Source organism: Anser brachyrhynchus, assembly GCF_964034855.1.
Source record: "Anser brachyrhynchus genome assembly, chromosome: 21".
In the NCBI taxonomy this organism is placed as follows: domain Eukaryota; kingdom Metazoa; phylum Chordata; class Aves; order Anseriformes; family Anatidae; genus Anser; species Anser brachyrhynchus.
In genome coordinates, this window is record NC_137714.1 from 2476604 (window position 1) to 2546572 (window position 69969).

Here is a 69969-nt window from a genome sequence, read left to right on the forward strand (position 1 = left end):
GGGGCTGGGGACCCTTGGGACTGGGGACCCCTGGGACTGGGGACCCTTGGGGCTGAGGACCCCTGGGGCTGAGGACCCTTGGGGCTGGGGACCCCTGGGGCTGGGGACCCTTGGGACTGGGGACCCCTGGGGCTGGGGACCCTTGGGGCTGGGGACCCCCGTGGGGCTGGGGACCCCTGTGGGGCTGAGGACCCTTGGGGCTGGGGACCCTTGAGGCTGGGGACCCCCGTGGGGCTGGGGACCCCTGGGGCTGGGGACCCTTGGGACTGGGGACCCCTGGGACTGGGGACCCTTGGGACTGGGGACCCCCCTGGGGCTGGGGACCCCCCTGCGGCTGGGGACCCCCCTGCGGCTGGGGACCCCTGGGGCTGGGGACCCCCTTGGGGCTGGGGACCCTTGGGACTGGGGACCCCTGGGACTGGGGACCCTTGGGGCTGGGGACCCTTGGGGCTGGGGACCCCCGTGGGGCTGGGGACCCCCCTGGGGCTGGGGACCCCCCTGGGGCTGTCAGCGGGCGCGCGGCAGAGACTTCGCGGCCCGGGGCTCGCCGGGGGGAACCTGCGCTTCCCTCCTTCCTCCCCAGCACCACCCGAAGGGGGGTGAGAAAGAGGAGGAGGAGGAGGAGAAGGAGGAGGAGGAGGAGAAGGAGGAGGAAGAGGAGGAAGAGGAGCAGGCGGTTGGGCCGCAGCCTCCCCCCCCAGCTCCGCGCTGGCTGGCGGCCCGGCGGGGCGGGCGGGCTGTGTGCGCCCTGCCGCCGGCTCTCCCCTCCCTCCTCCCCTCCCTTTCCCCTTCCCTCCCTCTCTTCTCCCTTCCCTCCCCTTCCCTCCCTCCCTCCTTTCCCCTCCTCTTCCCCCCCCCCCCCCCCGCACCCAACACCCCGATTGTGCAACCGCGAGCGGCGGGGCCGGCGGCACCGCCCGGAGCCCGGCACCGGGGGAAGGGAGGGAGGAAAAAAGGGAGGAGGAGGAGGAGGAGGAGGAGGAGAACGAGGAGGAGGGAGGGAGGCCGCCCGCCCTGCTCCTCCGGGGGCCGCGGCGCCGAGGATGCGGCAGCCGCCGGGCACCGCGGGGCTGTAGCCGCCCGCGGCCCCGGAGCCCGTGGGATGTGCCCGCCGTCGGCTGGGTGCTGCTGGCGGTGAGTACCCCTGCGGCGGGCACCGCGGTTCCCCTGCCCCCCCGACACCCCCCCCCCCAGCGAGCGGACCCTCTTCGCTTTCCTCCCCCTCCATCAGCGACGGATTTCAGATTTGCTGCTTCGTTTTCTCGCCCTTCTTCCCCCCCCCCCCCCCCGTGTGATTGATGGCCGGGAGGATGAGAATATCGCCGCGGGCAGAAATCAGTTGCAGATGAGGCGGGCTTCGGGGGGGGGATCCGCTGTGCAACCCTTAAACTATTTCCACTGCCGCTCCAGCCCGAATGAAAATAAAAGAACGGGGTACGGGGAGCCGCGCTGCTGGGGTCGCACATCCGCGGTGGCGGGTCCTGCCCGGCGACTTCGGGTTTCGAACAAAAGTTGGGGAGGAGAGGGTGGGAAGGCGCTGCGTATGGCTTAACCAGAGCAGCAGAGGACATGTAGGGGTTCAGATACCGTAAGGGGAGGAAATTGTCCCCGGTGGCAAGGCAGTCCACTTTTGTTACTTGAAAAGTTTGCGCCGAGAATGCATTTACATCCGTGTGTCCTGCAAACAGTTTTTGTACTTGCTGGATTATTACGAGGGCTGATATTTGATCCATCTGTACCTGTTTCTTGAATCATAACATAATTTTTCAGTTTCTATATGTTTTTGCTGGAATTCTTACTTGTAAAATACAATAACCTCCCCATTTTATGTGGAGTGGGGATTTCTCTTTTTCTCTGAGACGTTCTGGGGACAGAACATGCTTTCACTCATTTTCAGCCTGTATTAAAGTTGATCTGGACAATGCCTTGTGTTTTAGTTTGGCTGCTAATATCATACGAGGGCACCGTCCCTTTAGAAACCTTCAATCTAGCTTTTTTCTATCGGATTAACCCCATCAACTTTAAAATTCAGCCTGTGTGAAGTGTTTGTGCAGTTGGGGCACCATAACTTCGCCCTACAGATTCTCTTGAAAAAAAATCTGCACCCCACTGAAACGAGTGGGGAAGATCCTAGAATATTACGAGGCTCACATTTTCCCTTGTATTTTTAGCCTCAGAACTTAACATCCTCTTTGCAATGTCCAACTGGCCAAAAATCGTCTGTACACAATGGGCACTTTTGCTTTTCGAAGACAGTTTCCCATTTCAAAAAAGGCAGCTTGCCTCAAATTTGCAAACCGCAGGATGGGAAATGGAATTTGCCTTCAGTATAAAAATCCCAAGTGTTTGCAAACAGCCCTGAGAAGTCTCCGGGCTCTTGGCTTGACCTCTCGGAGCCAAATTTCCAGCTTGGGGAATTTGTGGTCTTGCAAAGAGGGTGAACGAACTAAGCCTCCGTGGGCGCCCGGTCTCTCCGCAGTGGGGAAAATAGCTGAGCTGGAGCAAGTTTTGGGTGCCCGGGCAGCGCAGGATTGGGCCCCAAGCCAAACTGCTTTTCAAGTAGCCGTGAAGACCTGCCACTATTGCAGTAACCGTGCTCGTGGCGTCTGTTGGCATTGCCGAGGCAGTGTTGAGCTGGTACAGTCACAGGAAGCGTGCTCGAGAAGCTCCGAGTACTTGTTCCTCCCTGAGCTTCCCGCTGCTCCCGTTAAGCTGCTAGCAATACCCTGCTGCAAAAAATCCCTCCAAAGTTGCCCGGCCTCAGAGACCCCCTGGGGTAAAGCAAAGCCCCAGGGGCTCCAGCCCTGCCTGGGGCAAAGAAATCGCTCGGCCCCTCAGATCAGGCTCTAAAAACCCGGGCGGCTGTCTGCAGGGTCTTCTGGGGGAGGACGGGAGCAGGAACGAGGGGCAGTCTGTCTGCCTCCTGCGCCTCCGACAGCACTGGCGAGAGCCGCGCCTGCCGTTTGCCCAGACCTTTGTTTCAGTTTTGCAGCCACTTGGAGCTGAGCTTTGGGAACAGCTACAGGATCAGGCCCTCGCTTCGGTCACTCGCTCAGATGTGTCTTGAGCCTCCTTCTCTGCAGAGAGGATCAGATCCTGGGCTCAGGTGGCTTGGCCAGAGGGGGAAAGACCAGCAAGCGCGTCGTGCTTTCATTTCGCTGTGGTTACTGGGCCCGATCCTGCTGTTTTAGGAGACACTGTCTAAATGTCAAGTGTGAGGTCAGCCCCCAGTGCGTCTGGGAGTAATTGAAAATAGCAACAGGGCTGTGAGGTCTTACGTTACCCCCAAAAGCCTCTGGCCCTGCGGTGCCTCATATTTTTATCTTTTGGTGTTGGAGATTTTGCAGTCAGTACTATGGGAAATAGCACAGGCGCTGGTTTTCGTGTCATCAACGCCGAGAAGGCTGGTTCAAACAGAAATTGAAAAACTGGGTAAAACAGCAACCCTGAAGTCAGCTGGATTTGTGCTCTTGGTTCGGCTGTGGCCAGGATATGGCCCAAGCAGGGAAACAGGAGGAAGGTTCCCGAACGCCGCTGAGAGACCCACGGCTCCAGCCGCAAACCCCATTCTGCTTCCCTCTTTCCACCTCTTGTTCTGGCAGCTTGGAACCTGATCCCGCGAGCACAGCCCTGCTGCGTAGGACACGGCTTGATTTTTTATGCAAGTTTGGTAATGAATGACCGACCAAGCCGAAAGCGAGCGTGGTTGGCATTTGAGACAACTCCCATCTCCGACTGCGAGGCGGCCTTACGCTGCGGGTGTGCTAAATGAAAAAAATAATCATCCCGGTGGCCACTATTTACTAGAACTGGTTTTATCTGGTTCCAGTTAGGCTTGTTTTGAGTAGGACGAGCGGTGCCAGATTCTGATCTCATTTGCACCAGTGGAGTCATTCAGAGGAGCCAGTCCCAGTTTACCTCACTCTAAGTGAAAGCAGAACTGGGCCTGCTGGGAGCCGCGCTCCCGCGCCGCTCCCTGGGGAAATGGCTGGTGCCGGCTTGCAAATCAAACACGAGTAAACGTGAGCGACGCGCAGGACCCTTCCCAGAGGCAGCACGGGTTTTATCGCCGTCCTCGGGAATGCTGTTTGCAGGGAGAAAGGAGGGGAGAGGCTGTGGCATCGGTCGCAAGGGGAAGTGGCGTGAGTGCACCAGCCTGGGGCTTTGGGAAGGTGCAGCGGTGCGAGTGGTAGCGGTCAGCCTTTGGCTGGAGGTGCTGCACGAGGGGAAGGACGGAGCCCCTTTCCATGCCAGCGGCTTGCAGGAAACAGCTTTAGGGAGGGCGGCCCAGCTGAAGCTGAAAAATTGCACATTACTTGGGGAATTTCATGGGATTTTCAAAGGGTTTGGACCCACGCTCTGCACTTGGGCACCTGCCGGCCTCCTGCACGGCCAGACCTCTGGCCGGTGCCCCCAGATTGTGTGGGCTGAAAGCGCTGCCTGTGCCGGCTGCCCACTGCGGGCTCGGTGGCAGCGCGTGCGTGGGACGGCTGTGTGGGAAACACCAGCTCGGGGGAAGCGCAGGAGGGAGCTGCGCCTCACTCAGGTCCGGGCATGCGAGCAAGGCCCCTGGCTAAAATGCTGCAAACAGCTGTGTTTGAAAGCACCCAGGTCTCGTGTTATCTGCGGTACGACCTACCACTGGGGATTCTCCCAGCCAAAGCGTGTTGCAGGACAGTCGTTCCTCGGGTAGGGGCATAGGCAGAGCCCACGCGCGCTCCCTCCCTGTGGTTCGCCGGGGAACCCCGCTCCTGCTGCGCCCCAAAACTGGTTTCCTTGCCCACAGCACGGCCCAGCCTTGCCCTGCTGCTCTTCGGGGCTGCATTTTGAGCAGATGCTTGAAGAAGAAAGGGAGCGGAGGGTGGTATGAGGCATGTATTCCAGTGCTTTAGGCTGATGCATTTTCCTGGCCGTGATTGTGCTTAATGCTGAAGAAACTGAGCAATTGAAATAAATTACCAGAAATTGCTTATGTTACTCTTGCCTCCTCCACAGGCCATTAGCCTGTCCCTTTTTCATCAGAGCTCCTTTAGGATGCCGTTCTAAGCCCATCTAAGTCCATAGGTAGCTTTCCAATGACTTTTATAGGTAAAGGAGCTTGCAGTTTTTTTTCTAGCTGTATAAATTGAGTTTCTCAGGTGCTCGGTGCATGGTCAAGAAGCCAGATTTAAGTCTCAATTTAGTGAATTCTTCTGAAATTCTGGTCAAAGTGGGGAGGGGAGAGTTTAAAAACACGATGCCGCTTTTCTCTATTTCTGCTTTATTTGTGTAAATCACCCAACTATGCTTGAGTGGAAATTAATATGTGATGGAAAGAGAAGCTGTAATATCTCCTGCCTTTGAAAGGAGCAGAGAGAGACAGATTCACAGTGAGAAACGACACAGCTTTTGTTCCACTATCAAAAGTTTTTGGGATTGATTCTTGTGCATGTTAAATATCACACATCTTCCTACGGTGGTTCCCTTTTTATTTTTTTTGTGATTTCTTCCCAGATTTTGCAGCTCAGCAAAGCCAGACTGAAGTTCTCAGCTTAGATGAGGTTTCTCCGTTCAGTTAAGCACTCATCTGTCTTGCTGTCCTGAAGATTTACCTCTAGACATTTTCAGTGCATAGTTCTCTTCCCTCCCTCCTGGCGATATTATCATGACGTCGACCAAATTAGTTTATATTACCGGCACAACAGTGGAGCCCCCTAAAGAATCCTGTACTTTGTTTTAAATTTTAAAATGTAGAGATATCAAAGTTTTAACTAAATGCAAAGAAAGGGAAGGGAAGGGAAGGGAAGGGAAGGGAAGGGAAGGGAAGGGAAGGGAAGGGAAGGGAAGGGAAGGAAGGGAAGGGAAGGGAAGGGAAGGGAAGGAAAGGAAAGGAAAGGAAAGGAAAGGAAAGGAAAGGAAAGGAAAGGAAAGGAAAGGAAAGGAAAGGAAAGGAAAGGAAAGGAAAGGAAAGGAAAGGAAAGGAAAGGAAAGGAAAGGAAAGGAAAGGAAAGGAAAGGAAAGGAAAGGAAAGGAAAGGAAAGGAAAGGAAAGGAAAGGAAAAGGGGGGGGGATTGAATGAGGGAAAGTATTGAATCACTTGTTTTGATTTTTTTCACAGCAATCTTTCAGGTTTTCCCAGTTCAGATTTTAACTTTTCCTACTAAGGCTGGCCTAAAATATTTTTTGTTCTGCATAAGTAAATATTATTTGAGTTGAGATTCCTATGAGGCAATTCCCTGCAGTGTGCAGAAGTTACTGTATGGACAAAATCCTGTGTCAGTGGGGAGCCACACTGGCTCTTTCTGGGACCGATACATGCTTCTTCCCACTTGTCACCAAATCAGAGACTTAATGTGGCTTTGCTTCCTTTTAGGTGCCAGATAATCTCTTGCCTTTTTTAGAAGCGTAGTCTTGCGCACTTTAAAATGTTTTGCTCACAAGTATCTTGGTGGGACTTTGGGGATTTGAGTACATCTGAAAATCAAGCCCTTAAGTTTAATTACCGAAGAAGAGAGCAAGCTCCTGGAACAAGCCAGTCTGGACAGATCTCCTCCCAGGAGAGCTCCTGCTTATTCTTCTCCTTCAGACCAAAGGGGCTGAGGAAAGAAGTGTCTTGCCTTTAGAAAAGCAGTTGCTGGCTTTGAGAGTCGGTTTGAAAACCCAAACAAGCCCAAAGAAAGGCGAAACTGCAAGAAAACCTCTCTGCTGAGCAGGGACGGCCAGCTCAGCGCCGTGGTGAGCCGCTCTTGCTCTGTGAAGCGTGCGATGCTCTTAAAAACTCAGCTGCAGCATTTACAGCCACCTGCAGCGCAGATCGCTCCTGGCCACCCCCACGTCCCAGCCCGCCCTGCAGCGCAGCGTTCCCAGCGGGCACCTTCCCTGTTGGCAGCCATCCCTCCCTCCTGCCCTGGGCAGCCTCTTCCCTCGAAGGAAGCCTGGAGCTCCAGAGACCTTCCTCTGCTTTCCCACTCCCTCTGCAGCCAGCAGTTCACCCGGTGTAAGGTGGTCCCTGCCCCTGGTGTTACAGGCAGGGAAACTGAGGCACAGAGATGCTTGCTGAGAGACCCGTTCATGGGGCACTCAAGGCTTCGGTCTAACACCGACTCGGCGTTGCTCTTGGCAGCTTGAGAGCCAGGCTGGGTGGGAAGTGGCTCCGTCAGGCAGGAGAGCTGTGGGGCTTCTGCCCAGGGAGCGGGAGAGGAAGGTGGAGGTCCCGGCTCTGATCCAGACCAGGGACTGAAACCTTCCCCGTGTCCGTCTCCGGTGAGTGCCTGGCTGGTGGAGCAGGCCATGAAATAACAAAGTGCTGTAGAGAGCATGGATTTGGACTGGTGTCTCAGGCATCTCATGCAAAGGCTTTAGGCACTGAGGTAAAGCCATTTCCCTGCTCTGTACCTCATTTTCCTTAGCTATAGCATGGAGCTGACACTCTCTGTGCTGTATCTGTGGGCTTTGAGCCTTAGCTAAGCAATGTTTATGAAGCTTAGGGGTTTCTTGTCTCACAGAACCTGGGATGCTGCATGTGTGGCCATGAGCACAACATACCTGTGTCTGTATTTTTATGCATTTGGCAAAATTGCAAGATCCTGGATAAGAAAAATACATATAAATATATTAAACTACTCATGAAATGTTCCCCGTTCCCACCTGCAGGCTTCTCTTGTATTATAGTGTAAACTTCCCTCTGGAAAAAGAGGGTAAAACTGATTAGATCTTTTTAATTTTCCTCCAGAAGTGTTTGTTTTCCAAATGGCTGGAAACAGCTGTGGGCTGGATGGTGGGAACGTGGTCTTGGAAGTAATTCCCGTGATTGTCCTCCGGCCGACAGTACAGCGTAGATTTTCCCAGCTCCTTCCAGGCATCGGCGGCGACTGTCCTTGCAGGACTCCGAGCGTCCCCGGGGCTGCTGGCACTGGAGCTGACACCAAACGTCTGCCACCAGGCCTCAGAGCTGCGCTGCTGGGAGGCTCAGCTGGCAGCACGTCCCCTGCCACAATGTCCAGAACTCGGAGGGACGTGGAGCTGGCGCAGCTGAGACCTCTCAGCCGTGGACGTTTTGCTCCTCAAGCTCCACGGGCACGGGGACCGGCTGGAAAAGGGCTCAGGGGCCGCTCACTGCAGGGCTGCAGCTGTGTGCGTGTTGTTTGTCTCTGGAGTCCGGGATGTGCCAGGCTCCAGGGCTGAGTCATTTGCCTTCTCCTTCATCTGGGAAAGGACTCGGGGCTGTGATAGGAGTATTTTTTTTTATTTTTATTTTTTATTTTTTTTGGATGCAGCCCTCGTGGGTGGTGAATGACCCCGATGCGTGGCCTGAGAAAGGTGAAGCACGTGGCGTCTTCCAGCTTCAGGGGAGACCCAGGTAGCTATCCCCTGTTAGGGGCCTGACACCGAGCCAGCATAGCCCCAAGGGACTGCCGGGGACAGGACACTGGAGGAAGCTGCGGTGTAGGTCGAGCACAGCAAAGATGGGACACCCCTGGGGACCATAGGCCTGCCGGAACTGAGCTGAACTTTCTGCTTGAAAAGCTTTGACTAGCCAGAAAAAAAAAACATGCCCTGGGGCGAGGAGAAAGAAGCTCCTGTGCGCGGGGAAGTGTTCACTCCCACCTGCAGGTCGGGGCTGGGGTCAGCACCGGGGAGCACACACTTGTTCCTTGAGGGGCCGCACCGTGTAATTTAGCTTGTCATGGAGGAATGTGCTCAATGCCTTTATTTAATCAGGAGTTTGCAAACCTGCTCGGGTGCCTCATCTTCCTTTTTCCTTTCCCTTCCCAGCCAGGGGGGGAGAAGGAACATGGTGCTTTTGTCTCCCGCCCTGTGGCTGCTGTCAGATGAATGGTTTTAGCGGTGCTCTGTTCACATGACTGGTTCGAACCATGCCAGCGAACACGCCGCAGTCGCGAGCAGGCTGTTTCCAGCCCCAGCTCCCTCCCAAACTCAGCTGCATCAGATGTTTTCCTAGGCACTGGCGTAAACCTTGTTACTTACTAGAAATGTGGGCCTGCGGGTTCCAGGGCATTCTTAGGAGAAGGAAAACACCACGCGGATGTGGCCTGTTAACAGCCTGAGATCAGTGAGAGTTTGCAGGGCTCAGCTACACAGTGCCCCGGTGATTGTTCCAGCCCTGCCATGGTGCCCTGTGCTCCCGCAGCCCCTCTGCAAACCAGACCAGCTCCGTGATGCTGGGGGCCCCAGTTACAAGACATCCCTGCTCAGGAAAGGAAAGGGCTTAAGCATACGTTTAAGTGCTTTCCTGAATCTAGGCCAGGGCCGGTGCTTTAGCAGAGCACAGCCTCACCTGTCTTCTTCTTGATATCAGAGACAGGAGCCTGGATGCTCTGAGATGATCCTTTGTGCCTCTGTGTCTGCTGACCAGGGCTGCAGCACATTTCTGCTGAGCATCTCCCTCCAGGGGAAGAAAGGTCCCAGGGAAGCGGGGCTGTCGGAGCCGTTCAGCTCTTCGCCACTGGGTATAGCTGCAGAAGAACCTGGGAAAAAAAACAGCCACCACCTTCTTTGGAAGGAAGGAAATTGCTCTCTAATTGGGCATGTGGAAATGAACTTGTGTGCTGACTCCTGAGGAATTTCATCTCTTCCCCAGGGGGTTTGCAATTGCTGTTTGGGTCACATCCCAGCTCTGATCTCAGACTTGTCTTTGGGAGTGGTATTCCTCAGCACAGAGCTGCTGGCATTTGAGGAATGAGTGATGCTCATTTCAGAAAACCAAACAAACCAAGTGTGTATGCAGCTTTGCTGTGTAATTCTTAGCAGAAATTGCAGAATTTCCCTACCGAAATGGAAAAAAATTCTCAGGGAACAGAAAGGAGCCCTAAGAATTGTCTGTGGGACAAATGTATCTAACCACACTGCTCTCATTAACAACAATGCAAGTTCGGGGGCTAAAGCCCTCTGCTTGTCTCCAAACAAAACCTGCAAAGCATGCTTTGTGTGGGTATTCTCTCTGGGGATCTGTGGGATTCACATGAACAAGTGCCGGGGCTGCATTTGAGGGTTAGGAAGCCAGGCCAGTAAAGGTGGTTGTGCATTATATCATTGCGGTTCCCTTACAGTCGGGAAATCAGAAAAGTTAGCAGAGCCCTTGACCTGATTCCTCCAGAAATCGGGGGACTAGGGAGGAGGGATGCCCTTTGCTTTCCTGTGTTGGGATGGAGGGTAGGGAAGCATCTCTCTCCTGTGGCCCTCATGGAGAGAGCACTTCTGGGTTCAGGCCCAGGAGGTTGGGCTCTGTGGAGGGAGTAAGAGGGCAAAAAGCTTTCTCCCATAATGACCTTAAAGCACCTCAGCTGAGTTGCCAGGGTTCATTAGTAGGCCAGCCCAGCGGTCCAGATGAGCGTGGTGGTCCTCTGGCCGAGGAGGCAGCAGTGACGGTGGTGCAGGCGGATGAAGCAACTGGGGAACGCCCGGCTGGGAGTGCCCTGTGCGGAGCTGCCCCTGACACCCGTGTCTGATAAACAAGGCATTTTTCCTCTCCATTATAGGGCTGGGCCCAGGAGCCGTGGGAGTCAACGGGAATCATTCCAGTGTGGGCTTTGGATCTTCGGTTAAACAAATAGAAGGAAGAAATAAATAACATGGTTCTAACAAATATTTTAGGAAGTATAAATGTCTGCCTTTCCCTATGACTTGATCCAAACCCCGCAAAGGAAAAAAAAAAGATCCCTATTTCTGTGATGCTTTTCCACGTGCCTTTCCCCAGTGATTGGGAGTGTTAATGCAGGCACCTTGGCTCGAGAATACAGCTGGCCCGCGAGGAAACCCTGTGTGGGATTTCTCTGGGGTGGTAAGTAACCTTCTTGGCCGACCACCTTTGCGAGTGAGGTTTATGCCTGGTATTAGAAGGACCCTTCTTGTTTGCGAACTGAGCTCCTGTCCTCAGAGCAACCGTTCGACAGCCTTGCTGCTGAATCGGAATGGCTCTATAAAAATAAATGATGTATCGGTCATTTCTGTGGTTTCTTGCCTCTGGAGAGAGGTTTCCACATTTCCCTGCTTGCTGCTGCCTTGCAGCGACACCTGCTGCGCACTGTGAGGAGAAGAACGATTTTCTTCCCTGTGAAAGCGGTCCCTTTTTTTCTGGGAAGGCTTGCAGCAAGGACAGCTTTGGTTTTTAAGGTGGGAGAAAAGGAAGTGGGGAGGTCCGCACCTTCCTCGAATACAAACATTTCTGTGGTCCATGACTTTCCCAACCTGGCGCGGCCTGTGGTGGTGACGCTTTTGTTTTGCAAACTTCTTCCAGCCCAGTCTTGGGTAAGAAATGGTGAAAAGCCTGCTGTTACCCCTGGCACAAAGCTCAGGAGAGGTAATGCAGGCGTCTGCCTCAGCCCCAGAGCTGGTTTTGAACAAGGGAGAGGCAGACCAGCGTGTCTTGCTCCCTGTGCAGCAGCTGGGGAGGGAGATGTGCGTACCGACACACTGGGAGGACGTCCCTGTGTGTGACCCAGCCAAGATCTGCCACGAGGTCAGAGAAGTGGGCTGGCTTGTCCATTCTCCTTCCTGCTAATGCTTTGCTCTGACTTCAGCTGTAGGTTTTCGTCAGAGCTGGCCATGATGTTACGGTTCGTGGTTGGTGCCCTCTTCCCAGCGCTGCTTCTGGCTGCACCGCCCCCCATAAACAAGCTCGCCCTCTTCCCAGACAAGAGTGCTTGGTGCGAGGCAAAGAACATCACCCAGATCGTGGGGCACAGCGGCTGCGAGTCCAAGTCCATCCAGAACAGGTATGGATCCACTCTCGGCGCAGAGCTGGAAACAGCTGATTTTCTATTGCTGATGGTTTGCCATCATCGCTGTGGGGACTGTCACTCACACAGGAAGCCACGCATGATGTCCTGCCTCTGCCCTAATGCTTTCTGTCTGTTTCAGCAGAAAGTCAGATCTCTTTCTGCCTTTGTTGGGAAGAGCAGGCACCTACCCTGAGCCCTCATCCCTCCTGTTGTCTTCACAGGGCCTGCCTGGGACAGTGTTTCAGCTACAGCGTCCCTAACACCTTCCCTCAGTCCACAGAGTCCCTGGTTCACTGCGACTCCTGCATGCCAGCCCAGTCCATGTGGGAAATTGTGAGTATCCGTGCCTGCCCCATGGTCTTTTATGCTCCTCCTTGCTCAGGGGTTCTGAGGCCTGCTCTGCCACCACTTTGGGACAAGTCATTCTCCTTCCCTGAAGTTTCTTTGCTTGTAGTTTCCTTCTACAGTATCTCTCAGGTGACTCTACCCTTGTTTGAGATACCTGGGTGAAAGGGGCTGCTGGAAGCAATACGACTGCTGTGATGAATGGTGCATTTGTCACTGTTTGCAGAAGCTTCCTCTGTCAGTCCCTGCGTTATTCATCCCGTGTGCCTCTTCTCTCCACCACTCCCTTTGTCGCCTCCTCCCACTTGGGAGTTTTTACCTTCTAGGCTGTCCAGAAGTGCTTCCCACAGTCCATCTGCCAGTCACCCTCAGACCTCCCAGCATCTCTGCATGTTTCATGCCATCGTTGATCCTGGAAGGGTCATAAACCCTGCCTCCGAGGCAGGCCCAGGCACCCAGGGAGTTGGGGTGCTTTGCTTTTGACTCAGACATTTGGGCAGATGGCTTTGGCCAACTTAGCTGCGATAATTCAGCAATGTGTCTTCTGGGTGGCCTTTGCAGCTACTGCTGCTATTTCTGTGCCAGTTGTGCCTGGGAGCAGTGTCCCACTTGAGTAATTTCATTTCCTGGATGGTAAAATGGGTCTGTGCAGCTTGTGACCCGTGAGACATCCCCAGAGCACCCTTACCTTGCAGACTGACCATGGAGGCTTATTTGGGTAGCAAGCCATCACTTCTGGCTTAAAACACCCCAAGTCTGCAGGGCACGGTGTGGCTCAGGGTTGCCATTGGGGTGTCAAGCCTGTGCACTCAGGCTTGCTGCCTCCTCATCTCTCTATCCAGGTGACACTGGACTGCCCAGGCAACGACGAAATCCCCAGGGTTGACAAGCTGGTGGAGAAGATACTTCATTGTAGCTGCCAGGCTTGCGGCAAGGAGCCAAGCCACGAGGGAGCCCTGTTCAACGTCTACCTGAACACAGAGGAGAACATGCCTGCGGAGGGCCCCAGCCCCCATCACTATGCCCACCACCAACAGGAGGTGGAAGAACCTCCTGCTTCCAGCCACCACCACCACGAGGAGGAGGGCGATGAGTAACCTGGCCCTCACGGACTGTCCTTGCAGCTGGCGGCGCGGGCAGGGGGTGCGTGCGAGGGAGAGGGCCAGGGTTTGGGGAGGGAGGGGGGGTGGTGGAGTTTTTCCTGTCTAATAGCTACCCTCACGCTTTGCTCTCCACAATACCCCAGGGCCGGAGGAACGTTCTGAGGCACAAGCAGGGCTGAGGTGCAGGCGTGGGGCTGGAGCTGCAGGGCAAGAGAGGAGGGCTGGGGGGGGGGCTCTGATGCAAAACTACTTGCACATAATAGTAATAATAAATTGAGAGGACCGGGAACCCCGGCAGAGGGGGCATTGGCTGAGAGCAGGAGCTGAGCTGGGCTCTCCAGGCACTGTCTGCAGGATCCTGAACCTGCTGTGGTGCCCTTGCTGAGTTTTTCTGGGTTTTTCTATTGCAAATGGCTCTTGCCTGAGGTGGAGGAAGAAGGGATGCAGCTTCTCCACAGCCCCACGTGAGAGGCACATCTTTCTTGGGGCACGCAGGATGGGGGTGTCCCTTCTTCCTCCCACCTCCCCTGCCTGCCTAGGGATACCTGGGCACAGCAGGGAAGTGCTGTTCCTCCTGGCACTTGCTGGGTCTTAATTCAATCCCAGTGCCTTTGTGTTAGGAAGCTTGTAGGGAGTATTTTTTTCCCCTGGATTTGCCTCTGGGGCTGTGTGTGAAATTGCTGGGAACTGCGGTGGTGAGAGCCCTTTCCTTGCTGGTCCTCAGGGTCACCACGTAGCTCACAGGGACGAGGGAGCTGCATCATGCCGTGGGCACTGGGGCTTCACATTTTGTGGCCTGTGCTGGGGTGGTCTGGGTGGGAGCCAGCCCCTCTTCCCCCTTTCCCTGCTGCACTTTAATTGTGGTGGAGGGAGAAAGGGGACGAGTCCCAGGATGCTGGTGTACCCTCACAGGGGACTGCTGTGGACCCTGCTGCAGATGCAGGTCTGGGGAGGCTCAGGGTGGGGGAATGGCCCCAGGCCCCTCCTGCTACCCCTTTCTCTGTTGTATAAAGCTAATTTCTTTGGCACTGTCCTGACAAGAGCTTCCAAAGCTTGTAATCGATGCCTCCCCCTCCTTTTTACAAGTTTTTTTTTTTTTTCTTAAATAAATTAGTTCTGACTTCCATTTCTCAGTGCTCTGATGCCTGTCTGGTTTCTGGCAGTAGGTTCTTCAGTGCTGACGGGGGAGAGGCCGTTTATACCCGGACACCAAACCGGAGATCAGTGCAGGAGGGTGCAGGGTATGGGAAAGCCACGGTTCCCTTCAACTTTCTGCTGCGTTCAATTTAGGAGGAGGAGGGAGAGCTGCTAAAAGGAAAACCAACCCCAAGGATGCAGCATCTGGGCCCCATGTGGGAGCGGGGACTGCGCAGCAGCTGCTGCCCAGGCCTGGCCACACTCAAGTGCCCCTGTCTGCAGATTGGGTCCCACTCCTGTAGGTAGCACGTGGGGTCTCTGCAGACCTTCGTCGGTTCTGTTGCCACTAGGTGACACTTGATCCAGCGTGTTTCGTGGCCTCCAGGACTGCTTCTGGACTGAAGGAATGCGAGCTTGGACATGGACTTCGTGACTGAGGAGAGAACCCAGGCACCTTGGCTAGAAACCAGTGGGCTGTTTTCAAGGGTGTTTGGATCAAGCATTCCCTGGGCAAGGCAGGCAGAGTCCTTGCAAACCTCCAGTCTGGCCACGCAGTGTCATGCCCTCAGAAACGAGCAGATGATGCTCCCTTTCCTGAAACTAACTGTGAGGGATGGTCCCATCTGTTCCTGGAGGGGCTATGTCATGCTAGTGCCTGGCTCTTACTGCCTTTTATTGCCCCTCTTCTTTGAGGCCCAAGCTCTGTGCAAGTTTGGAGAGCAGCTCTCTGGGTACTGGGGTGGGAGAGGGTTTGCAGAATCTCGGTTAAGGTAGGAATTGCCACAATGAAGGGGATGGGCTGAAAAGGAAAGACCATGGCGAGGATGGAGATAACCTTTTCATCGAGGTAAGGTTTTTAGTCTGTGTAGTGTCCTCCTAAGGAAGGGAACTTTGTTGGAGAGCCAGGAAAAGATGGAGAAACCCATGCTGTCACCAACTGCAGGGAGACCACGGCTGCATGTGAGATTTCAATTGCTGGAGTGGGTGCAGCATCCCCCAGTGCTCCCCACAGGGCTCTGGGAAGCGTCTCTGCCCAGGTGCTCCCCTCCTCAGGGACACAGGCAGGGTGAGGCTGGCAAGGTGGCAGTACCCCCAGTTCACTTGGTGCCACGTGGACCTTTCACTGGTGTATGGTGAAAGTGAGCTGGATTTAGCAAGATCAGTCCTATAAGCTTCAGGAGTTGCAGTTCAGGGTGTTTGGAACATGATGACTTCACCTACTTTTGAAGCAACCTGAGCTTCAGTGGAGGCAAGTGATGGAGGTCTGTTTTGCAGTAAAAAAAAACAAAAAACTTTGAAGGTATGTAGCCCAGCTCTGTCCAAAATCTGCCCTGAGGAGCCATTGCAGGATGGACCGAGAGCAGATTGTAGTAATGGAGGTTACTGCATTAAGCACTAGGCTGCCTGGGCACCCTCACTGAGGTCTCAGCCTTCCAGTTCCATCCCCTGTAGCTCACCAGCCCCTTCTCTGCCACACTGGCAAGTGGCTGTTGACAACCTGGTTTTCCTTTCCCCACCAGTTGTACTGGAGAGCAGACCGGGTGGAAACCATGATCTCCTGCAGATGCATCCAGAAACACAGCCCAGGATGTTGGGGGGGTAGAGCACAAACAGGCCAGCGGAGCTGGTGGAGCAGAGAAGGCTTTTGCAGGGGCAACACTAGGATTTGGACATAATTTTAAAGCAGTGTTTTAAACATATTTTCCTTTGGTCAATTCAGATTCACTTCCCCGGAAAACGCATCCAAACCAAGCGTACAAAGCCTGCCACAACACTTAGTTGTGGAGGATGCAGTCCTGATCCAATCTTCTCTGGAAGAAAAGCTCTGGGGTGAAACTAAGATGCTCCTAAGCTTGGGGTGTAGCAGAGCTGAGGAGGAAGCACGGCTTCATGCTATGGCATGACTTCTGCACTGGGCACTTGTGTGGACCCAGCTGGGATAAATCTGTGCTACTATATAGATTTTATCCTAGCTGGGAGGCTATTGCAGTGTGGGCTTGGGGTGTTTTTTTTTTTTTTTGTTTGTTTGTTCCAAGCATAGATGGGATGAGGAAGTGAGGGCTTCCTAGTACAAGCACTATTCTAAAGAAACCTGCTGAGATCAGAGCCTTGCATGTGTGCTCTGCGCCGGGACACCTGCAGAGGTGGCCGAGGAAGTTTGGTTTGGAGCATCCAAGGAGAAGGTCCAAGGAAAGCAAAGGAGTGCAGGAGCTGTGCATGGGCTCCCAGGAGAACTTGTCCTCGTATCAGCGAGGGCAGCTGCTTCCAGCATGCTCTAGAGGCCTACCAGTACACTCCAGTGCGCTCCAGAGTGTGCTAAAAACATCCTCCTGCACCCTAGAGGCCTCCCAGGGCTGCTTCCTGTTGTCTACTGCCCCTGGAGGCCTCCCAAAGTCCTCTAGCACAATCTAGGGCACACTGGAGGACTCCAGTGGCCCTCTGCTCCATTCTAGATCACCCGCAGGTCTACCAGGGCCACACAGTGACCTTTAGCTCCTGTGGTACTCCCTCACTGGAGTACTCGCAGTGGAATACACTGGGAAAGCTGTAGGATACTGTAGAGAGCATTGGAGAGTCCAGTGAGGCTTTTAGGGGGTGCTAGAGTACACTGCAAGGCCCTGCGACGCCTCCAGAAGGTCCTAGAGAGCCAGCAGAACAGCAGGAAAAAGCTCCAAAAATATAATAAACTGTCCCTAACCCTGAAAAAGACTACACCATACGTGCCTACAGCCGCTGTTTTCACATACATACAGGCACAGGGAACTTGGAAGATACATTTCCCCTAAACCCTGCTCCATCCCTTTACCACCAAGGTTGTAACTTTGATAATATTTGATGTACAGGTGAAGACATAAGGTCACATTCACAGTAAGCCCTGTAATTCTGCAAAAATCATAAGGGTCCTAGAACCGCAGGGCAAACATGCGAAGTAACATCATCTTCCTATCCATAAGCATGCTGTAAAAATTACTCACCTGAAGAAGAGACGTATGCAATAAAGGTACCTACTATTATATAGATTGCTTTACTCTAAAAGATCCTACTAGTTGTTACCTCAAAAAGACGCGCTTACCTCTCTCAACTTGGAAATGCACCAGCCCATAGACTCTGACCCACCTAAAGAACCCTACAACTGCCTGAAGGAAAAACAAAGCACTTACCCCAAAGAGCAGCTCGGGCAGAAAGAGCTCTCTGATGGGACACCTGTGGCTTATATACCATTAGGCCCACCTGGCACCCAACCAATCACCTGGGAAAGGGTGGGGCAGAGGAAAAAAAATAAGAAATAAAATAATAATAATAAAAAGAAATCAAGAAGGATGAGCAGCAGCTGTGTTGTTTTTGTTTATCGGGCTTAGCTCAACAGTGTGCAAAGCACAGCACAGAGAACTGGGCTATTTCTAGAAGCAACAATTCCTGTGCTTTTGCTTCAGCTTTGAATATTGAAAGGACAATATGATCAAGCAAGTAACTGAAACGATTTCAACTGGAATTAGCTCAAACCTTTCTTTCCATAGGCAAAAATAATTTAGGAGCATAAGAGATTACACAAAAAACAAAACAAAACAAAAAACCCCACATGTAATAACATGACTCACAGGTGCAATTAGGCACTTGAGTAGGCTATCTGAAAACCAAAAGGCTACGCTGATGGGTCAAAACACACTACAAGACACTGAAACGTGGCCTTCTGCTGCACAGACTTAAAAACTAATGTCACACTCACCAAGGCAGTACCCACCCAGTGCCCTCTAGCCCCAACAGAAAGCCTCCCACTGACCCCCAGTTCCTCTAGGATGCCCAAGAGGCCTCCCAGGGCACTCCAGGATGCCCTAAGAGCCTCCTCTTGAACCCTATAGGCAAAATATGGACTGATCCTGGAATCTTGTGGCCTCTGAAGGCCTCTCAGAGCTCTCTAGCACACTCTCGGGCACACTGCAGGCCTTCTGTAGTCTTCGCCTGCACCCTAGATCCTCCGCAGGTCAACCACGGCCACCCAGTTCCCACTAGCTCCCTTGGAAAGCCTCCCAGTGACCCCCAGATATCTCTAGGATGCCCTGGAGGCCTCCCAGGGCACTCTAGGCTACCCTACGAACATCCTCTTCAAACCTAGAAGCAAAATAAGGACACTTCCAGGAACCTCATGGCCTCTGGAGGCCTCTCAGGGCTCTCTAGCACACTCTTGGGCACACTGCAGGCCTCCTGTAGTTGTCTCCTGCACCCTAGATCCTCCGCAGGTCAACCAAGGCCACCCAGTTCCCACTAGCTCCCCCAGAATGCCTCCCAGTGACCTCCAGTTTCCTCTAGGATGCCCTAGAGGCCTCCCAGGGCATACGGGGATGCACTACGAGCCTCCTCTTGAACCCTAGAGGCAAAATAAGGACTCTTCCTGGAAGAGATGTTGCTCTGAGGCCAGTCCTAGTCCAGCCTGGTTTCTCACAGAGTGAAATCCTCTTCAAAATGAGAGCATTGTCAAGGCAAGTCAAGACAAAGGGATGAAAATTCATTGAACAAACCTTCCGTGACAGATATAATTAAAAGCTGCATGGAGTGGAGGGATTGAGGTTTGCCTTTATTGGGAACAGTCAAACAAGCCAAATAAATGAGTCCTGGGAATGCAGAGGGGTATGTGGTGAAAAAGAGGTGTAAGTTCATGGTGTTTGCTTGTGTGGTTTGCACACTGATGGTCTGGCCAGAAAGGCAGCGGCAAAACAAAAAAGATTTCAGCAGAGGATCCCACAAAGGGACAGGAAAGACAGGAAGGGGAAGGCTTTTACAGTAAGTTTTACCAACTCCATCTCTGCTCACTCTGAGCTGGTCAGAAACTTAATGTACCTTATTCAAGAAAGTTCTGTTTTGTAACAAATCTAATAGAAATGTTTTAGAAGATTCTCTGGGTCTTATCCTTTGCTCCTAGTTGAGCTAAGATTTAGACTTACAAAAAGCATTTATATTTTCCTACCGTTTTCCTACCATTGCAAACAGATAGGCAGGTAAACAGTTTTCATGACAGGTGTAGATGTCCAGCAGAGCAACACATTTATCAAAGTGTATGTCAGTGTTACACAGGTAAGAAATAGAGGAAATGGCCAAGGACAAGCACTCACACTTATGGTCATTTTAAAAAATATTCAAAACTTAGTACTGCATTACCACACCTAGGAGATGCCAGGCTGGGAACTAGGAGGTGGGAACCCCCAAAAGCAGTCGTATTTCAGTCTAGATTGATTTAAATGGCTTGTAAGCAATTCAGTGATTTTCTTAAGAATATTAGTCATTGTGTATGGTGCTGGGAATGCTGACATTACAAAGTTGGGGTTAAAAAGGAAAATACATTACTTTCAATATTTCCAACAGAATTTTCTTACTAATATTGATGAATTGTTGTCTTGTTTGGACAAGGCTTTATGTATAGATGAAAATTACTTTTGGCTGAGAAGTATGTCTATAACCCTAGCTTAATCATTAATAGCATAACTTTTTTTTTTTAATTATTTTTCCTTTGTGCCCTAAGACTACTAATAAATCAAATTATTTCAAGTCTTAGAAACTGTTTGAATAAAATCTATGTATCAGTTTGCTTGCTTCTTGGCTATTGGCTTTGCTATCGTTTATTTGTTTTCTTTACAAAAGAGCAGAAATGAATATTCAAATTTCCATCTGTAACTTTGGGTTTACTAATGCATCCTCTCGCAAAAATGTCTTGAGGGTTTTTATACATCTCGCCCAGGAGATGGCAGAAGAGTCCTAATGATAACAAATACCAATTATCGCCAGCTGTCATTTTGCCAGATGACAGATGTTAAAGCAGAGGGAAAGAATTAGGGATTTGTTGATGTATGATACAAATGATCAAAACCTTACAGATTTACAACCAAGGCTTTTCACGCTGCCTGTAAATTTATGCCCTCGTGCCATGAATATAGTGATGTGTTGTGGCTTGATTTCATGTCATACATCCCTCTTGCTGAAGCAAAGTGAAGTCAGTTATAATACATCAGCTAGGAGCAAAGGATGTTGTAAAGGGCCATCTTGTCAGGAAGATCTTAGGTCAGGAGTGATGTCATGACAGTAGCAGTTTTTATCTTGGCACTCAGACTGCAGACTGGATTCCTCAAAATGAGGCAAAAATAATCATAATAATTCCCAGCCCTTCGATGGTACCAGTCAATCACCACAATGGTAATTATACAGGCAGTAAATGTGTGAAGACCTAAGTGCTCAAGTTTTTTTTTTTTATGACATACAAACACCATCCATCCAGCACATTCCCACTTATTGTTTCTGTAGGCATCCTCCATTGCTAGCCAGTCTGTCATGCAGTGCCAGGGGTGGCAAACCATCGCAGTCATTTTAGAAGTGATACATGACATATTTGTTGGACAAGAGAGTCATTTGCCAGCATCTTTCCCTTTCAAGCGGCATCCATAAAGCCACGCAGACAGGAGAGTCTGGTAAGATGCAGATTTTGAGCCATCTCCCAGGAATGGTCAGAAAAGGAGAAGGGACATTTAGCTATAGAATACAGGTTTACGAAGTACACGCAGTACATTGTATGTGTTTAGCCCTGGTGCATCAAACCCAGGAGACAAACCCTTGCGATCAAATGGATAAAAATTAAAGAGCTGCCCATTCTGGGTCTCCAGTGAGATGGAAGCAGAGCCAAGATGCAGAACACAAGGGAACTCCTTGTCAAAAACAACTTGGAAGACACGATCTTCCAGGTGATGGAGCTTGATTGTCCGGTACTTCTCAGGGATCAGCTCTTCAACGTGAGGCCCAAACTGCTGCATGACCAGCACCCCACCAGGTCCAACTTTGATCTCATAGAAAGTCAAGTTGGAGTAGGTATAGTAACCAACATAAGGGACTGGACTTGGAGGAGGAGACAAGGTTTTCTCTGCCTCTCTGAATGCAGTCTCCATGGCAGTAATAAGATACTCATATGTCTGAGTTACAATATCTTCACCTTGAGGCCTGGGCCCTGCCATCAGTACAATGAAGCTCAGGCGGAGTTTGGGGATAAGTGAGAAGGTAGCTGAATATCCATCAAGGTCTCCATCCTTCCTAATGACATCATAACCCAATTGCTCATTAATCTCCCAGGGTGTGCCAGTCTTGTTAGCAAAGTATTCAGTGGAGCACTTAAACAGAGGTGTCAGCATTGTCTTCACTGTGTCAGGTTCTAAGAGACGACGGTGATAGGTGCCCAAAAAGACCATTGCCAGCTTGGCAAGGTCAGCAGCTGTGGAGTACATCTGGCCAGAAGGCCTGTACCAGCCGAGGTCATAAAGAGGGGCTGGCTGCTGGCTGCCGTAGAAACCCACAGCCATTTGGGAGCGGATCGGTGGTGTGATGTCGAAGCCAGTGTCCTCCATGCCCAAGCGGTCTAGGATGTTCTCTGAGATCCAGCGCTGGTATTGTCCCTCAGCTGCATGGTCAGCTAGTACATGCGCCATCAGTGAGAAGGCCAAATTGCTGTAGTGGCATCTGAAAAGAAAGGAATATATCTGCATCAGCCTTCCCTCAGTGATGCAGTGTAGGTATGACTTTGTTAAAACACTGGCTAGGTCTCTTTCATCTGGGGAAAGAAGGAGAAAGAAGTGAGAAGGCAGTAACAGAGAAAAAGTGCTAATGTCTTGATTTGTAATTAATTCAGGAACGAGAAATTTCTTACATGAACATCAGCTGAGCTATTTAACTGCTAAGGTTAGAAAGCAGGCCAGAGATAGAAAACGCCAAACAAACAAACAAACAAACAAAAAACCTTTAAGCAAAAACCTATATATTTGCATATCCTGACTTACTGTCTAATAATTGTTCACAAAAAGAATGTCTTCATTCTTTCCAAGAGCAGAGTCAAGAATAAGACATGCTTACCTTAAAGGTCTCAAAATCCCAGGTGAGCCTCAGGAGATTTAACATGGTGCAACCGCTGAAGGACCTAAGCTATCTTAAGATAGGAAAAGCATCTAAAAAGCACTTAAATGTCTCTAAACCAGTATCCAGCAATGGTGAGAGATTAAAGACATCTAAGTGCTTGAGTCGGTAATATACATAAAGGGCATTAAGACTTTCACTTGAATTAAGTTTAAAGACATGAACGGACAATTTTGTTTCCAAAAAAAATAAATATCAGAAATCGTGTTTTAATGTTTGATATTTTTTAAGTGGTGTGAAGATACACCTCACTAAGGTCTATTTGGATCATAAATTTGGAGCCACTTCAACTACTTCCAGCTCATCTAGATGAATAAAAGCATGATGTGTACATACATATTTTACCTCAGGAATAAATACACATAGGACTAAAAGTTTATGTCGGAAATGGGCTGAAGTTCAACATTCCCAGAAAAATATATTATCACAAAATGATAGAATAGGTAGTTGGAAGGGACCTATAAGGATCATTGAGTCCAGCTCCTGGCTCTAAATAGGGCCACCCAAAAAACAAACCATATATTTGAGGGCTTTGTCCAAATGCTTCTTGAACTCCAGAAGGGTTGGTGCCGTTCGATCGCTGATCTCTAGACAGAAGAGATGAGTGCCTGCCCCTCTGCCCCACTTTGTGAGGAAGCTGCAGGCCACCACGAGGCCTCCCCTCAGTCTCCTCTTCTCTGGGCTGAACAAACCAAGTGACTTCAGCCACTTCTCATACGTCTTGTCCTCTAGACCCTTCGCCATCTTTGCAGCCCTCCTTTGGACACTCTCTAATAGTTTTATGTCCTTCCACAGAACTCAAGGTGAGGCTGCACCAGTGCAGAGCAGAGCTGGACAATCCCTTCCCTTGACCGACTAGCAATGACATGTGCGATGCACCCCAGCTATGGTTGATCCTTTTGGCTGCCAGGGCACACTACTGACTCCTGATTCAACTTGCTGTTGACGAGAACCCCCAGATACTTTTCTGCAGGGCTGCTCTCCAGCCTCTCGTCCCCTAGTCAGTATATATACCCAGGGTAGTCCTGTCCCCAGTGCAGAGTCCATCAGTTGCTCTTGTTGAATGTCATGCTGTTGGTGACTGCCCAGCCCTCTAATCTGTCAAGATCTCCCTGCAAGGCCTCTCCACCCTCCAGGCAGTCAGCAGCTCCAAATTCAGTATCATCTGCAACCCTTTTATTACACATTTGAGTCCTCTGTGCAGATCACGTGTAACAATTTCTTACCCTTCTTGAAAACTGGGACATTTGCAATCTTCCAGTTGACAGAGACCTCTCCAGACTCCCAAGACCATTGAAAAATAATTCAGAGAGGTCTCGTGATGGCATCATTCAGCTTTCTGAGTATCCTGGGATGAATCCCATTGGGCCCCATAGACTCATGCAACCATCTGGAGCAGCAAATTCTGCATAAGTTTGGAGTTGGCTAGGAATTTATCGTTTCCACGTCACAGTCCTCCAACTCAGCGCATCTGGGGTCCCAGGGCTTGTCATTGGTGTTGAAGATAGAGGCAAAGAAGGCATTAAGTGTCTCTGCCTTGTCTACATTCTAATTTGTGAGGTGACCATCCTCATCAAGTAATGGTCCAGCGTTTTCTCTGGTCCTCCTTTTGCTGTTAACACACTTTAAAAAGCCCTTTTTGTTGTCCCCCACAGTACTGGCCATCTTCAACTGTAATTGAGCTTTGGTCGCATTAATTTTCTCCATACAAGGCGAACAGAATCTCCATAGTCCTCCTGTGACGCCTGACCTTGTTTCCAGTGTCCATAGACCTTCTTTTTGCGCCTAAGCTCTAGAAAAAAATCCAAGCTCAGCTAAGACAGACTTCTGCCCCTCTTGCTTGACTTCTGACACTTTGGAATTACCTGCTCCTGCTCTTTTAAGAGACGACTCTTAAAAAGTGACCAGCACGGATAGATCCCAATACCTTCAAAAGCAGATATCCAGGGGACCTTACACCTACTTCCTTGAGCAGCTTGAAATCTGCTGTACCCGCATTCAGGGTTGATGTTTTGCTGGCAGTTTTCCTTGTGTATCATCAAAGATTTAAACTCAATTACTTCATGGTCACTGAATGGCCAAGATGGCCACTAATTGCAACCTCAGTCACAAGACCCTCTCTGTTTACAAGCAACAAATTAAGCAGGACACCTTTCCTAGTTGGCTTCCTTAGTACTTATACCAAGAAGTTATCTCCAGTGTGTTTTAGGAATTTCCTGGACCTGTTTGTATCAGCTTTGTGGTATTCCCAGTTAACATCTAGGAAGTTGAGGTCACCCATATGGACAAGGTCAGATGATCTAGAGATATCCCTTAATACCTCATAGAATAATTCATTATCGTCCTCATCCCGGTGTGATAGAAAACTCAGTTTTCCATAGCAATGATTATAAATTTTCTTTCGCAAGAATGGTATGTTAGCTGTGAGTATATCCAGGAAGAGTGACACAGAGTTAAAATAAACAATACATGAAGTAATAAGGGGTTCAGATACTGTGAGTGGATGTCCTCATGTATCTTAATGGTGAGCATGATACATAGATACCAATGCAGATAACTTTTCTATCTGGTACTCAAGTCTTAAAAGGTACATATATTCTAACCTCCTACATGATATTGGACAGAACTCTGCACAAGGTTGCCATGACCAAACTATTAATTTGTTTTCAGAAAGAGTTTTCTAAGCTTACAGGCTTCATGTGATGTAGAATCCTTAATAACCCTAAGCTAATTATTTCTGAATATAATTGAATTAAGAACATATATATTTCAGAATTATATTTCAGAATATAATTTGAATCACTAAAAATTTTGCAGACTTTGATTCTTTTTTAAGTCTAAATCTTTTCCCTTATCCACTGCCCATTAGCTCTTTTTCATAAGTTTGATTGTTTGACTGCAGTTCAGATAACAGAGTTTTAACAGACTACAGAAATTGTTAACAACTGTTAGTAGAATTTATAATAAGAGATGTGCAAATTTCTACAGACATAGCATAACTTTCAGTAAAATCTATGACAGTTTAAATTCACTGGTTTAACTTGCCTGGTCACATGTGAAAATCTGTACCTTTCACACTTTAAGGCTCATTGGACCTAAGTATATTGATTTAATTTGCCCCATCTAGTCTTCTCGCTCAGGCTCTATACTCAATCAAAAAAGAACCTGGCACCTCTAAAAGTAACTCTTTCCAACCTAAGACAAGTGTGTTTGCAGATGGGTAAACTGAATCTCCTTCTAGGAATAGCTGTCTTTTTCCATGGGCCATGGAGTCTATAGGTGAGATTAATGTCAGTATGGAACATGAACCCAAACCAAAAGCCCATCAGTGAATACATCTGACCTGGTTCCAGGATCAGCGACCAAGACATCATCTTTCAGGAGAGCCAGAGCATCTTGTGTATTGCCTTTCCACAGCAGGCTGGTAGATCGCAGCTTCCTGGGCAGACCTGTACCATGGAGAAGAAACATCCCACAATTTGACACCAGTTATGGTCCAATGCTCTGGTTTGGTTGGGAGAGAGTTTATTTTCTTCATTGTAGCTGGTATGGTGCTGTGTTTTGGATTCAACATAAAAATAGTCCCTTCCCTTCCCAACCCAAGAGATTTCCAGCTTTCTTTCTTTTGTCCTTCTAATTCTCTTCTGTGATACAGCTGGGAAAAGCACTGGGAATGTGTGGGAAGGGTGAGCAAGTGGCTCTGTGCTGCTTAGCTGTCTGCTGGGGTTAAACCACAATATCCAGGAAATGTTGAATCTGGTGAAGAGCAATCAAAAGGCAAGATTCAATGGCAAGATGGAAACAGTAATGATGCAGATATGAACAAAGCAAATGTGCTGCAAGAACCTGGTCGTGCTGGACTGCAAGCCACAAAATTCAAGTCATAGACCACTGAATCTGGGTAATGTAATTCCTGCCCCAACACTAACTCTGGACTATTACATTCAGCAAAAATACCTTGGTGAATAAAATAGAAACTACCCAGGTGTATTTTGGAAGTGAAGGACATATTGGCTGCCAGGGAAATCCCTGTCTGTATTTCCACATGATTATTCCCTTGCCTATGAAGTTTAAAACAATTTTTAAACAGATCCTTTAAACAGATTTTTGTTCTTTATGCCATTCTACAGAAGACTTGATCTCTGAAAAATTCCATTGCGTGAGCTTGAGATGCAAGACACCAGATGAGAAGGAACTGCAGCAAGGCAGGGAGCTGCAGCCCCAGCACAGTCTACTCCTGTAAGTAGCAGCCAGACTGGCTTTGGGCACTCCTAAGAGCCAGACAGAACCAGGCAGAGTTGGTGCTCCTCAAGACATAATTAGGATGGCTAGAGCAACATCACCATGGCCAGGAGCTGGGCAGCCTTGTGCAAAGGCCTTCCTTTCAGTCTCCTACTGCTACAGGCCACTTTGTGTTTTCTGTCTTTTAAACAGATATATTTCCAGACTTCAGTCTAATTAGTCCTTGGAAACCCCTTATTTGGCTGGCTTCAGGTGATGCTCTGCTCTCTATTGAGGTACTGCAATTTGCCTACAGATTATTTTAATCTCAGGTCCTAATTTAGGTTATTTATTCCAATCTGCAATAATGCAAGTTCTACAGAGTTCAATGAAACTGCTGCAGAAGATCTCAGCATGGTGTCTTTGATCAGTGAATTCTGGAATCCCCAAGTCAAGTATTAAAAACTTTATTTCAAGAGGACCTTTATCTCCCGGGTCCTGTGAAATCTTTCCACCTTAACGTTAGATTTTCCCAGGTATGAAAGTAGCAGCAGATTAATAGTCTCCTGCCAGCAAGTACAAAGCTATTAATAGCTCAGGAATCCCAGATCAGAAAGCAAACTGACAGCTAAATTTAGCTCAGCAATCTAGGTCTATCTGATCAAAGTAGAAATGTTTGGTGCCACTTTGACCCTCAACTCTACATCTCAGAAAAATAAGAGCACTCCAGGCTGGAGTACAAAAACTGTTATGCAATCTGAGACTGATTTCAGGTCAGGCTACAGCGTTGAAATAAATATATATTCATCTTGTATGGGAAAAACAATTCCCCCGCCCACAATGCAGCTTGGCCCCTTTCTGAACAGGTGGCCTGGAGGAGTTTCCATTAATCACTTCACGAAGCTCCTGACAGCTTGATTCCAAGGGTCTTTCCTGACCTCTGAGAAGTGCAGAGCCCATACTGGTAAATGGCCTAAAGAGCTGCCTTTTTTATCGCTGACATATGATCTGTTGTCTCTGTGGTCTCTTTCAAGTGGCACAGTGGTCTGCAGACAGCAAGCAGGGATGCCTCACCTGAGAGCTGGCTGGCCATTCTGCGCAAGGTAACAGGAGATGGCTTAAGTGATGTTGAGCCTTTTTCCAAAAAAATCAGCCCATCTGCTGTATATCTCTGTTCTGATGCCTTGAACCTTCCCAGAGGATTTTTAATGGCAAAGTTCTGGACATAACGTTCCAAAGGGTCATCCAGAGATGTGACTTTCCCTTCTTCCCACATCTTGTACAACATAATGGTTGGAAAGATCTTGGATACACTGGCAATTCTGTTAAGTAACAAACATTTATAGATGTATTGAGAAACCCATGAAACAAAACAACAGATGCTCAGTACGAGCAGTACTCAGTACCAAACTGACCCACTGCCTGTAGACTTACATGCCAATACCTCTATTAATTCAGAACAGAATGGCTAACATGCTGGAAAGTAGGTCAGGTTAATATCCTTAACTCTGGCCTTCATGGTCTGCTATTCAACATTCTGGAGTAGTCTGCACAGGATGGAGGCTTTTTTGAATATGTTTTGGCAAAAGAACATATTTAAACTGCACTCTTCATTTGAATTGCTTATGCTGAATTATGTGGTTTCTTTTGTTCAGTCTACGTGTCCACTGTGTAAAAGACATGTGGTGCTCATTCTTGTGGTATCTATGATGTTTACATGATTAAATGCAACCCCAGTAGTGCATTGGACTACAGAACTTTCCTCTGCACAGCTTTTGAACCACTCTGCCCCAAGCATGTAGCACTGCATGGGGTTGTTGTGGCCAAAGTGCAGGACCCGTCACTTAGCCATGTTGAACCTCATCCCATCAGCCTCTGCCCATCGACCCAACTTGCTCAGGTCCCTCTGCAGGGCCTTCCCACCCTCTGGCAGATTGACATGTCCCCCCAACTTGGTGTCATCTGCAAACTTACTGAGGGCGCACTAAATTCCCTCATCCAAGTCATCAATAAAGATATTGAAAAGGATGGGCCCCAACAGCGACCCCTGGGGAGAACCACTCGTGACAGAACAGAGTCAAATTTGGAAAAGGTCTTCTGGAACAAATAGCACGAGGTCCTCTATGCAGGGATTGTATTATGATACAGGGAGTGTGTGTGTGTGTGTGTATCTGTTAATCACAGCTACTAAAACTTTTCAAAATTGTTCACTTTGAGGATAACGTTTGATAGCATGCAACCCGTATGTTTCATATATAACACAGTAGAAACAGGTCTCACCTGTAAATAGTATACTCGTTGGGCACCACTGAGGAGGGATCTGAGCCATTCTTCTTTCCAAAGTTGCCCGTCCACAGTACAGTGTCATTGTAGATAACAATGGCAGACATGGCCGGGAGACCAGAGCTATGAATCTTTTGCCGCAGCATCATATCTACCTGGAAAATGATACGAAATGACAAATATCCAAATGAAGAGTCTTATAATGCATATACTCTGTAACAGGCATAGCTAGATGCAGAAAATCAGCCCTACTTACTATTAAGCAACTGAGAGTATACACAGCCTGGTGATTTTTCAAATGTGTTTTGCCAGAAGAATATATTTTATCTGTCCTGTTCCTTTGAATTGCTTATGCTGAATTATGCAGTTTCTTTCTTCAAGTCTACACATCCACTGTTTAGAGGAATGTGGTGCTCATTCTGATAATATCTATGATGTTTATATGATTTTAAAAAATGCTGAAACTCTAAAAATTGCAATTTCTTTCTTCTTAAATTTTATGGTGCACCTGTTATTTACACTAATATATAGGTTCAAATATATATGAGAAAAAGATCCAGACCTTTCAAATATCCCATGATACTTCACATGCCATCAAACATGCTAGAGCTAAAAGTATTGTTGAAACTACACTCAGAGGAACAGTACTGAACACAGAAGGCTGTGATTGCTTTTTGCTTCCTATTGTTCCAGGGTTATATAGACTTAATCAGCCACTGTGCTCCCCCCACCTCCTACAAAGAGAATGCATTACTCTTTTATGACTTTCTCAGAACTGTCATAGAATCATTAAGTTTGGAAAAGACCTCCAAGATCATCTGTTCCAGCCATCTGCCTACCACCAATATTGCCCACTAAACCAATTCCCTACACAACATGTTCAACCTTTCCTTAAACACCCCCAGGGATAGTGACTCCACCACCTCCCTGGGCAAACCTTTCCAATGCCTGACCACTCTTTCTGAGAAGAAATTCCTCCTAGTTTCCAACTTAAACCTCCCCTAGCACAACAGAATCACAGAACGGTTAAGGTTCAAAACTGGTAGCAAAAGGCTCAGGCACTCCCTGGAGCCGGAGATCTGAACAGCTGCAATTCTGGGGAGGCATTTGGTCTGGGTTTCCACAGTCTTTTTGGCAAGAGCTTTCTGCCTGGCGGACACCATGGCTAGATTTGTTGTCTGCAAGGCAGACATCGGGTGTGATGGTCTCCTGAGAGGGGAGGGATACTCTGCCCATCCTGTTTGCCCTGCCTGAGCAACCTTCTGCTCAAACTGCCATGCCATGCTTTGTGTGCCGCCCTCCCTACAGACTGTCATTGTACAACAGAGCCTCATCAGCTGCCCTCATGAAGGCTACCAGGTCCTCGTGGCTCCCTCAGCTGCCACGAGAGGCCTTGATGTAGGCAACCCACTGTATGCTGTGATCCCCTGCTCTGCTGCAGACCGTGTCTGCCCCAGAGCCAGTCACTCGGTGAGTACGATGTCATCATCACACATAAGTTATCTTTTACATGGAATGGTTAAAGATGAAAGAAATGGCCTTTCTTTCAAGCCCAGTGTTTGAGACAAGAAAGCCCAAGCCCAGTCATATCCTCAGAACCTCCTCTCTGGATGAGCAGGTAAGGTACACTGACAACCAGCAGTGGAAATTAGCACCAGGAATAGAGGTAGAAAAGCCAGAGCATCCCAGGGAGATGCAAGAGCTCAGACAGGCTTCAATGCTGAGACCAGCTCCTACCACTACTCTGGGGACATCCTACCACATGACACTGAATATCAACATTGAGAACAGTGCTTGCTGCCCTCCCCACCTCAGTTTTAAAAGCACTGTTTGCATTCATGAATTTACAACCCCAGGCCTTGGGGAGTCAGTACTAATAATCCCATACACGGTCAGAAAAGAAAAAAGAATGGCTTAGTAGTCAGTGCTGTGGCCTCAGTATTAGGCTGAGCAGGCTCAGTTTTCATGCTCAAGCTATTCCTGTTTTGGCAGTGAGTGAGGCCCTTAGTCAAGCTAAGGCTTGTTATCTCAGGTAAGGCAAGACCTTTAATTTGGGTTCAAGCAATCATAAACCTAGGCAGAACCTGAGACGATCTGAAGACAATCTTTAGGCTATGGTGTCTAAGCCCCTTCCAATATCTATGTCTTCCTATATATTTAGTAATGAGGTTCTCTGTGCTTTATTTAATTTACAAAATAGGAATAGTTTCACTAGTCTGTTTCAAAGAAGTTATGAAGTGTTTGGATACCTTATTTCTGAGGAGGATATAGAAGGGAGGTTTGGTGACTCATGGTCACTTGGTGTCCTACAACCTCTCTGACTTCTAATTGAATAATAAAATACCTCTCTACAATAACATCAGAGACAACAATAGAGACTTTATAACATTGAATGTGAAGTGATAGCAATTGAAATTCAGTGTAGACAAACTGATGTGCATGTAGGAAAACAACCCTAACCACACATACACAGAGATGGGCAATGAGCTGATTGTGAGCACTTGGGAACAAGACCTTGGGTCTATGATGGATGTTCCTGTGAAAACATTTGCTCAGTGCTCTGTGACAGAAAAAGAGATAAAGCAAATATTAGCTATTATTAGAGATGCAACAAAAAATAGAACAGAAAACAGTACTTTGTCATTGTATAAATCCCTGATCCAATTGCACCTTGAATGCTGTCTAGGGTTCTGATTTCCTGCATCTCCACAAGAGTATGCTAGAACTGGAAAGTACTCAAAGAAGAATGAAAACAGCAATCACAGCTGTGGGACAGCTTCCTCATTATGACTAATTAAGCTAGGACTCTGCAGCCTGGAAAAAGAGACAAATGGAAGACTATATCATATAATCAGGGTCTACAAAATCAGGTGTGTCCTGTCAAAGCATGGTTGTCCTTACACTTCATACAGTCAAGGAAATGCTACATTATTTCCTCATTTCAAATAGAGCCTACTAGAATTTCAAACAGCACTACAATGTCAGAGAAAACATATCATACTGAGAAAAAACAGGTCTCTCCTTCGTTCAGATGCAGGTTTCCTTCCCCTTCCCTACCCCCTTCCTCTTCCCCTTTCCCTTTTCCTCCACTCCTTTTCTGAAGTTAGCTACAAGAGCTTTTTGATTTTTAAATGGTGGCATGTAAGAAAGCCAGTACAGCAATAAAATCAGGAAGTGATGGTCACTGGCTAATAGGCACTAGTTACATGAGTCAGCTGCTTCCCAGGACATGAATGATGCCTTGACAAGATGCCAAGAACAAGAGCAGCTATCATTTCTGCTGATGGATGCTCACCAGAACTTCTGATGGACAAGTAATAATATCAATTCATCATAACTTATTATTTGGTTAAGTTAACTGCCTATGGACCTGTTCTGTATGGTCAGTGAAGGAGTTTTATATACCCATTTGTAGATTCATGTGATATACATTTTCTCTGTCCCCTACCTCCTTTCTCAGTGATGCTCAGGGGCAAAATACATAGTGGCTCCTATGTACCCTTCAGAACAACAGTCATGAAATATGTCTCTCCCAGTTCCCTTCTCCTCACAGACCTTCTCCAATGCATCCTTCAGAATGGGGATTGGGTGGTCCAGTGGTACTGGTTCCGGATAGCGGGGGCACATCTGCACAGCTTCTGATCTTACTTCCATCACAGACGGGTCTGGAAAACAGTTCACAGATAGTACACATGACTTGAATAGACATACCGAAAATCATAGAATCATTGAGAATCTCTAACCTCATCCGACAGTCGGCACTAGCTTTATTGACTGCATTGTCCAAAGCTGAAAGACACTTCTGCACAGAAAAAGAGAATCTGGAATTGTTTCTATCTTGGATACTACAGGACGTGAAAAGATCATTGTGCTCTGTTATTGCTCATTCCAATGTGATATATATAGTACATGGAACAAACAGGATCTGCAAAAGGCTGCAACTGACTCTGCAACCTGGAAGAGTAAGAGGCTGGGTCTACAAAACACCGTGGAGGCTATTTGTTACTGGATTTAGAAGCAGTAAAAGTGCCATGTCACTGTCTAGAGCTGGGTCTGTGTTTGGGTTCAGGAGGACAGTGTTGTCCCATGCATATTTTAACCTCAGAAAGTGGTAGAAGTGAATTGTAAGTGCCACCCAAAATTGAATACAATTTCAATGGTTAATAGAATACATTTATATCAACTAGTGTATTTGCTGTCTTCTGAATTAACTGTATCCTGCATGGTCCAGAGACATATCTTAAATTTGAGGGGGCAAGCAAAGATCTTTTTATTCAGTGTAGCATGTAGTATGAACTTGGGACTTAACCAGTTCAAAGATCTAAGATCAGAGGAATAGGATAGGAAGCAAATCCATCAGATGAACTACATGGTAAGGTGTGAAACAGAATCCATTCTAAATTGGAGTAATGTTTATATTAAGATGCCAAAAAAAAAGGGGGGGGGGAAGGCATGTGAAATAAAATGTCTTTTCCTTGGTATATCACTTAATCTACGTTGAAGTCAGAAGTATTGGCAAATCCATCCATGAGCTAGATTTTCTTCTGATCATGAGCTCCTCTGGACACCAGAAGAGTTAAATAGCATCCCATCAACCCAATTTTCTGTTCTTGCACCAATTAGCATGTGGTAAATCTGGGTGCTGTCAGCTCTTTGGGAAAAAATGTCCACAGTGAAAAAGGCCTTTTATTGGTCAGGTTTAAAGCTGTTTACTCACTGGGATCCACCCTGGGGAGGCTGTACTGCCACAGGAAGCAGCCTGTCATAGCTACAGACAGCAGAAAGAAGAAGATGGCCAACACATGAATCCATTTCACTTCCATAACAATGAACTTGAGGAGGCCCCGGCTGCTGGATGCCTGCTGTAAGCAGAAAAGATATCATTTCAGAGTAAAAGAGAGAGGAAAATGGTCTCTCATGCATGCCAGTGAGGTGAAAGAGGCACACTACATCAAACAATAACGCTACTGCAGGGACATGGACTAATCCCAGTACTCTTATGACACCTAGCTGGGCATTCTAGACCACATTGTAATTATTGTAATCTGTAATTAGAACCAGAGGTGACAACTTGTCTCTCACTGAGCTTTTCAAGACATTACCCTCCTCACTTTTTTGGCCTTACTGATTCTCATAGAAGAACACCACCCACACACCAGCTGATAAATTGCCTTTTTCCATTCCTGCAGGTGAATTTCATCAGCCCAGACTGGCAGTATTATTTTTCAGAGCTCTCATTTCATACCTTCTCAACCACCGCGACTTATTCCTGGATATCTATTCCACCCCACCCCCAGCCCCGTTTTTGCAGAGTCCAGCATCTGTTCTTGGCAGCCACCAGCCAGATACAGCTTTTATAAAAGAATGATATATATTTCACCACGTACCGTGAATGATAGAACTTTTTGACTTTCTATTTTGCATGTGTAATTCCCTTTATATCATTTATATTCCATAATCTTGACATCTTCAAATGTCATGTTTTGGAAAAATGGCTAATATTTTAGGTTGATGCAGATCTCACAATACTGGAGACCATCAAGGTTGGGGAGACCACCATATAAATGTTAAAGAAAAACAGTGAACAGATGACAAGTGATTAGGTCCTTAAGCATGAATTCTGCTCTTTCACTTACTGTAAGAAATCAATAGGTTGCGTTTGAAAGCTTGGTGATTAATGTTATATAACAAATGGCCTGCCATTTACATCCAATACTTTTTTTTTTTTGTGTGTGAATTACAGGATAGTTCATGCAAGAGTTTCTGCAGTCAACTGAGCCTTGTCACTTACAACAAGGTAAACTGTAGAGCCACTGCCAGACTTGCACATGGCTTTGTGGCTCTGTTAGGATCCTTCTGGGGGATCTAGACCCTGATGAAACTCTGGGTTGCAGTTTTGGGTTGCAAATGTGGCATACTTTCTGTACAAGAACAGAAGGATGCCACAGTTACTTCTGAAGGCCCTTAGCCAATTCAGGCATTATTACATACATTTTGAAGGTGCAACGTACTCCAGGTTCTTCCATAACATCATCAAGACTTCAAGGATGGCTTAAGACTATACAGGTTCCTGCAGACCCACTCAGCTGATAGACCCACTCAAGCCTTAGCCTGACACAGCACACATGCAGTCCATATTCTAGATATCAGACTAAGTCACATATGTTCCTAGACAGAGGAATCTGTTTGGACACCAAAAAGAGCTTCGCTTAGATATAAACAATCTAAAACAGTTGGAACTAGGTCCTGTCCAACCCAAGCTGTTCTACAATTCATAGAGTGCCTTATCAGGCTCTGAGGAGAAGCCTGTATAATGATATCTCTTTAACCGTCCTCACACTGACAGGCTTCAGTTTATGTTGGAGGATGTTTCCTAGAGCTGCAATGAGACGCTGCTTTCCTGCAGTAAGGAGTTGGATAAAACCCTCTTTCCCCTGGAGTAGTCGTGGGGTGATTTCCTTGAATTTATCTCCATCAAAATAAGGTGATTTCACCACCAATCTGCAGTTTCTCAGATGATTTTTCTGCCTTTTTCCCTGCTTCACTGAGAAATCCTGATTTCTGGGTCTAAGAGCACGAAAGGAAAAGATTTTCTGACACATACCTCATCTCACAAACGGCAGGCTCCCCAGACCACTAACTGAGGGCCCAAAGATACTGACATTGAACTCTCATCCATTAGTCTAAACTCTTTTTTTTTTTTTTTCCTCCTTGTGGATGAAATGCTATGAAACCATGGCAATACTATGAAATTACAGGCATGGATATCTCTTCTGTCCACAGGGCACCAAATACACAAAAGTGCAACTCTAGGTGTGAGGTTCATCATCCTGGGAGGAAGAACTACTTTCCCAGCCATCTTTCAGGAAAAAATACTCTTACTGCTTTTTCCCTGTACCTGTAAGACAGGCAGACAAAAAGGTGGATAGATACCTGCAAACAGACTCTTCACATTTCCCACTCCAAGATCTGTCTGATCTCACCTCTCTTTTAATTTTTTTTTTTTTCCATCTCACATACATTGCTCAATGATCTGCATTGCTAATCGCATAACCACAACAAGGCAGGGCGAGTGAGGGTACCAAGCACTTAGACACATGCAAATGAATTCAAATACATATGGCAACAAGATCACCCAGCTTCTCAAAGTTAAGTTTGGTGCATGCTCCATTTTTTTCCCTGAGCTCTGAAAACTTATGATGGAGGGGAAGGAATGGGAGTTGCACACAGACTCAGCTATACAGTAACTGCCCTCTCCCCATGCTCATCTAGTCCCAGCACATACCATCACCAGAAGCTCTCTCAGTCCCAGAGGATGTTGTCGGGCATCTCAGTGTGTGTGTGCCATAACAAATCCAGACTGTCTGATCTCAGCCCCAGTAGAGGTGAAGCAGAGCTCCTTGCCATGCTCCTAAATGCAGCTGCTTGTCAGACAGGCACTGCTCAGTTACTCCAGCTGAAGTAGCCTTTGCTCCATGATGTTTCTGCTCCAGGTTTACCTGTCCATTTGACCCATTCAGACCCTCCAGAAAGTGCTGCTGATCTCCCCTGGGCAAGGAGATTAAGCAACAGGGACAGAATGGAATTTGCTCTCAGAAAAGTGCCTGAGAGAGATTGAATGTTAATTCTCTCTAATGCTTCCCTGCCATGTGTGTGAGTCACAGCTGAAACCATGAGGGCTTCACAATCTATTTATAGCAGCTTCATCTCCTTCGGGCAGAACAGGAAGCGATTAACTCATGAGATGGACAGCCCCTGACTTGCTCCAGCCAGCAGTCCCCGGGCAGGCTTGGGAGGGGGCAGGCTGAGCTGTTTGCAGGAAAGGGAGGTAGAGAAGCTTAAGCCAGGAGCTCAGGTGCTCTCTGGACTTAACGCTGAACAGTATTCTATAGTTCCCCTGCAGTGATAAACAAGAGAGTCATGTCCAGCTAACAGGCTTACTAGATGTAGATGTGGCTGGTGTTTTCCTTCCCGTTAGCTGCTGGAGACTCTGAAGGAGAGCGGAATGTTGTGATTTGCGTGAGGTAAGCCTTACCCGCAGCTGTAACCCATCCATGGCTGTTGAGAATTCTCTTCTCATCCCCTGTGCTGTCCGTCTCCACAAACAAAAGACTCATAAAACCCTGTGATGAAGGGAAAATAAAGGTTAGTGCAGTGTAAAAAAAAATAAATAAATAAATAAAAAGGAGTTGGAACCAGGAGGAAAGCCCCATCAAGGAAAGCCCAGTCAAGGAAAGCTCTTCTGCTAGCACAGAGTAACAAAGCAGGATCAGCAGAGCGACAGGGAGGGACTGGTTTTGGATAGGGATATAAACCAAAGCCCAGTCCACAGTGATGCCTTCTCTCTCTCTAGCTCTTGTTTGGCAGGGTCTTGAATTCAGTGCAAGAGCTGGACTCAAGCTCTGTGACTTGCCAGTAGCAAAACCATCCTCATCCCACCTCCCAAACACGATGAATTGGAGCTTTGAGACCTTTAGGGCTGACACAATTCCTTTGTGCCTGCTCAGCAGGGTCCTTTCAGTGCTCTCTCCGCCTTCTCAGCCATGCTTCCTCTTACAGTCCCTGAAGACCTGAAGCCCCTACTTAGTTTTGGGAATCACAACCACAGACAAGAAACTGTATCACAGATTTGGAAGTGCTGCGATAATAGCATGGCTGTCGCCCCCCACAAACTCCCTCTTGCCTTGATACCTGTCAGCAGCAATTCAATAGGCAAAACCCCCCATGTCAGAGCTCTTACCAATCTTGCTGCTGTCCTCTGGGTTCCAGTGATGATGAATTTGGAGTTCCAGATGTTAAGAGCATCTGAAGCACTAATCCCAACAATCAGCCTCCCTGAACACAGATTATTTATTGGCCATGCCTCACCCCTCCTCAAGCAATGCAGCATCTGTCCAGGGATGCAGCCAAAAGGGAGTATTACTGGTGATTTCATGGCTCAAACAACACAGCAGAGTGGAAAACAGGGGCCTGCAAAAGCGGGAGGGGTTACTCACTGTAAGCTGTAAATATTCATAATGCACTGCCATTATCATGTAAAAGTACATTACAAATGCTCTCTGAAGAGGAGGGAATGATCATGCTCTCATTTATGTACCAAATCTATGTCAGGAATAACCTCATGGGTCTTGTCATCCTGTTGTTTTCCTCAGATGTTAATAGATGAGGATATTCTCTTCAATACCATCACTTCATTTCAGTATCTCTGATGGTGGTCCAGCCTCTGATGGTGCTCAAAATACTCAAGTGGAGCCTATTCAGCTCTGTGCCTGTGCCCCAGATTTTTTCCCAAGTTTTTCTGAACAGGGCTGCAGACAACCTCCTCACTAATTGGAGTGGATCAAACTCATCACAGTTTTGCTGATCACCATTTCTAGGAACTCCTACTTCCTTCTCTCCCTGTTACAACCTCCCCAGGCTTTCCTCCACAATCTGTGCAGAAATATTCCATCAAAGCCAAAGAGAAGTGCACATGTAGGTAACTCATGCTCTTTACATGTTACGTATTGTCATCCCATTCTTTCTCCATTTCCCTCCTTTTTTTGTAGAGTTCGTAAAAACATAGTTTTACAATCTCCATCTCATTGTGATCTGTAGTAATTCACTCATTATCTCCATATTTCTTGACCTTCACTCTGAAATCCATTTGCTCTGTGGTTCTCCCCAGCAAAAAAACAGGCCTGCGTACCCATAGCCATAACAGAGTATCAGTATTCCCTGACTTGGAAGTATTTCCTAAGTTTCTCTTTCAAATTTATTAATCCCTACTTACAACTGAATGGCCTACCACTGGCTCAGAGAAGGACTCCATCTTCAGTAAACCTCTAAAAAGGAGGCAGAAGGGAAGTAGGAAGAGTTTGTGCCCACCCTGTCCCTGCTGAAAGTTTTCTTTCGGGTTTCCTCTCAGTCCAGCTACTCCCTGGACCTCTGGGCTGTGACAGATTGTATGCAGTACCTCTAAGTTCCTAGATGATGTTTTTCCTGCCACCTCAGAAACCTGCTTGCTGATTTACCCCATCCTCATCAGTCTCACCCTCTGCAGTACTGCTGGGTCCTTCCTGTTTGCTGTCTTTCAGAGCAGTCTCTCAGATCCACAGAACAGCAACTAGAATGGAAAAGAGCAGTTTTACTCCCTTCTGCCTCTCAAATTTATACTGCACGAGTGACTGCACATAGAAGATTTTGTCTTTCATAACGCCAGCTACAGCAAAATGACACCGCCCGAGGTCAGGCCATAACTAGCTTTGACCTGGAAGCACCCAGAAGCCCAGACAGGTAGGCAATGGCTACCACAGAGAGCTGTCCAAAGGCTTTTTAGTCCTCTCCAGCCCCTGAGCTGAAGATCTATGCAAAGACCTTCACGTGGCACGGACCACCTTGGCAGGCAGTCTGGCTGCATCCCATTTTGTTTCTGACCCAGGACAGCTGACCCACGCTGGCCAAAGGGGTATTCCATACCACATGGCATCACACTCAGCAATTAATATGGGGGGGACGGCCGGGGTGGGGGGACCGGCTGCTTGGGCATGGGCTGGGCACCGGTCAGCGGGTGGTGAGCCATTGCATTGTGCATCACTTGTTTGTACACATTATTATTAGTAGTACTATTACCATTACTGTTATTATTTGCCTTTCTTTTCTGTCCTAATAAATTTGTTTATGATTTGTTATAATCATTATATTTGTTTTATAGTTGCTGGTCACAATGTTGATTTATTTGCTCTCCAAGTTGTTTAATTTAACCCATATCTTTCTGTATATGCTCCCTGTTTTGCTCGTTATCATCTCTGAGGGCTGGTTGAAGGTTGCTTTGGGTTTTGTCAATTTGTTGTACTATGTAACACTTGCTTATGAAAGCAGTGATAAAAGCAGTGGCTCTGAGCCTAATCTGGAATTTGTGCTTCAGCATTGCCCTTATTCATGTATTTCTGGAATAATCTCTTGAAAACTATTAAAAATCATGCTTTTTAACTATTGTCCTCTGAGAGTCAGTCTGTGGGGGAGGCAAAGAATGACAGCTTCCCCTCCTTCTTCCCCCTCCCCTTCTCCTCCAGGCTAGTTACAATACCTATTGAGTATTTTGAATAACTGTGGATCTTTGGGGTGTTCAGCCAGTGTATTTCTATTGCTGTATCTCCTGAGTGTGTTTCTGTTTTTGTTGTTGTTTGTTTGTTCATTTGTTTGATTGACTGATTTTTTGTTCTTGTTTCGTTTTTGTTTTCTCCCCTGAGGAGAGATCTGCCATTTCAACGAAAACTTGTATTTGTAACCCTCTTGGTTACAAGAAAATGCTATGTCAGAAGCTGATTTGGAATTGCTACTCTCAACAGTGTGGTTAATTTTGCCTTTTTTTTTTTTTTTCTTCATCAGGAATAATTTCATGCAACCACAAGGTTGGAAGACAAGGCTGGGAAGACATGGTGAAGAGACCAAAACCCAGCACAAGTAGAAGAACGTCTCTGTGATGTAAAAAGCTCCTTCATGCCCATGCCCTAGCTCTCGAGTGCTCTCTCAATGCTTAAAGACACTTTTGTATTTCCTCGTCTTTGCAGGCTGCTGGGGTTGCCCTGGGTCACAGCTCTGACCTGCCACAGGCCAGCATAGCCCCTAAAGCTCTGCAACCTTAGAGGGGCTTCCCTCAGCCTGCGGAGCAGTAACAAAGCAGCCATGTCTGTGCAGTTCACAGCTGGATCCAGTTTTGGCTCCCTTTACTCTCTCATACACGTCCCAGAAATCTGCAGGGATGATGGATTTTTACTGAGCCATTTCAAAGCTCTCTCATTAACTGCTTGCCAGCAGCCAGTTCTCTGATAATGGGTATCACCTCTGGAAATTGCAGCCCCATGGCAACAAGGAGTTTAATGGCTGTTATTCCTAAATGAAGGACACAGCTCTAGTAATCCACCTCTTATCTCTAGCAACGTCCCTTAGAAATGATGATTTCTCTTCCCAGGTAAGGCAGACAGAAATACACGCATTTACAAGTATATTAAAGAGACATAGCCTGGCCTGGCCTTGCAGTGCATTTGTTAACATCGTGACCTACTGTTTTTCTTTTTTCTTTTTTTTTTTTTCATGGATTTTTTCTGGAGGCCCTGTAAAAATTGAAAAGTTCTAATCTTCCTTGCAAGAAACAGCAGGAAATCTAATTTCAAGGGCAGGACTCATTTCATGCTGGGGAGGCAGCACAGGTGCTTCTCCTTACCACTTCCCAACCCGAAAAAGCATGGGGGTTTGGGGGCAGGCCCTCAGAAATCACAGAATCACAGAACTGCAGGGGTTGGAAGGGACCTCGAGAGACCATCGGGTCCAGCTCCCCTGCCAAAGCAGGGTCCCTAGAGCAGGCTGCCCAGGGAGGCGTCCAGATGGGCCTTGAATATCTCCAGAGAAGGAGACCCCACAACCTCCCTGGGCAGCCTGTCCCAGCGCTCCGTCACCCTCACCGGGAAGAAGTTCTTTCGCATGTTGGGGCGGAACTTCCTGGGCTCCATTTTGTGGCCACTGCCCCCTGTCCTGTCCCCACAGACACTGAAAAGAGGTTGGCCAAATCCCTCTGTCTGCCACACTTCAGGTGTTTATAAACATTGATAAGATCCCCCCTCAGTCTTCTTTTCTCCAGGCTGAACAGACCCAGGTCTCTCAGCCTCTCCTCATAGGGGAGATGCTCCAGAAAGGGTGTGCAAGGCTCCCCAAGGCTTCAGAGTGTAGGGACTACTGGTGGGGCCCTGCTGCTACCTGTCGTTAGCTCAGCCTGACCTCTCCATGCCAATCCCCGGTAAAGCCAGCAGTGGCAAGGCTCACGCAGCCTGCCGGGGCTCTGTCAGCCTCTGCCGGGCAGCACACCAAATGCATAGGGCCTGCCAGGGTCACACCATCTGCTGCAGGCAGAACCAGCTTTTCCTTACACTGGCAGGTCTGGGAAGGTGGTGTAAGCATCCAGTTCCCAAAGAGGCGGCACTGGGATGGCATCACCTGCAGCCGGACCCAGGCCGCTGGCTGAAGGACAGACGGCTGAGACAGCAGTGACCGCCTCTGCCCTCCCTCCAGGTACTTTAAATAGGTCAGCAGCAGGTGACTGGATGAAATTGCCCTTCATTTTATTGTAAGGGAGCTGCAGATGAGGTGCTTCCCTGTGGCTAACAGTGGGGTTTTTCAGTGACAATGTAATGATTTTAACCCAGCAGTTTTTATTAACTCCTCAAGTACCGCCTTGCCCCAAAGCATCACCAAGCAGATCAGGAGGATGTTGTCATCTCCCAGAAATGACAGAAATCACAGGCCATGACGGGCCATGGTGGTGCCACCCCATCACTGGGGAGCAGGTGAAAAGCCTTTCTCTGCGTTCCCTCTGTTCCCAGCAGAGACCAGCAGCACATGTGAATCTCTGTAACTATGAAGTTTTAGCCTGACGATGAAAATCTCTCTGTTTCTGGAGATAAACAGAGAACAAAGCTGGTCTTCACATATCACTGTGTGCCCATGGACTATCACGTGGGAACTCCTTGGTCAGGGATGGCAGCTGAATTATTGTCTTGGCAGGACCAATAAAGGTATCTGAGGTGGGTATTTCAGATCAGGGAGATAGCCAACAGGTTATAAAATTAAAGGAACAGAGAATAAACTTAGAAGATGAGCTGGATTATGTGAGATAAAATAATAATAATAAAAAATAGAAAAAGAAGAGTGGAACGGAAGAGAAGGAAAGGAAGGGAAGGGAAATAAGTTAACAAAGGGATTAAATGAAATCTATGCAATTTTGAACAAAGAGAAAAATAAGTTTGAAAATAGCTGATAAATTCAGAAAAAGAAGAGTCAATTATGAGGTCAGATGGGTATTCTCAGGACTTTTCCTAAACAGATCTCAAAAACCTCCATTTAGGTCTTGAAAACGTCCAAGGATGAAGACTGCACAACCTCTCAGGACACCATCTTTCAACAGTCGATTGGTGCATATAATGGGTGTGCAACATCTTTTTCTGTGGAGCTTTTAAATGTAAGCTAACCTATTTAACAGAAAAATAGTCAAAGAAGGGGCTTACAGTTTTGTAGGTTTTTATAGGTTTCTGCCTTGTCCTATTTCCAATCCCCTCTTCTATACTAACAGACAAAAATCTATGGGTCAGCATCAGAAAAGGTGATGAGAGAATGGCAAAAGGAATCAGGAAGATTTTCAGACAGTTGCTCAGTCTTCAAAGAGGAATGTTGGTACTGACATACACTTTCCAAGCACATGCCTCCTAGTGGCGTTATTTATGTCCACAGGTGCATAGCTTTAGACATTTTTATACATTGGTCTCCCAGAACAGTACATACAAGGCTATTTCAACCAATTGTAAGAAAAAAAAAATGCTACACCCCTTTGTAAGAAAGGGATAGAATTTAGTCAAATTGTTTGGATGTCACAGGCAAAGTCTACCATCAAGCCCATAGTGAGGAACCTTCGCAAATATTTAAAATATTTAGATAAAATATTTTAAAATAAGTGATCTGGAAAGAAAAATAATAAAAACGATTAGCTTTTCTTTATAGGGCATAAGGAATGATACTGACAAAGTTGAATCCTTAAATACAGAGAGTCTAAAATACAGGAGAAATAGGCATGTGAGCATACACATATGTGTATGCATAAAATTGCACTTCTGAGTGGGTTTTGGAGAAGCCAAAATATAGAACATTTCTGTTCACATGGGATAAAAATATTAGGGGAAGATGAAGCTGTAATGATCAGCAAATTCAAGTGTATGAATTAATCCCCCAAACTGTTCCTTTTCTGTGTACCTGGTTTTTGGATGCAAAAACTGTCTATTGACAGTAGACAAAGTGAAGCTATGCTGTTATAAATTGGAGTAAGGAAAGGGGAGAAGAAATACAGACACAGCCTTTTCTGTACAAATTTAGTCTGTTGGTACTGTCTAACACTTGGCCTACTACCCACAGGACCTCAGCTCCTACCACAGAGCTGTGGATCCTTGCCGTAATGTACCATAACATTTACATTGTGGCTCTCTTTTAATCCACTACTTAGTCACATGCAGTCACTAAGGCACAGAGAAACATTGGGTAACTTGCCAAGAGATTGTTGGAATGTGGTAATGTTGAACTTGCATACATCTTCTCTCATTCCTTTCCTGTGATGGCTGTAAGAACAAGTAAAATAGAGTTTACTCTCAATGAGTAAAGTTTTCTAGGTTTCTTACAATGCTTTATACTCATTTTTCAGCTACTAGTTGATATATTTTCTTCTTTCCTACTGCATTCTCCACTTCCCTTCCATCCTTAGGTACCACTGGGAATGATTGGGCTTTTTTTGTATTGTAGGTATAATCAAAACTGATTCTAACACTTGCTCACAAAGTATGTAGTATCCCAAATTGTGGTATTGACTATCCAATTTACACACCACTGATTGTTCGTACAAGTTTTAATATGCTACTTAAATTTTCATTTCATTTCCTGTATAAACAGATTTCAAGCACTTTCATAAATCTAGTTGATTAAAAGTTTCATGTAAGGGGAACTTCACACATATAAATACTGATGTAAAATTATCCTAACAGGCATTTGCTGTGCTGCTAAGAGAACCTTGTCTAAGGTCACAGATTAGGAATGTCAGTTCTGAATGGGGCAGTGTGGGACTGGGGTAAAGCAGACATTTTGGGAAAGGTCTTAAAAATCACTGCGGGACCTGACTGAGCTGGACATTTTTCCTAATATCCTATCTGAACCTGTGAAGCTGCAGTATAGGGTCTCTGTGTCCCTTGCTTTATAGTTTGGTAACGCTGAGAAGATTTTGGCTTCATTTGCTTTGTAATTGCCCTTTAAGTATTTGGGGGCTGTGATTACCTCCCCTTCAGCATCCTCTTCATCTGATGAAAGAAATCAACTCCTTCTACCTGTCTTCAGAGGCCTGAAGACCTGCATCTGATATCCCTGACATCTTGGTCACCTTCCAGCAGACATTTTTGGTTACTTTTCATATCCTTTTTGATCTGGGTGGAAGGAGAGGGCGTTGGGGTTGAATATACATAGACAGAGTACTCAGGATTGGACAACAGAACCCCTGAATAGATGCATATGGTAACTTCTCCCTGCTAGTCACAGTCCTGTTTCCCAGTCTGTGGTTTCGCTTATTTGCCATTAGAGTGCACTGTTAACTCACGTTTAATTTGTCATCTACCACCTCTCAGTTCCTCTCTGCAGGGCTAACCAATTGCTTCCCAGCCTGTACTGATGTCCAGGTTATCCTGGCCCAGGTACAGAGCGTGGTCCTTCTAGCTGCAGAACTTCATGAGGTTACTTTTGGCCCAGGCCTGAGGTTTGCTGTGGTGCCTCTGGACTGATGCTCTGCTATGTGCTGGCTGCTTCCTTGTATTTAGTGTTGTCTACAAATTTGGTGAGAGTGCATCAGAGTCATCATCCAGAAAGCATATGAACATATTGAGATATGTGAGTCCACTGCTAGACCCCCAGATTCTTTTGTTGTTACTCAAAGTCAATGAGATGTCATTCCGCTGCCTTTTGAGATAGGTGGTCCATTACTACAGCCTTTAACTGAAAATATATTTCACTGTATTAGCTAAGTTGTGCCCAGTCTTCTGTTCTACCACCTTCATGCTACCTCCACTGCCTCCCACCTCCTCCACTTACCACCTCAGCTAGCTCCCTGATAGTGGGATGAACCCACTGGCTTGAGTCTGACTGTTTCCATCCTGGAATCACTGTCACATTGTCTGTGGCTCTGAGATCACTGCCTCTTGTCATGATTTGTAATAGTTTGTTGTGACAGGAGATAGGCTCAATAAGCATCCTCTATAGCCTTCCCCCTGGTACAGTTATGTTAGGTGAGATGTGTTGCCCAGCCACGTTATGGGGTGTGTAGTCAAGGTTTGGGAAGCCTGAATGCATTCCTATGTGAGTCTGTTTTCTCTGGCCGGGCAGTATCCCAGATGCTTGTCATCTCAGAGCCAGGTACTCAGGACAGGGTAACACGGACCTTACGGTGTGTCTGTACACCGACTCCCATGCAGTGATTAAATGTTTGAGGGAAAAGGCAGGGGCCATCCCAATGTATCTGCATGTGGCATATTTAGCTACTGATGGTAAACAATATGAGGGGAAATCTACTTGAGTGGCCAGGGGGGACTATTTATAATCAGTGGAATAGAGGGAAAGAGATCGTAATATTTTCAGACTTTCTCCTTTATATAAGATTGGTGTCTTGCTAATAGATGGTCTTTCCCTGTTTTTTTTTAATAGCCACAGGTGAAAAACATACTTATTTGTACATACACTCACTATTAACTATTATATAAAGCACAAAATCTAATCAAGCACCCGAATCATATAATCCAGCCTCTAAGAGAAACTTAAAGATAACTCCAAGCTTGGCATATAATTAGATCTTAACAAAAAGAGGTAAGGTCCTCTGCAACAGGTCTTCCTTCTGATTCAGAGAACTTTGCACAGGGAGTTCTGCAAAAGCTATCATTTGGGAAGCTCAGCCTCTAGCAGAAGTCAAGTTATTCCATTTCCACAGAGGGAGAATGGACTGGGGAGATCCTGAAGGATGTGAAGTTGGGGGAAAGGATCTCTTTAGCCACCTACCATGGAGGAGGGTGAGCAAGTGCATTTTTTTCTCTGATTAAAGAATGAGGAAGATACTCTTCAAGTTGAAATTCATTATTCTCTCTCTCTCTCTTTATAGGGTAAGATCCAAGCAAGGGGAACAGGAGGTTTTTGCTGACAATACTAGTACAGCATATGCTACAGACAGGATATGATGTTTAGGAAGCCATAACACTGGTGTGATGCAGAAATATCTTTGACCTTAACTAAACTGAGTTGCTAAACAAGAACAGAGAAATACAGTTGTACTTTAGCTATGCAAGTTTTAGGTAATAACAATATTTAACAGATGCTCAAAGTTAGTTTTTCAAGGTAGGTACCTTTTAATTCTCTAGTTGCTCAGTTAACTATTTTTGAAACTCTAGGATGGCAAATTGTAAATGTGATCTCTAAGAAAAAAACATTATTTATAGCCCTACTCACTTCAGAAAATCTGTTCTTCCTCCTATTTGGAATTAGATTTTTTTCTTTGTTTTACGTTAATTTACTGGCTTTTACCTGTTTCACCTGCAGAGTTACTCAGGCTGTTAGCAATCTGATGTCTTCCCTCATGTATCTTACAGCAGACAGTATATCAAGAAGGGTTAAAAAAGCCTGCATGTGTGCACAGACTCGACTTTTGTTACTGGTCATGGCACATAAAACAGAGAACTCAGCAAGTCCTCTTTAAGGGAAAATTGCATTCCTCTATCTACTTTGACTGTGTCAGCAAACCAGTTGTGAAGGATGCAATTTACTTAGTCTTTCAAAAGCCTTTGTTAAAGTTCCTCACTAAAGTCACAGAGAACCAAAGTCATCTCCTGAAACTCAGTCATGCAACAAGCTCCAGGCACCCAGAGGCTACAACAGGGAATTCCCCGAGGTGGTTCTGCAGACTCTTATGTAAGCCTAGAAAATGAGGGATCGATCTTCAGATCAAATACTTTCTTCCAAATGCCACCACCTGTGGTATCCTTCCCGGCTTTGCTCAAAGAAGAGTTGTATGAGCTGTCTTCAGGTAAGCACAGGCTGATTAAAAGAACGTGGCAGACAACAGAAAAACATAAAAGTGTTGCTTTCACAAAGACCACAGCTCAGATGACTTGTCAGCAGAAGACCTGTGCAGTAGTAGCTGTGGCAGCCATACACCACAATTTCTTCTCCTGTTATGCCAACAAAGAGACCAGATCCACAAGAGAACAAAAATGAGAAAACACAAGCAACAAAAAGCAATCTTACTTAAGACTTAGAGAGGGCGAAGCAAGTAAAATTCTAAAGCAAAAGATTATGATGCAATAAATGTTGACTCCCAGGTGGCATGACTGTGCAAAAAACCTTTTTCTTCACCAATCAAGAGGACATAATTTTTAAGGACACAATAGCTGACATACTTTTTCTTCCATCTTGCACACAAGTGATCTTGTTGAGACTAGCTGGATATATGTTTCATAGTGTTTGTAAAGATGCATGTAGAAAAGCAAGCGGGCAGTCAAGTTACTTGGAAAGGTAAATTAAATCAAATCCTTTTCTGATACCTTAAAATCTCTCATTGAGTTTTGGTACATTAATTCCATCACTCAGAGCATACAATGAGCTCCTTCCCAGGCTCCGCATTGGATTCCAGGACAGAGCATTCACTTTTGCATTCTTGTAAAGGTATGATGCTCCCTGGGGCAAGTTTGCCTCAGCAAAAGAACATATTTCCCCTACAAAAAGGCTCTGTCCCTCTTCCTGAACCACAGGGTGCTTGTTGCAGCTTGCATGCAAATATCAAGAAATATGTATTTCTGCAGATGTTTTCTGTGAAAAGCAGAGAGGTGAGCAGGCCCTGGGCCTCCCAAGGGGTTAGAAAAAGGCCAGGATGTCTAGTCTGAAGATACCTGACAGCACAGAGTAAAGAACTGGGTCTGTATGAAAAAAGTGTCAAGCCTCCTGCTTTGAAACTGTTATTTGCCTTTCTCTGCTGGCAGACAGAAATATTCTGATAGGGAAGATGAGAGGCCAGGACTTGGAGAGAGACAGAGGACCTGGGCAGGGATAGGAGACACTGCCAAAAATTTGTTTCTTGAGGCAGCAGGAGGGGAGCAGTTCAGGCCTGAGTAAGATCATTATTTTTCCATGATAAGGTAGCAGATCATCAGGGGCCCAAATACTACAAGTCATAGACCCAGTGACATTTAATTGCATTTCCCAGAGCATCTGCAGTATTTACTTCCTCAAAGAACTTGGTCTGCTCACCCCATGTCACCAATCATTAGGGGTTTATGTCTGCCCTTAATATAAGTTTTCATAGTTATCATCACCAGGAAGATTTGTTCTTGGGACCCCACGACGACCAGCTGGGGCTCCATGACCATTCCACCTCTGCATTCTTGAGCACATGCCTCTGGTCATTTGGACTCTCCACTCTGCAAAATCCTACATACTCTGCCATTGTTTTAGTCAGACAAAAATAACGTGGGGCCTGCTGCATGGTAGGAAAAGTCAGCAGCAGCGTCGTTAAATTACTGGTCAGATTAAGGTTTGGTTCCTGCTCTCCTGTACTTTCTTTCAGATCAGACATGAAGAGTCAGATGAATTACCTACCAGAAGAGAGGATCCCACCCATGGAAGTAGCATTTATTTCACTGGACACTTTTCAAACCCTTAAAAACAAAACAAACAAAAAACCAAACCAAACAAAAACACAACACAAAACAAAAACCATTTCTAGTTCAGATGTGACTTAGTCCCCAGCTGAATTCTGCTTGGAAGGTCAGTGCAGCTAATAGCCAGGATCCATTCTGCCATGCGACCACTGAATACACTCCAGCATGTACTGATAATAAGGTAAGACAGCACTGGTAAAACATGTGCCTGCTGGACACATTCATCTTGAGTATGTACTCATCAAAAGACAAGTTATTGACAAATATGAAAAGTGTAATCAAAGGAGCCGATATAGAATCATTCTCTGTAGAAAAGGTTCAGATATAAGTAAGAATAAAAGAATAAACAAAGGCCTAAATCTTTGGACCAGCTTCTTCAGATGGACAGCATGTCACATGCCTAATATCCACACTCCCTCCATAGCCTGTGGGACATAATCAGCGTGGTACCTGGATGTCTCTCTCCTACATCAGGGCCTCCTTGTGCTGTGACAGGCTCCTCTCCAGTCTAACTGAGTATCAAATAATGGGTAAATGAGATATCAGATGAGATCTTTTCAGAAGAAAAGACACTGCTAGCTGCACAAACTCTTCTTCCTTGCAGAATACTGCTGCCTTCCAGAATGAGTCTGTGAATTTCTGCCCCTCAATCACTTTGTGTCTGGCTTTTGAAACAGACCTATGGAAATCTCCAGTGGGGTTACATCCTTAGGCAAACCAGAATTGTGCATAAGTAGGAGTGCTGGAGAGACATCTAACCTGCTCAGATAGGGCAGAAGAATCCTTGGTGCAGTCGCTAATAGCTATCGCAAAAGGATAGATAATGCCTGGCAAGAAATTTATTCACCATTATCACTTACCGTATCTCTTGAAAATTTGTCTGACATCTCACCTGTTATTAAGCCTCACTCTTTGCCTTTTGCTTCACTCTGATGGGTGTAAGAAGATAGGCAGAGCTATCTCACATATACCTGCTCACAAAAATGCTGTGCCCATAACCTGGCAACTGAAATTAGGGAACAGGGACAGCATGAGTAATGAATCAATCAGCTGGTGAAACACATATAGGAGCAGAGCAAAAGACATTATAAGGCAAAGTATTTAGGAAGAAAGTGATGGGAAGCAAGGCAAATAAGTAGACTAAGCTACAAAACTTAGAGACTGGCCCAGAAAATAAACACACTAAAACAAACAAAAACAAGACAAGAAATAACTGGACATGAAAGAAGGAAGGCTCAAAGCTTTTACAAAAAAAGCCAGCTACATGTAGAGGATCAGAAACCAAAAGAAATAACGTCAGCTAGGGGCAACGTTTTACAGATTCTTCTAGTTATATCTGCCCGGCCCTTTTGGAAGGAGCCCAGATCAGAGCATTTCTCGTTGTGGCCTTCAGGCTCCTGTCCAGGTTAAGCTGTGCAGGTCGTTATTCATGCAAGGACATAGAGAGGTGGAGGATGGACGGGAGTCGTGGAGGTGGGAGCCCCTTTCTTGGAGATGATATGTGCCCATCCATGTGGGGAGGAATTACCTTGGCCTAATAAGTACAAGGTGTTTTCACACTTTGTGTGTTCCTTCAAGGCCTCCACCAAAGGTGTCAAGGTGAATATCAAACAGACCTGAAGAGACCCAGGAACTGGGCTAAGGAGGCAGTTGCTATAGGAACAGAGTGGCTTATGGTGGATAATATTGAATGATATGTCACATTCACAAACTCACTGCGCTGAGGCAGTGTCTCAAAGGAGGCATTAAAGCAAACCCAAGGAACAGAGAGTGAGCTGAGGCTGGGAGCTGACCTCCTGCTGCCAGCTGGTGTCAGGGCACGTGCACAGAAATGCACGTTGCATCTGTGAATTCTGGGGATCATGCACAGATTTCCTGTGTGTTAGCATGGTTGTGCTTGTGGCTGTGCTTACAGCCCTGAGGGACACACAGGGCCGTATTAGTGCTTTTCCTGGCTTTGCTTCCCTGACAGGTGATATGCTAGAAAGCACGTGGCCCAATATTATGTACTTTAGCAGGGAAGTGTGATTTTCACACACAAACATAAGTAATGTCCTCAGCTGCAACCAGATCTCTGCCACCAAAGCACAGTGTTCCTGGGTAGCTCTTTTGCATTTGATGCATACAAAGCAGAACAAAAACTCTGATGAAGTCACCAAAGCATAGTGACTAGATTTCCAGGGGCAGTGATTTCCTTCGTATCAGGGCAGACACAGATCCCTTTTGCTCATTTTGGAAATTATGTCCAAATCTCGGGGGTCAGAGTGATGGAGGATGTCGACTTCTAACAATTCCTACAGGCTTTGTCTTCCGCCATGGAAAACCGTCTTTATGTGATGCAAGTTCCCACTGAAGGGGAATTCCTGCAGATTGTAAGGGTCTAGTCCATATGAGCTGGCCCCAGATACCACGGGTAGGTCCACATCCCAGACAGAGCAGAGCAGCATACATAGCTGCAACAGGCTTGAATAAGGATGCTGGTCGGTGGATAGTAGGACTGTTGCTTGGTAGTTTTAAGCTGCTGGGCAGCTGAACTCCACCATAGCCACTCTCTCACTCCCCCTCCTCAAAGGAAAAGGGGAAAAAAATATGATGAAAAGGCCTCAAGGAATTGTGATAAGGGCAGGGAGATCACTCAACAATTATCGTCGTGGACAAAACAGATGCAGCACAGGGAGATTAATATAATTTGTTGCCTATCACTAGCAGACTAGAATAGTGAAAAATTAAAAGCAAACTTAAAACCCCTTTTACCTCCTATCCACCCTGCTCTACCTCCTCCTGCCGAGTGTTGCAGGGGAATGGGGAATGTGGGCTGTGGTCAGTCCCTAACACTTCATCACCTGCTGCTCCTCCACGGTCCCTCTCTGCCCCTGTTCCACGTGGGGTCCCTCCCACGGGATGCCGTCCTTCCCAAAATGAGCCTGCGGGGGCTGCTTACAGGCCACCATTCTTGAGGAACTGTTCCGATATGGGTCTGTACCACAGGGTCCGTCCGTCAGGAGCAAACTGCTCCAACCTGGGTCCCCCACGGGTGGCAGCTCCCCCCAGACCCCCTGCTCCTGCGTGGGCTCCTTTCCATGGCTGCAGCTCTGGCCTGGGGCCTGCTCCTGCGGGGGCTCTCCACAGGCCGCGGCCTCCTCCAGGCCACATCCACCTGCTCCACCGGGGGCTCCTCCACGGGCTGCAGCGTGGAGATCTGCTCCGTGTGGGACCCGTGGGCTGCAGGGGGACAGCCTGCTCCACCAGGGGCCTCTCCCCAGGCCGCAGGGGAACTGCTGCTGTGAGCCTGGAGCACCTCCTGCCTCCTGCTGCACTCACCTTGGGGGCTGCAGAGAGGTTTCTCACTCCTCCCTGACCCAGACGCTGCTGTGCAGCAGGTTTCTTTCCCTTTCTTAGATGGGCTCTCACACAGGCGCAAACATCATCCGTTTTGTCTCAGTTCTGGGCAGCAGCGGGTCCCTCTGGAGCCTCCTGGAACCGGCCCTTATCTAACATGGGGCAGCTGCTGCATTCTCCTCACAGAGGACACCCCTGCAGCCCCCCGCTACCAGAACCTGTCCTCGTAAACCCAACACAAGACACCGACCGAGCCTCCCTCATTCCCAGCAGGTGGGTCAGGCTGGGAACCCAGGCCAGTGCCCGGCAGACCCTCCTGGGCCTTGAAAAGCAAGCTTTATGGGGATGTAGCACCCAGAAAGAACGGAGTCACACAACAGCATTCCTTTCCAAAACCGCCTCATAGACACCTGGGCCAAAGAGCAGGGCCTTGAGCGGGTATATCACGATGACAGAGTTCATTTCCTTCCCAGTAGCTGGCACGTGCCGTTTTTTGGGATTTCGGGGCTACAGTGTGCTGCTAAGAGGGATGTCTTAGCTCCTGCAGGGCAGTGCTTCCACTAAGGCCAGGACTTTTCTGCATCTTCTACTGCCCTGCAAGCGAGGATGCTTGGGGAACACAGGAAGCTGGGAGGGGACACAGCTGCAGGGATTCCATAAGGCACAAGCAAACGCAGCCTTGGCTTGGTGACACTTTCTCTTGATTACTGCTCAACACAAATTACCTCGAGCAAGTCTACTGTGACGACTAAAGGAAAGAGACGTATGGATGCTGCTAAGCTCTTCTAGCTTGTACCAGGTAGGAAAGATACCTCTGTAGCAGGCGTGAAGAGGATAGCACTAATTAATTAGATGAGAAGCGGAGGAAAGGCACTTAGAGGTAGTGAAAAGCAGTTAATGTGATGTTCCGGGGAAGCTTCAGTCTGCTTAAGGAGTAGCAAGAACAAGCCTAAAGTCATAGCCAAATACAAGAAAGAGAGGAGGACACGCAGCATGAGAAGCTCCTGAGAGAAAGGAGCTCTGTTTTGGGTAAAAATCAGTCCCTTTTTCTATCATGGAGACATCCAAGGGCGTAGGACACGTGCACTTCAGGGAACCAAGCGATGCTGTGCATTTCTCTCGTCCCCCTGACACAGCCACTAGGTGACGATGCTTCCAATTCTCTCTAAAGAAACCTTGCTTTCTCAGGCCCAGGTGTCCAGCTGCACACCAAGGACGTCCCTGGCTCCCAGGCACAGTTCCCAGGCCCAAGGCCGAGCTCCCCTCCGAACCCCCATTCCAGCAGACCTTGCTCCTGGCATTGTGGAGCAGCCATTTCATGTCAGCCTTTTCTCCTGGCAGTCAGCTTAGCGCCGTAACCTCTGCCATCGGGGCGCCCGAGAGCCGTGTGAGGTCAGCAGAGAGTCACTGCCAGCCTTTGACCTCACAAAGGTGGGTGGCCATAAGTGCCCTGAGCGTCCAGCTCGCATTGAGTACTGCTGGTGGCACTCGAGGCGTGGAGGTCTGCATGGTGCAATGGGAGACGCCGATGTCCTGCTGCTGGAACAAGAGGCGCTGATGTGCTGCTGGCGCAGGAGGAGACTTGAAGGTGCTGCTGCTTAGAGGTGCTGAGGAGCGCGCAGCCTCCGTGCCGCTGGCTGAGCATGCTACTCTTAATTAGTGCTCTACCCTTCCTATCTTTTTCCTAAGGTGGCTAGAGAGAAATGCCCATATCTGTTTATTTCCTGAATGTAAGAAATGGAAGAGCCTTGTATCTGCATATTCACCAGATTCATCCCAGCGCCCTTGGTACTGGTGATCTGCATTGATCTGTAATAAAGAGCAATCGGTAGCACACCAAGTCTGCGTGACCTTGCATCTAACAGAATCGTCCAAACCCCTGTTGTGATCTCTCTCTAGCTGTGGGCTGGCTAAGCTGTCTGTTGGATGGTGAAAATGGGAAATGATTGGGATGGGAAATGATGAGTGGGCTGAGAAATCATTGCTGGGATGGGAAGACTTCCTTGGGGTGGAAAGCCATTGGGCTAGGAAATCAAAGAGATGGGAAATCTTCCCTGGGTTTGAAATCCTGGGGAAGCAAAAGCGTTGGGATGGGAAATCACTCCGGGGATGGGGAAGTATTGGGATGGGAAGCCTTTAATGGGGTGGGTAACATTCACTGGGGAAGGAAGGACTTGGAAAAGTAATCAGAGAGATGGGAATTCTTTGGGATGAGATCTCTTTGGAATAAGAAACGCTTTGTGTCGATGGGAAATATCTCGTATGGGAGTCTGTTATCATGTGAAATTGTAAGGATGGGAAATGACCGTTGGGATGAAAAGCTGGTACTGGGACGGGAAGTGCTTGGGACGGGGAAGTGTTGGTGTGAAAGCGGCACGGCAAATGATGCGTGGGAGGGAAAGCCTGATGGGGATGGAAAAGTCTTGCGATGGGAAGCCTGCTTGGGTCCAAAAGCTGCAGTCCTCACCAAGATGGCGGCGAGGGGCTGGTCAGCCGTTGGGACGGAACGGCCGTTGCCCGCGTTCCCCAACCGACCGCCCCACTCTCCAGCCACCATGGCAGGTACAGCAGCCGGCTCCCGCTCCTCCCGGGGCTGCGGCCCTGCTGGCGAGCCCAGCGCCCCAGATCTCACCCCAGCGCCCTTTTTCCCACAGAGGGTTTCCCCAGACGGCTTCCGCGGCTTCCGCAGATGCAAAACTCCCCCTTCGTCGTCCCAGCCGTGCCGCCAACGGTGGCTGCCTGGCTGCTGCCCTCCCTCCCCGGAGCGATGGCGCTGCCCTTGCAGCCCCCCCAGGTACCCACCCTCCCCTACGCGCTGCCCCAGGCCACCGTCTGGCACGTGGTGCCGGGGGTCCAGGGGCAGGTGCTGCAGCTCCCCGCCGGGGTGCAGCTGGCACCTGGGGGGCACCTCCCACCCGAGGGGCACCACCTGCAGCTTGGGCAGCTCCCCGCCGTGGGGCAGCTCCCTGCTGTGGGGCAGCTCCCCCACACCGCTCCTCCCTGGGCCCCCGCCTACCAGTGGGGACAGCCCGTGGGGACGGGGACGGTGCTGCCCCAGGATCCCCTCTGGCTGGGGCCCGGGGCCGTGCTCCATGGGGAGCTCCTGCACCCCGCAGGCACCTGCCTGCTGCAGGCCCCTGCCCACCCCGGCCCCCCACCACTCCTCGTCCCGGGGCCTCCGCTGTGGGGGCAGGCGCTCCCCGCGCCCCGCACCCTGACCAGCAGCCGGGGGCAGCTGCCGGAGCCCTGCGACCACGCCGTGGGGCTCAGCGAGGACCAGGGGCCCCCGCTGCCCGGCCCCACTCCCCCCGAGCCTGCCCAGGCTCCAACGACCGCCAGCACCCAGACGCTGACGCCCGACGGTGAGTTTGGGGCTGGCACAGCCGGCCGCTGGGCGCCCCACACCCAGGAGCCATGCGAAAGCTGGCATCGCCCATCCTGGGGGATTTGCTTGCTTTTTCCTCAGCGGCGACAGTTGCAGAGGTGCCTGAGGAGCCCCTGGAGCTGCTTGAGCTGGGCCCCGATGCCTTCGCCGAGGCCTTTCCCCACCTGGCAGGGGACAGCCAGCAGCTGCAGCACCTGCAGGACCAGCTCCCGGCCGACCTGGACATCTCCGGCTTGGAGGAGCTGCTCAGCTGGCTCGATGCCGTGGAGCCCCAGGACGCCTTCCCCGGTGTCCCCAGCAGTCCTGTGCTCAGCCGCTTCCTGTCTGAGCTGCCCGACCTCTGCGAGGACATGGAGGAGCCGAGCACACAGGGACTGGCAGCCACCAGAGCGCTGGGTGAGGTACCCTCAACCCCTGGGGTGCACCCCGAGAAGGTGCAGGGTGGGCGGGCGGTGCAGCCCCCTGCTGTGCCGGCAGCGAGCTCCCCCCTCAAGCCTGCAGCCAGTCCCCAGCTCAGTGCCCTCAGGAGACCCCTGCCCAACCCTCCCTTCACTCTCCCCAAAAGGCCCCCCCACCCTGAATTCCTCACTGCCCTTAGCAGACCCCTGCCCAAGCCTCCCTCGCGTCCCCTCAAGAGACCCCCCGACCCTGAATTCCTTAATTCCCTTAGGAGACCCCTGCCCAAGCCTCGCCTGAGTCCCCTCAAGAGCCCCCCCGACCCTCAATTTATTAGAGCCCTTAGGAGACCCCTGCCCAATCCCCCTCTGGGTCCCCTCAAGAGCCCCCCCGACCCTCAATTTATTAGAGCCCTTAGGAGACCCCTGCCCAATCCCCCTCTGAGTCCCCTCAAGAGCCCCCCGCCTGCCCCTGCGCCCACCGGCACCAAGTGGGGGGCCAAGCGCCCCGCGCCCACCAGCACCCCCAGCACAGCGCAGAGCTCCCAGCACAGGAGGCCGGCGACGCAGAAAACCCCCGGCAAGGAGAAGACGACGCTGCTGGGCCAGGGTGGCCAAGGCCCCAAGACGCTGTGCCAGGGGAAGACGGGTGGCCACAGCGCGCTGGCTGGCAGCAGCAGCCAAGCGGGCGGCGGCAGGCAGCAGCCGGCGAGCGACAGCACCAGGGCGCCCAGCAAGAGGGCGCGAAGCCCGGGGGCTGCTGGGGGGCAAGGAGCAGCGGCACCGCCTCCCCGGAGAGCGCTGCTGCTGCTGGAGCCCCCCCCCATTAAGCCCCGTGCCCGTGCCCGTGCCGTGCGGGCCCAGGACAGGCTCCGTCCCCAAGCCATCGGGGACAAGACGCTGCAGCGCCAGCACCCGGGGACAAAGACCCCCAGCGAGACTTTGCAGCCGCTGGGGGCCAGGGCGAAGGCGCTGGGGCCAGTGCGCCAGCCGCCCTGCGTGCAGCCGCAGCCCACCTCCAGCGGCCCCAGCAGCATGCCCAGGGCCCCGCCGATGGTGCCAGGCTCCAGCGCTGTGCCCGCTGCCCCCCGGCCCCCAGCTGGCGACAAGGCCCAGGCGGTGCCGGCACCACCAGGCGGCACGGTGCGAGCGTGGAGAGCTCCCCTGCAGCAGGCGCCCAGAGCGCCGTGCCTGCCAGCCGCGGGGGGCCAAGCGCAGCGGGAGCCTCTGCCCACGCAGCAGCGCACGCTGCAGCGTCCGGCGCAGCCCCGCGTGGACTACGTGCCCTGCGTGGGGCCCTGGGCGGGCGGCGACGCGGCGCCCACGCCGCTGGAGGAGCAGGAGACGTCGGTGCCCATCACGCCGCAGCAGCGTCCGGAGCGGGAGCGCCTGAAGAAGCTGGCCCAGGAGGAGCGGCAGCGGGCGGCCCACCAGATGAAGATCGGCCCCGTGCAATTCTTCGTGCAGCGGCGGAAGGACCACGCCATAGCCATGTATTACGGCTACCCGTGACCCTGCGCTCCTCGACGGCCCCCGCAGCACCCGGGCCCGCTCAGCGTGCAGGCACAGAGACCTCTGCAGGCGCCTGCTCCAGCTTCAGCCACGCTCCTCAGCCCTTGCCCCTCTCGCTTGCCCTCTCCCTTCTCCAGTGCTGGAGCTAGGCAGTGTTTGCCACTGTCAGGGATGGGCAACTGGGGCAATGGGAAATGCGCGGCTCACGAATGAACGTTGCAGTGGGAAGCTGTTGGGATGTTGGCAATAGCTGGGGTGGGAAAGGTTGGGCACGGGAACTGCTTGTTGGGACACCAAACGGCTGAGATCCCAAACTTATTTCTTCTTTCGGGTCATTTCTCTTCTTTAGTGCCTTCCTTATTAAATTCCTCTAGTGTAGGTGTTCACTCAGCAAGGCCTCTGCCTGCAGCTGTTCTGGCACTGGGATGCCGAGGGGATTTCATGCAGCCCGCTCCCGCTGCCCATGCTCAGTCCGTGCATGGATGTGGGCATGGCCAGCACGGACGGGAGAAAATGGGTGGACGGCTGGGTGGATGGGAGGGTGCAGGGAGTTGGGAATTCAGCCTTGGGATCAGACACGGGAGGTTGTTGGGATAGGAAATGATCAGTGGGATGGGAAGTCACGATGGGGATAGGAATTCATTAGAATGGGAAAAACTGGTTTTGTTTTTATTTCATTAAATTTACTTTATTGACTGTGTTGTACAGGATGGCATTTTTTTAGTTTCTCTTCCTTTTCTACCCTATTAAACTCTCTTTATCACAACGCACTGCTTTGTACTTCATTTTTCCTTCCGAGTCGTTCTGGATTCACTCAGGATGGGGGGGACATTAGTGAACGCCTGCGTGCTTCAGATCCAAGGTCACCTTTGCCCTCAACTCAAGATACATGTTTGCATCTGTTGTCATGAAACAAAATTAACAACAACAAAATAAAAGTTAACTACTTCCGAGCACCAGCTGTACCTTTGCTGGGGTCTGCTCTATGCATTTTGAAGACCATTCAATACTATTCAGCACCTTCAGGAGGAAACGTGTGGTTCTAGGGAAATGCGTCTTGATCTGATGCAAACCTGTGATTTTACCTGCAGCCCCTGCAACCCCTGTCATGTTCCCTGCAGCCCCTGCAACCCCTGTGATGTTCCCTGCAGCCACTCCAACCCTGTGACAGGCCCTACAGCTGGCTGCGGGGACTCCCCCGTTGCCGTATCAGTCGCCAATACACACAAGATGAAGGAATGGATGCAGAAGTCATCTCGTTTAGGCAGGGAAGAAAGTCCTCCTGAGAAGGGGAAGGAGCAATAGGAAGGCGAGGCAGGCGACCCCAATGTAGGGCCATCCCAGGGAACAGGAGGCTGTTATAAAATAGAAAAGAGAGAAAAGCAGCAGGAAGCAGGTGATCCCCATCCCTGGGCGAGCTGCGAGACATGGGACAAGATTTCAGCTGTCATGCAGGCGAGCACATTGTCACCTGGCTGCTGCCATGCTGGGATAACAGCTCCGGGAGCCTGGAAAAGGAGGGCAGGGAAGCCGAGCAGCTGGGATCCTTCTCTGGGGAAGGGGGCACTGAGAAAGCGATCGGAAATGGGGCACAAGCCTCTGGAGGCGGCGCCTGTCAGGCGTGAAGGAAAGGGATCCCTTCCAGGAAGATGCTGTGGGGTTGCTGAGGGTCGAAGAACAGCAGGTGTTGGCTGCTCCCACCGTGCTGCAGCAGCGGCAAGGGAGAGACGTGGTGGTTTTCCTCAGCTGGGCAGCTGAGCTCCACCTCAACCGCTCTCTCCCTGCCCCTCCTCAAAGGGAAAGGGGAGAAAATAGGATGGAAAGGGCTCAAGGGCTGAGAGAAGGACAGGGAGATCACTCCACAATGATCGTCACGGGCAAAAGAGGCTCAGCAGAGCCTGTTCCAGTCCAGCCCGGGCCTGCTCCTGCGGGGGCTCTCCACAGGCCGCGGCCTCCTCCAGGCCACAGCCACCTGCTCCAGCGGGGGCTCCTCCACGGGCTGCAGCGTGGAGATCTGCTCCGTGTGGGACCCGTGGGCTGCAGGGGGACAGCCTGCTCCACCAGGGGCCTCTCCCCAGGCCGCAGGGGAACTGCTGCTGTGAGCCTGGAGCACCTCCTGCCTCCTGCTGCACTCACCTTGGGGGCTGCAGAGAGGTTTCTCACTCCTCCCTGACCCATCGCTGCTGTGCAGCAGGTTTCTTTCCCTTTCTTAGATGGGCTCTCACACAGGCGCAAACATCATCCGTTTTGTCTCAGTTCTGGGCAGCAGCGGGTCCCTCTGGAGCCTCCTGGAACCGGCCCTTATCTAACATGGGGCAGCTGCTGCATTCTCCTCACAGAGGACACCCCTGCAGCCCCCCGCTACCAGAACCTGTCCTCGTAAACCCAACACAAGACACCGACCGAGCCTCCCTCATTCCCAGCAGGCGGGTCAGGCTGGGAACCCAGGCCAGTGCCCGGCAGACCCTCCTGGGCCTTGAAAAGCAAGCTTTATGGGGACGTAGCACCCAGAAAGAACGGAGTCACACAACAGCATTCCTTTCCAAAACCGCCTCATAGACACCTGGGCCAAAGAGCAGGGCCTTGAGCGGGTATATCACGATGACAGAGTTCATTTCCTTCCCAGTAGCTGGCACGTGGCTAGAGAGAAATGCCCATATCTGTTTATTTCCTGAATGTAAGAAATGGAAGAGCCTTGTATCTGCATATTCACCAGATTCATCCCAGCGCCCTTGGTACTGGTGATCTGCATTGATCTGTAATAAAGAGCAATCGGTAGCACACCAAGTCTCCGTGACCTTGCATCTAACAGAATCGTCCAAACCCCTGTTGTGATCTCTCTCTAGCTGTGGGCTGGCTAAGCTGTCTGTTGGATGGTGAAAATGGGAAATGATTGGGATGGGAAATGATGAGTGGGCCGAGAAATCATTGCTGGGATGGGAAGACTTCCTTGGGGTGGAAAGCCATTGGGCTAGGAAATCAAAGAGATGGGAAATCTTCCCTGGGTTTGAAATCCTGGGGAAGCAAAAGCGTTGGGATGGGAAATCACTCCGGGGATGGGGAAGTATTGGGATGGGAAGCCTTTAATGGGGTGGGTAACATTCACTGGGGAAGGAAGGACTTGGAAAAGTAATCAGAGAGATGGGAATTCTTTGGGATGAGATCTCTTTGGATTAAGAAACGCTTTGTGTCGATGGGAAATATCTCGTATGGGAGTCTGTTATCATGTGAAATTGTAAGGATGGGAAATGACCGTTGGGATGAAAAGCTGGTACTGGGACGGGAAGTGCTTGGGACGGGGAAGTGTTGGTGTGAAAGCGGCACGGCAAATGATGCGTGGGAGGGAAAGCCTGATGGGGATGGAAAAGTCTTGCGATGGGAAGCCTGCTTGGGTCCAAAAGCTGCAGTCCTCACCAAGATGGCGGCGAGGGGCTGGTCAGCCGTTGGGACGGAACGGCCGTTGCCCGCGTTCCCCAACCGACCGCCCCACTCTCCAGCCACCATGGCAGGTACAGCAGCCGGCTCCCGCTCCTCCCGGGGCTGCGGCCCTGCTGGCGAGCCCAGCGCCCCAGATCTCACCCCAGCGCCCTTTTTCCCACAGAGGGTTTCCCCAGACGGCTTCCGCGGCTTCCGCAGATGCAAAACTCCCCCTTCGTCGTCCCAGCCGTGCCGCCAACGGTGGCTGCCTGGCTGCTGCCCTCCCTCCCCGGAGCGATGGCGCTGCCCTTGCAGCCCCCCCAGGTACCCACCCTCCCCTACGCGCTGCCCCAGGCCACCGTCTGGCACGTGGTGCCGGGGGTCCAGGGGCAGGTGCTGCAGCTCCCCGCCGGGGTGCAGCTGGCACCTGGGGGGCACCTCCCACCCGAGGGGCACCACCTGCAGCTTGGGCAGCTCCCCGCCGTGGGGCAGCTCCCTGCTGTGGGGCAGCTCCCCCACACCGCTCCTCCCTGGGCCCCCGCCTACCAGTGGGGACTGCCCGTGGGGACGGGGACGGTGCTGCCCCAGGATCCCCTCTGGCTGGGGCCCGGGGCCGTGCTCCATGGGGAGCTCCTGCACCCCGCAGGCACCTGCCTGCTGCAGGCCCCTGCCCACCCCGGCCCCCCACCACTCCTCGTCCCGGGGCCTCCGCTGCGGGGGCAGGCGCTCCCCGCGCCCCGCACCCTGACCAGCAGCCGGGGGCAGCTGCCGGAGCCCTGCGACCACGCCGTGGGGCTCAGCGAGGACCAGGGGCCCCCGCTGCCCGGCCCCACTCCCCCCGAGCCTGCCCAGGCTCCAACGACCGCCAGCACCCAGACGCTGACGCCCGACGGTGAGTTTGGGGCTGGCACAGCCGGCCGCTGGGCGCCCCACACCCAGGAGCCATGCGAAAGCTGGCATCGCCCATCCTGGGGGATTTGCTTGCTTTTTCCTCAGCGGCGACAGTTGCAGAGGTGCCTGAGGAGCCCCTGGAGCTGCTTGAGCTGGGCCCCGATGCCTTCGCCGAGGCCTTTCCCCACCTGGCAGGGGACAGCCAGCAGCTGCAGCACCTGCAGGACCAGCTCCCGGCCGACCTGGACATCTCCGGCTTGGAGGAGCTGCTCAGCTGGCTCGATGCCGTGGAGCCCCAGGACGCCTTCCCCGGTGTCCCCAGCAGTCCTGTGCTCAGCCGCTTCCTGTCTGAGCTGCCCGACCTCTGCGAGGACATGGAGGAGCCGAGCACACAGGGACTGGCAGCCACCAGAGCGCTGGGTGAGGTACCCTCAACCCCTGGGGTGCACCCCGAGAAGGTGCAGGGTGGGCGGGCGGTGCAGCCCCCTGCTGTGCCGGCAGCGAGCTCCCCCCTCAAGCCTGCAGCCAGTCCCCAGCTCAGTGCCCTCAGGAGACCCCTGCCCAACCCTCCCTTCACTCTCCCCAAAAGGCCCCCCCACCCTGAATTCCTCACTGCCCTTAGCAGACCCCTGCCCAAGCCTCCCTCGCGTCCCCTCAAGAGACCCCCCGACCCTGAATTCCTTAATTCCCTTAGGAGACCCCTGCCCAAGCCTCGCCTGAGTCCCCTCAAGAGCCCCCCCGACCCTCAATTTATTAGAGCCCTTAGGAGACCCCTGCCCAATCCCCCTCTGGGTCCCCTCAAGAGCCCCCCCGACCCTCAATTTATTAGAGCCCTTAGGAGACCCCTGCCCAATCCCCCTCTGAGTCCCCTCAAGAGCCCCCCGCCTGCCCCTGCGCCCACCGGCACCAAGTGGGGGGCCAAGCGCCCCGCGCCCACCAGCACCCCCAGCACAGCGCAGAGCTCCCAGCACAGGAGGCCGGCGACGCAGAAAACCCCCGGCAAGGAGAAGACGACGCTGCTGGGCCAGGGTGGCCAAGGCCCCAAGACGCTGTGCCAGGGGAAGACGGGTGGCCACAGCGCGCTGGCTGGCAGCAGCAGCCAAGCGGGCGGCGGCAGGCAGCAGCCGGCGAGCGACAGCACCAGGGCGCCCAGCAAGAGGGCCCGAAGCCCGGGGGCTGCTGGGGGGCAAGGAGCAGCGGCACCGCCTCCCCGGAGAGCGCTGCTGCTGCTGGAGCCCCCCCCCATTAAGCCCCGTGCCCGTGCCCGTGCCGTGCGGGCCCAGGACAGGCTCCGTCCCCAAGCCATCGGGGACAAGACGCTGCAGCGCCAGCACCCGGGGACAAAGACCCCCAGCGAGACTTTGCAGCCGCTGGGGGCCAGGGCCAAGGCGCTGGGGCCAGTGCGCCAGCCGCCCTGCGTGCAGCCGCAGCCCACCTCCAGCGGCCCCAGCAGCATGCCCAGGGCCCCGCCGACGGTGCCACGCTCCAGCGCTGTGCCCGCTGCCCCCCGGCCCCCAGCTGGCGACAAGGCCCAGGCGGTGCCGGCACCACCAGGCGGCACGGTGCGAGCGTGGAGAGCTCCCCTGCAGCAGGCGCCCAGAGCGCCGTGCCTGCCAGCCGCGGGGGGCCAAGCGCAGCGGGAGCCTCTGCCCACGCAGCAGCGCACGCTGCAGCGTCCGGCGCAGCCCCGCGTGGACTACGTGCCCTGCGTGGGGCCCTGGGCGGGCGGCGACGCGGCGCCCACGCCGCTGGAGGAGCAGGAGGCGTCGGTGCCCATCACGCCGCAGCAGCGTCCGGAGCGGGAGCGCCTGAAGAAGCTGGCCCAGGAGGAGCGGCAGCGGGCGGCCCACCAGATGAAGATCGGCCCCGTGCAATTCTTCGTGCAGCGGCGGAAGGACCACGCCATAGCCATGTATTACGGCTACCCGTGACCCTGCGCTCCTCGACGGCCCCCGCAGCACCCGGGCCCGCTCAGCGTGCAGGCACAGAGACCTCTGCAGGCGCCTGCTCCAGCTTCAGCCACGCTCCTCAGCCCTTGCCCCTCTCGCTTGCCCTCTCCCTTCTCCAGTGCTGGAGCTAGGCAGTGTTTGCCACTGTCAGGGATGGGCAACTGGGGCAATGGGAAATGCGCGGCTCACGAATGAACGTTGCAGTGGGAAGCTGTTGGGATGTTGGCAATAGCTGGGGTGGGAAAGGTTGGGCACGGGAACTGCTTGTTGGGACACCAAACGGCTGAGATCCCAAACTTATTTCTTCTTTCGGGTCATTTCTCTTCTTTAGTGCCTTCCTTATTAAATTCCTCTAGTGTAGGTGTTCACTCAGCAAGGCCTCTGCCTGCAGCTGTTCTGGCACTGGGATGCCGAGGGGATTTCATGCAGCCCGCTCCCGCTGCCCATGCTCAGTCCGTGCATGGATGTGGGCATGGCCAGCACGGACGGGAGAAAATGGGTGGACGGCTGGGTGGATGGGAGGGTGCAGGGAGTTGGGAATTCAGCCTTGGGATCAGACACGGGAGGTTGTTGGGATAGGAAATGATCAGTGGGATGGGAAGTCACGATGGGGATAGGAATTCATTAGAATGGGAAAAACTGGTTTTGTTTTTATTTCATTAAATTTACTTTATTGACTGTGTTGTACAGGATGGCATTTTTTTAGTTTCTCTTCCTTTTCTACCCTATTAAACTCTCTTTATCACAACGCACTGCTTTGTACTTCATTTTTCCTTCCGAGTCGTTCTGGATTCACTCAGGATGGGGGGGACATTAGTGAACGCCTGCGTGCTTCAGATCCAAGGTCACCTTTGCCCTCAACTCAAGATACATGTTTGCATCTGTTGTCATGAAACAAAATTAACAACAACAAAATAAAAGTTAACTACTTCCGAGCACCAGCTGTACCTTTGCTGGGGTCTGCTCTATGCATTTTGAAGACCATTCAATACTATTCAGCACCTTCAGGAGGAAACGTGTGGTTCTAGGGAAATGCGTCTTGATCTGATGCAAACCTGTGACGCACCCTGCAGCCCCTGCAACCGCTGTGATTTTACCTGCAGCCCCTGCAACCCCTGTGATGTTCCCTGCAGCCACTCCAACCCTGTGACAGGCCCTACAGCTGGCTGCGGGGACTCCCCCGTTGCCGTATCAGTCGCCAATACACACAAGATGAAGGAATGGATGCAGAAGTCATCTCGTTTAGGCAGGGAAGAAAGTCCTCCTGAGAAGGGGAAGGAGCAATAGGAAGGCGAGGCAGGCGACCCCAATGTAGGGCCATCCCAGGGAACAGGAGGCTGTTATAAAATAGAAAAGAGAGAAAAGCAGCAGGAAGCAGGTGATCCCCATCCCTGGGCGAGCTGCGAGACATGGGACAAGATTTCAGCTGTCATGCAGGCGAGCACATTGTCACCTGGCTGCTGCCATGCTGGGATAACAGCTCCGGGAGCCTGGAAAAGGAGGGCAGGGAAGCCGAGCAGCTGGGATCCTTCTCTGGGGAAGGGGGCACTGAGAAAGCGATCGGAAATGGGGCACAAGCCTCTGGAGGCGGCGCCTGTCAGGCGTGAAGGAAAGGGATCCCTTCCAGGAAGATGCTGTGGGGTTGCTGAGGGTCGAAGAACAGCAGGTGTTGGCTGCTCCCACCGTGCTGCAGCAGCGGCAAGGGAGAGACGTGGTGGTTTTCCTCAGCTGGGCAGCTGAGCTCCACCTCAACCGCTCTCTCCCTGCCCCTCCTCAAACGGAAAGGGGAGAAAATAGGATGGAAAGGGCTCAAGGGCTGAGAGAAGGACAGGGAGATCACTCCACAATGATCGTCACGGGCAAAAGAGGCTCAGCAGAGCCTGTTCCAGTCCAGCCCGGGCCTGCTCCTGCGGGGGCTCTCCACAGGCTGCGGCCTCCTCCAGGCCACAGCCACCTGCTCCAGCGGGGGCTCCTCCACGGGCTGCAGCGTGGAGATCTGCTCCGTGTGGGACCCGTGGGCTGCAGGGGGACAGCCTGCTCCACCAGGGGCCTCTCCCCAGGCCGCAGGGGAACTGCTGCTGTGAGCCTGGAGCACCTCCTGCCTCCTGCTGCACTCACCTTGGGGGCTGCAGAGAGGTTTCTCACTCCTCCCTGACCCATCGCTGCTGTGCAGCAGGTTTCTTTCCCTTTCTTAGATGGGCTCTCACACAGGCGCAAACATCATCCGTTTTGTCTCAGTTCTGGGCAGCAGCGGGTCCCTCTGGAGCCTCCTGGAACCGGCCCTTATCTAACATGGGGCAGCTGCTGCATTCTCCTCACAGAGGACACCCCTGCAGCCCCCCGCTACCAGAACCTGTCCTCGTAAACCCAACACAAGACACCGACCGAGCCTCCCTCATTCCCAGCAGGCGGGTCAGGCTGGGAACCCAGGCCAGTGCCCGGCAGACCCTCCTGGGCCTTGAAAAGCAAGCTTTATGGGGACGTAGCACCCAGAAAGAACGGAGTCACACAACAGCATTCCTTTCCAAAACCGCCTCATAGACACCTGGGCCAAAGAGCAGGGCCTTGAGCGGGTATATCACGATGACAGAGTTCATTTCCTTCCCAGTAGCTGGCATGTGGCTAGAGAGAAATGCCCATATCTGTTTATTTCCTGAAAGTAAGAAATGGAAGAGCCTTGTATCTGCATATTCACCAGATTCATCCCAGCGCCCTTGGTACTGGTGATCTGCATTGATCTGTAATAAAGAGCAATCGGTAGCACACCAAGTCTCCGTGACCTTGCATCTAACAGAATCGTCCAAACCCCTGTTGTGATCTCTCTCTAGCTGTGGGCTGGCTAAGCTGTCTGTTGGATGGTGAAAATGGGAAATGATTGGGATGGGAAATGATGAGTGGGCCGAGAAATCATTGCTGGGATGGGAAGACTTCCTTGGGGTGGAAAGCCATTGGGCTAGGAAATCAAAGAGATGGGAAATCTTCCCTGGGTTTGAAATCCTGGGGAAGCAAAAGCGTTGGGATGGGAAATCACTCCGGGGATGGGGAAGTATTGGGATGGGAAGCCTTTAATGGGGTGGGTAACATTCACTGGGGAAGGAAGGACTTGGAAAAGTAATCAGAGAGATGGGAATTCTTTGGGATGAGATCTCTTTGGATTAAGAAACGCTTTGTGTCGATGGGAAATATCTCGTATGGGAGTCTGTTATCATGTGAAATTGTAAGGATGGGAAATGACCGTTGGGATGAAAAGCTGGTACTGGGACGGGAAGTGCTTGGGACGGGGAAGTGTTGGTGTGAAAGCGGCACGGCAAATGATGCGTGGGAGGGAAAGCCTGATGGGGATGGAAAAGTCTTGCGATGGGAAGCCTGCTTGGGTCCAAAAGCTGCAGTCCTCACCAAGATGGCGGCGAGGGGCTGGTCAGCCGTTGGGACGGAACGGCCGTTGCCCGCGTTCCCCAACCGACCGCCCCACTCTCCAGCCACCATGGCAGGTACAGCAGCCGGCTCCCGCTCCTCCCGGGGCTGCGGCCCTGCTGGCGAGCCCAGCGCCCCAGATCTCACCCCAGCGCCCTTTTTCCCACAGAGGGTTTCCCCAGACGGCTTCCGCGGCTTCCGCAGATGCAAAACTCCCCCTTCGTCGTCCCAGCCGTGCCGCCAACGGTGGCTGCCTGGCTGCTGCCCTCCCTCCCCGGAGCGATGGCGCTGCCCTTGCAGCCCCCCCAGGTACCCACCCTCCCCTACGCGCTGCCCCAGGCCACCGTCTGGCACGTGGTGCCGGGGGTCCAGGGGCAGGTGCTGCAGCTCCCCGCCGGGGTGCAGCTGGCACCTGGGGGGCACCTCCCACCCGAGGGGCACCACCTGCAGCTTGGGCAGCTCCCCGCCGTGGGGCAGCTCCCTGCTGTGGGGCAGCTCCCCCACACCGCTCCTCCCTGGGCCCCCGCCTACCAGTGGGGACAGCCCGTGGGGACGGGGACGGTGCTGCCCCAGGATCCCCTCTGGCTGGGGCCCGGGGCCGTGCTCCATGGGGAGCTCCTGCACCCCGCAGGCACCTGCCTGCTGCAGGCCCCTGCCCACCCCGGCCCCCCACCACTCCTCGTCCCGGGGCCTCCGCTGCGGGGGCAGGCGCTCCCCGCGCCCCGCACCCTGACCAGCAGCCGGGGGCAGCTGCCGGAGCCCTGCGACCACGCCGTGGGGCTCAGCGAGGACCAGGGGCCCCCGCTGCCCGGCCCCACTCCCCCCGAGCCTGCCCAGGCTCCAACGACCGCCAGCACCCAGACGCTGACGCCCGACGGTGAGTTTGGGGCTGGCACAGCCGGCCGCTGGGCGCCCCACACCCAGGAGCCATGCGAAAGCTGGCATCGCCCATCCTGGGGGATTTGCTTGCTTTTTCCTCAGCGGCGACAGTTGCAGAGGTGCCTGAGGAGCCCCTGGAGCTGCTTGAGCTGGGCCCCGATGCCTTCGCCGAGGCCTTTCCCCACCTGGCAGGGGACAGCCAGCAGCTGCAGCACCTGCAGGACCAGCTCCCGGCCGACCTGGACATCTCCGGCTTGGAGGAGCTGCTCAGCTGGCTCGATGCCGTGGAGCCCCAGGACGCCTTCCCCGGTGTCCCCAGCAGTCCTGTGCTCAGCCGCTTCCTGTCTGAGCTGCCCGACCTCTGCGAGGACATCGAGGAGCCGAGCACACAGGGACTGGCAGCCACCAGAGCGCTGGGTGAGGTACCCTCAACCCCTGGGGTGCACCCCGAGAAGGTGCAGGGTGGGCGGGCGGTGCAGCCCCCTGCTGTGCCGGCAGCGAGCTCCCCCCTCAAGCCTGCAGCCAGTCCCCAGCTCAGTGCCCTCAGGAGACCCCTGCCCAACCCTCCCTTCACTCTCCCCAAAAGGCCCCCCCACCCTGAATTCCTCACTGCCCTTAGCAGACCCCTGCCCAAGCCTCCCTCGCGTCCCCTCAAGAGACCCCCCGACCCTGAATTCCTTAATTCCCTTAGGAGACCCCTGCCCAAGCCTCGCCTGAGTCCCCTCAAGAGCCCCCCCGACCCTCAATTTATTAGAGCCCTTAGGAGACCCCTGCCCAATCCCCCTATGGGTCCCCTCAAGAGCCCCCCCGACCCTCAATTTATTAGAGCCCTTAGGAGACCCCTGCCCAATCCCCCTCTGAGTCCCCTCAAGAGCCCCCCGCCTGCCCCTGCGCCCACCGGCACCAAGTGGGGGGCCAAGCGCCCCGCGCCCACCAGCACCCCCAGCACAGCGCAGAGCTCCCAGCACAGGAGGCCGGCGACGCAGAAAACCCCCGGCAAGGAGAAGACGACGCTGCTGGGCCAGGGTGGCCAAGGCCCCAAGACGCTGTGCCAGGGGAAGACGGGTGGCCACAGCGCGCTGGCTGGCAGCAGCAGCCAAGCGGGCGGCGGCAGGCAGCAGCCGGCGAGCGACAGCACCAGGGCGCCCAGCAAGAGGGCCCGAAGCCCGGGGGCTGCTGGGGGGCAAGGAGCAGCGGCACCGCCTCCCCGGAGAGCGCTGCTGCTGCTGGAGCCCCCCCCCATTAAGCCCCGTGCCCGTGCCCGTGCCGTGCGGGCCCAGGACAGGCTCCGTCCCCAAGCCATCGGGGACAAGACGCTGCAGCGCCAGCACCCGGGGACAAAGACCCCCAGCGAGACTTTGCAGCCGCTGGGGGCCAGGGCCAAGGCGCTGGGGCCAGTGCGCCAGCCGCCCTGCGTGCAGCCGCAGCCCACCTCCAGCGGCCCCAGCAGCATGCCCAGGGCCCCGCCGACGGTGCCACGCTCCAGCGCTGTGCCCGCTGCCCCCCGGCCCCCAGCTGGCGACAAGGCCCAGGCGGTGCCGGCACCACCAGGCGGCACGGTGCGAGCGTGGAGAGCTCCCCTGCAGCAGGCGCCCAGAGCGCCGTGCCTGCCAGCCGCGGGGGGCCAAGCGCAGCGGGAGCCTCTGCCCACGCAGCAGCGCACGCTGCAGCGTCCGGCGCAGCCCCGCGTGGACTACGTGCCCTGCGTGGGGCCCTGGGCGGGCGGCGACGCGGCGCCCACGCCGCTGGAGGAGCAGGAGGCGTCGGTGCCCATCACGCCGCAGCA

General features: G+C 51.0%; 2 protein-coding genes across 4 annotated transcripts; one reads left to right on the forward strand and one right to left on the reverse strand.

Annotated features, from left to right (window-relative positions):
* The first annotated feature begins 901 nt into the window (after positions 1–901).
* LOC308181266 (neuroblastoma suppressor of tumorigenicity 1) lies at positions 902–14294 on the forward strand. 2 transcript variants are annotated; one of them, XM_080564268.1, is made up of 5 exons: positions 902–1134; positions 8256–8338; positions 11520–11714; positions 11942–12053; positions 12908–14294. In XM_080564268.1, exons 3-5 carry the CDS (start codon positions 11545–11547, stop codon positions 13160–13162), a joined length of 537 nt encoding a protein of 178 aa, XP_080420394.1. In that variant the 5' UTR covers positions 902–1134; positions 8256–8338; positions 11520–11544; the 3' UTR covers positions 13163–14294. The 2 variants fall into 2 exon arrangements, with proteins under 2 accessions (XP_080420394.1, XP_080420393.1); XM_080564267.1 differs by lacking the exon at positions 8256–8338 and having other exon boundaries at positions 998–1134.
* Positions 14295–14684: 390 nt separating this feature from the next.
* On the reverse strand, positions 14685–37622 carry LACTBL1 (lactamase beta like 1). Of its 2 annotated transcripts, XM_080564249.1 has the most exons (8): positions 37491–37622; positions 36786–36873; positions 33468–33612; positions 32306–32415; positions 28748–28905; positions 27542–27789; positions 25590–25695; positions 14685–21796 (listed from the first exon to the last, which is right to left on the reverse strand). In XM_080564249.1, exons 2-8 carry the CDS (start codon positions 36828–36830, stop codon positions 20818–20820), a joined length of 1791 nt encoding a protein of 596 aa, XP_080420375.1. In that variant the 5' UTR covers positions 36831–36873; positions 37491–37622; the 3' UTR covers positions 14685–20817. The 2 variants fall into 2 exon arrangements, with proteins under 2 accessions (XP_080420375.1, XP_080420376.1); XM_080564250.1 differs by lacking the exons at positions 36786–36873; positions 37491–37622 and adding an exon at positions 36036–36774.
* Between the last annotated feature and the right edge of the window lie 32347 nt (positions 37623–69969).

Bases quoted from the DNA above. Each gene is read 5' to 3' on its own strand.
- LACTBL1 (XM_080564249.1), bottom strand. From the start codon at position 36,830: ATGAGAAGAGAATTCTCAACAGCCATGGATGGGTTACAGCTGCGG. The intron at 32,416-33,467 runs GTGAGTAAACAG...ACTGTTTTCCAG, and splicing joins CCTCCCCAGGGTGGATCCCA to ACCCGTCTGTGATGGAAGTA. The intron at 27,790-28,747 runs GTGAGACCTGTT...GTTACTTAACAG, and splicing joins AACGAGTATACTATTTACAG to AATTGCCAGTGTATCCAAGA.
- LOC308181266 (XM_080564267.1), top strand. From the start codon at position 1,103: ATGTGCCCGCCGTCGGCTGGGTGCTGCTGGCG. The intron at 1,135-11,519 runs GTGAGTACCCCT...CTCTGACTTCAG, and splicing joins TCGGCTGGGTGCTGCTGGCG to CTGTAGGTTTTCGTCAGAGC. The intron at 11,715-11,941 runs GTATGGATCCAC...TTGTCTTCACAG, and splicing joins TCCAAGTCCATCCAGAACAG to GGCCTGCCTGGGACAGTGTT.